The 71,232-nt window shown below is 39.0% G+C and overlaps 4 protein-coding genes and 5 long non-coding RNA genes across 28 annotated transcripts in view; 3 read left to right on the top strand and 6 right to left on the bottom strand.

The window, feature by feature from the left end:
- Nucleotides 1-2,597: 2,597 nt before the first annotated feature.
- Nucleotides 2,598-5,024, bottom strand: LOC133744568 (putative receptor protein kinase ZmPK1). The gene has a single exon (XM_062172659.1). The coding sequence runs from the start codon at nucleotides 5,022-5,024 to the stop codon at nucleotides 2,598-2,600; it is 2,427 nt and encodes an 808-aa protein (XP_062028643.1).
- Nucleotides 5,025-5,899: 875 nt separating this feature from the next.
- Nucleotides 5,900-8,285, bottom strand: LOC133744569 (putative receptor protein kinase ZmPK1). Its single transcript, XM_062172661.1, has one exon. The coding sequence runs from the start codon at nucleotides 8,270-8,272 to the stop codon at nucleotides 5,900-5,902; it is 2,373 nt and encodes a 790-aa protein (XP_062028645.1). The 5' UTR covers nucleotides 8,273-8,285.
- A 1,860-nt stretch (nucleotides 8,286-10,145) lies between these two features.
- LOC133741778 (putative receptor protein kinase ZmPK1) lies at nucleotides 10,146-12,667 on the bottom strand. Its single transcript, XM_062169499.1, has one exon. The coding sequence runs from the start codon at nucleotides 12,631-12,633 to the stop codon at nucleotides 10,240-10,242; it is 2,394 nt and encodes a 797-aa protein (XP_062025483.1). The 5' UTR covers nucleotides 12,634-12,667; the 3' UTR covers nucleotides 10,146-10,239.
- Nucleotides 12,668-28,971: 16,304 nt separating this feature from the next.
- LOC133706670 (uncharacterized) lies at nucleotides 28,972-30,742 on the top strand. Of its 2 annotated transcripts, XR_009844663.1 has the most exons (3): nucleotides 29,003-29,246; nucleotides 29,507-29,549; nucleotides 30,414-30,742. It is a non-coding gene; the product is annotated as an uncharacterized LOC133706670 (long non-coding RNA). The 2 variants fall into 2 exon arrangements; XR_009844662.1 differs by lacking the exon at nucleotides 29,507-29,549 and having other exon boundaries at nucleotides 28,972-29,246.
- A 571-nt stretch (nucleotides 30,743-31,313) lies between these two features.
- Nucleotides 31,314-32,328, bottom strand: LOC133707128 (uncharacterized). Its single transcript, XR_009844931.1, has 2 exons — nucleotides 32,195-32,328; nucleotides 31,314-31,728 (listed from the first exon to the last, which is right to left on the bottom strand). It is a non-coding gene; the product is annotated as an uncharacterized LOC133707128 (long non-coding RNA).
- An 11,610-nt stretch (nucleotides 32,329-43,938) lies between these two features.
- LOC133746498 (uncharacterized) lies at nucleotides 43,939-48,086 on the bottom strand. Of its 4 annotated transcripts, XR_009864200.1 has the most exons (7): nucleotides 48,044-48,086; nucleotides 47,828-47,931; nucleotides 46,264-46,408; nucleotides 45,780-45,873; nucleotides 45,308-45,364; nucleotides 44,453-44,587; nucleotides 43,939-44,367 (listed from the first exon to the last, which is right to left on the bottom strand). It is a non-coding gene; the product is annotated as an uncharacterized LOC133746498 (long non-coding RNA). The 4 variants fall into 4 exon arrangements; XR_009864199.1 differs by lacking the exon at nucleotides 48,044-48,086 and having other exon boundaries at nucleotides 47,828-47,963; XR_009864198.1 differs by lacking the exons at nucleotides 47,828-47,931; nucleotides 48,044-48,086 and adding an exon at nucleotides 46,566-46,856.
- Nucleotides 48,087-48,607: 521 nt separating this feature from the next.
- Nucleotides 48,608-50,926, top strand: LOC133745502 (protein POLYCHOME-like). The gene is made up of 2 exons (XM_062173586.1): nucleotides 48,608-48,918; nucleotides 50,047-50,926. The coding sequence occupies exons 1-2, from the start codon at nucleotides 48,775-48,777 to the stop codon at nucleotides 50,404-50,406; spliced, it is 504 nt and encodes a 167-aa protein (XP_062029570.1). The 5' UTR covers nucleotides 48,608-48,774; the 3' UTR covers nucleotides 50,407-50,926.
- A 12,756-nt stretch (nucleotides 50,927-63,682) lies between these two features.
- LOC133743267 (uncharacterized) lies at nucleotides 63,683-69,102 on the bottom strand. 8 transcript variants are annotated; one of them, XR_009863035.1, is made up of 15 exons: nucleotides 68,837-69,102; nucleotides 68,304-68,587; nucleotides 67,989-68,089; nucleotides 67,746-67,780; nucleotides 67,291-67,331; nucleotides 67,146-67,210; nucleotides 66,840-66,920; nucleotides 66,696-66,759; nucleotides 66,536-66,600; nucleotides 66,355-66,444; nucleotides 65,826-65,903; nucleotides 65,555-65,663; nucleotides 64,895-64,981; nucleotides 64,631-64,729; nucleotides 63,683-63,931 (listed from the first exon to the last, which is right to left on the bottom strand). It is a non-coding gene; the product is annotated as an uncharacterized LOC133743267 (long non-coding RNA). The 8 variants fall into 8 exon arrangements; XR_009863032.1 differs by adding an exon at nucleotides 67,001-67,065 and having other exon boundaries at nucleotides 66,536-66,759; XR_009863034.1 differs by having other exon boundaries at nucleotides 66,536-66,759; nucleotides 68,055-68,089.
- A 143-nt stretch (nucleotides 69,103-69,245) lies between these two features.
- Nucleotides 69,246-71,232, top strand: part of LOC133743266 (uncharacterized) — a 4,124-nt gene continuing 2,137 nt past the window's right edge. Inside the window, exons 1-6 of one of the 9 annotated variants that reach the window (XR_009863028.1) lie at nucleotides 69,246-69,432; nucleotides 69,642-69,756; nucleotides 69,836-70,218; nucleotides 70,532-70,653; nucleotides 70,829-70,894; nucleotides 71,210-71,232. The exon at nucleotides 71,210-71,232 is cut by the window's right edge and continues 152 nt beyond it. This is a non-coding gene — a long non-coding RNA (uncharacterized LOC133743266). Of the gene's footprint in view, nucleotides 69,437-69,641; nucleotides 70,219-70,531; nucleotides 70,654-70,828; nucleotides 70,895-71,209 lie in introns of all 9 variants that reach the window. The other 8 variants (XR_009863025.1, XR_009863024.1, XR_009863029.1 and 5 more) reach the window with 8 other exon arrangements.

A 71,232-nucleotide genomic window follows, 5' to 3' on the forward strand; every position in this document is an offset into this window, starting at 1 on the left:
TATGATTTGGGATGAGTTTTGTCCCAAATATATTAAAAGGGACAGGCAAAAGATGTTTGATGAAATGCAGGGATCTTGCTCCGTTTTGTTTTTGCGCTGAAGAGCTGAAGACATACATACACATGTTGTGTGCAGTTAATAAAAGTGATTTGAAAGCGTGAAAACAATTGAGGTCAGTTGATAGAAGTCAGTAAAACTAAGGCATATATGGATGGTGGTCAATGTTGGCTGCTCACTACAACATTTACATTCAACATGCTTTTCTTGTTTTACCATATAGCTAGGCACATTTCTTTGAGATTCTAATTGCATCTTTAATGACTTAATGTATTCACGCACAAGTAATTCTTGTATAAGTTTTACCATAGCTAGACAAGGTGCATGTTTTGTCTGATCTTTTATGTTTTTTTTTTTTTTTTGGTAAGACAGCCATATGTCGTATGTTTTAATCATCTAAATATCAATTAAGAGAATGATAATCTCCATAATTTGTCGTAATTATATTCTCTTCTTTTCTCCTTTACTGATGTAAAAATTTGAACATGGTATCTAGAACTTTACTAAGTCACTTGGCTATGTTCTTAAGTAATTAGGTTATGTTAAAGAAATCAAGGAGAAAAATGAATCAGAAAGGGTATGGATTATCGATTTGTTTTGGTGACATTGACCTTCCATATGAACCATATATTCTAATTAACTAATTCATGAATGGGATTATCATTTTAGCTGTTTAATTTGTTTGGCTGTTACCAATAGCAGAAGGGTTTCTTATTTCAACAGTGTCTGAACTCTTCGAGGACTTTTAAAATGATACCTGAACTTTCAAAGTGATCAAGGTGATACCTGGACTTGAGTTTTCTTATCAACGTCGTACCTGTGTCAAAATTCCGTTACGGCTCCGTTAATTATGAGCACGTGACTTCCATGTGACTGGAGTTTGAGGGATAAAATAGTCATTTGACTCCAATTTATTATTAAAAAATAAAATAAAATAAAAAAGGAAAATCTGAAATTCTTCTCAGACTTGTCGTCGACCGGAAAAAAAAAAAAAAAAATTCCAAATGCAGACTCTCCTCCTTCTCGACTACACGAAGAAAACGACGACGAATCCTCAACGTCTCAGCCCCACCTCCTCCATCACCGCAACCACCCAAAACCTAGACGACTACTCCTCCTCCGACTACACCACCATATCCCCAGAATCAACCTGAACCCGATGATTGGATATTATCTCCGGTGAGTCTGCTCATCCTTTTGGTATCGAACTCGTGAAACAACCTGCCACAATCAGCCTTAATGGCTCGTCATTCTAACCGCAACATCCGCCCTCCTCCTCCTCCTCCTCGCTCTCCTCACCCTAACCATAACCCACGCCAAGTACTCCTCTGCCACCGATTCCTTAGTCTCGACCAGTATTTCGACGACAAGAACTGCAGCCTAGGGCTCCCGAGACTGTTGAGATTCGCTTACCTGATTACAGGTTCTAAAGGTGACGGCCCTCAGCTGAAGCGGCTGCTTCAGGCGGCGTACCACCCGAGAAATGACTACTTGCTCCACCTCGATCTGGAAGCTTCCGACGCTGAGAGGCTCGAGCTCGCCAAGTACGTCAAGTTGGAGTGTGATGAACGAGTTTCGGAATGCGATGGTGGTTGGAACTGCAGATTTGGTAACCAAATTCCGATTTCTGGAGAAGCTCAAAGCTGGAAGAGTCGTCCGGATTCAAAGATTGGGAATCAGAAGTCGGGGATTTTGGGAATGAGTTTGATTTTGATTTCAAGTTTGATTGAATCGGTCGAAATCGCCGCCGCCAAAATCCAGTACACGTTGCAGCACCATGACCACAGCTCCGGGATTGCTGAGCATAGATGACGAGGTCCGACCTGACTTCCCGTGCCCGTATTGCTTTCTCAGACTTTGTCACCGTGTCATTGTGTTTGTTCCTCGAGGACGAGCACCTATGGGAATCTAGAGTCACCGTACGTGATTATAAGAGAAATGTTCAATCATGGTAATGGAGGTAGGTTACAGTCTAAGAGTGAGAGAGATTGCATTTGAAGAAGACGAGAGGCGGAGACGGTAGAAGAAGACGACGAGAGGTGGAGATGGTAGAAAAAAACGATTAAAAAAAAAGGTAAATACCTATTTTTTTAATTAAAAATAGGTAAAATGTCGGATATACCCCTAGATTTAGGGCAAATTAGTCTTTTTATCATCATTTAGTCTTTCATGTGCGTCACACATGTCATAATTAACGGAGCCGTAATGGAATTTTGACTTAGGTACGACGTTGATAAGAAAACTCAAGTCCAGGTATCGCCTTGATCACTTTGAAAGTTCAGGTATCATTTTAAAAGTCCTCCAAGAGTTCTAAAGTAAAAAACCCATAGCAGAACCAACACTTAATTGTTTCAATTCCCTTGTTTTGTTTATTGTCCTTTTTTTTATATAGTTTTTTTATGGATATTGAAAATTGAACACAGAGAAACTTAAAGTTTTATTAGAATGAGTCTCTTATCTTCAGCTGAAATGCTGGAGCAGTAATTTCTGATACATTTTGTAGGAAGCTCAAAAAATGCAAAAACTACATACTAATTATATCATATGATCTTCAATTCTTCATCATCTACTCTTCCCTCATCATTCTCAAGTAGAAGCTCTACAACCTTGCTCATGGCAGGTCTTGCACTGCGGTCTTCTTGCACACACAGAAGAGCAACCTTCATCAATCTTTCGAGCTTCTTCTTGTTGAAATTATGATAGAGTCTAGGATCAATCACTTCCTTAAGCCCTTCGACTCTGATCTTTTCAGTCACACATTGTACCAGTTGGTTGTGCTCAGTGTACTCTTGTGCAAAAGCTGAAAGTAGAATAGATGCACTCTTTCCACTCAGTAGCTCCAACAAAACAATCCCATAGCTGTAGACATCTGCCTTTGCATCAATTTTAAGGTTCACCATCCACTCTGGAGCCATATAACCTCTGGTGCCTCGAACTCTCGAAAATCCAATGCCTGCATCTTCAATGTTGACTTTGAATAACTTTGACATGCCAAAATCTGCCACCTTAGGTTCAAGATGGTCATCTAACAGTATATTTTGAGGCTTTACATCACAGTGGAGTACCCATTCCAGACACTCCTCATGTAGATATGACAAACCCTTTGCAGTGCCTAATGCAATATTGTATCTCTGCTCCAATCCTAATTCAACATCAGAAAACAAGAGTTTATCCAAGGATCCATTCTCCAGATACTCATATACCAACAGCTTATGTTCATTCTCAGCACAGAAACCCCAAAGCTTAACCAAGTTCCTGTGGTTGATATTCCCTATGACACTAACCTCTGCCCAAAACTCTGCATCTCCTTGTACAATGCCTTCTAGTCTCTTCACAGCTACAACTCTGTCACCATCCAGAATCCCTTTATAGACTCTGCCGAACCCCCCTTTTCCTATCTCCTGTTTGAAGTCATTGGTTGCTTTCTTTAGTTCTGCATAGGTGAAACTTTTGAATCCCACAGCATTTATGGCTAATGCCATATACCCCATGTTCATCATTTCATCACGAGCTTGCTTTCGGAACACAAACCACCATGTCAAACTGATGCTGATTGCTTCAATTAGCCCAAAGGAACTCAAAAATCCAATGAGGTATTTCATGTACTGGTTTCCATTGCCCTTTTCTGTTTCGAGATCAGTACTTACAACAAATTGTGCCGCTGAACAGTTCGAATCATGTGCTTCTAGTCTACTTTGGACTGCACCAGGGTTCAGATAACCTTTTGGAATCTTTACATGGATGATGCTCTTAACATTCGACATACGATATCCATTAAGCAGAAGACTCTTGGGATAACATTCTCCGATCCCATCCAGCGCATATCCGAATCCCAAGCAACTTGAATGCATTAGACATGAATTCCTGCATGCTTCAAAAGAGATTCCACGAGTATAGGTTGCCATGTCATATCCATAGTAATCTGTGTAAGGAAGCTCCAGGAAATCCAGCTTGCTTGTATCTTGAGTGAGTTGAGTCAAATTGAAGGGTGGTGAGCAGCCTTTGGACCAGTCTGAGGGATCGTTTAGGGAAAACCCCGAAGGGCAGGTACAAGTAGGTTGTGGTTTGTATGTGCAAATACCATATTCACCGCACAAGCCCTGAACCCGGCATGCATCAACACCATCAGGCAACCATGACAGTTTCCACAACCCTGTCGATTCATGAAGACTGTACAGTCTTAAGATGCCATCATAATCCACCGTTAGACGCCGCTTTGGACCAACCCCGTAGTCAGATGCATTGAACTGCATATTGTCACTAGATATAAATTGTCCAGCCACATCTAAACTTGCCACCCTAGAGCTGTTGTAAGGATTTCTACCACTTTCAAAAACACTTGGAATAATCCGGGGCCAATAAACACTAGAAAGTTGAGGGCCATTGTAGATGAGAAACAAGACATTGTTATCGTCGAATTTGAAGTTATAGAACCCGGATAAGTATGTACCTTGGCTTCTCATGGACACCAAGGTTGTGTTCTTGGTGAGTGGCTGTGTTGGTAAAAGTGTATCTGTGGGAGAATCAAAACTTTGCCAGATTACCCTCTTTGCTTGATTCCTCAGCACCAAATTTCCTGTGTCAAGAAGCACAACTTCCATGTCTTCATTAGAGATTGTGTTGGTCGACCACACGAGTGTACCAAGTGCATCTGTCAAAACCAGGTTGCCACTTCCATGGAGGGTTAGCTTTGAGCCTCTTTTGCTCACAGGCTTGTCTCTGTTAGCCATCCAGACAATTGTTTTATTGGCACTATTGGTGAACCATATTGAATAACAGGAGGCATTGGCACCAACTTTGTAAAATCCACTAGAAAAAGTTCCATCTGGTGAAACCAAGACGTTGGTCTCCTCCTCAACTTTCAAGGAGTTCCCTTTCCTTAATCTTGGCATCCCTTGTAACCGTTCTTGACTCTGAGCAAATGTTGCTGCAAATAGCAAAAGGAGGAAAAACTTGGGAACTTCCATTGTGGATATTTGGAAAATGCTTTTAACTTTGGAGATGGAAGACGGACAATGTAGGCTTATAAGGTGGCCTTCTAGCCGTGTGAATGAGAATAATCAGAATATACAGACTATTCTATTTGACCGTTTATGCAGAACCTTTCTTCACGTATGCAATAATTGAGTTTCACCAGATCACATGCGTTCTTTTTTTGGTTTTATGCATACATTGTTTTAATTAGTTGGAAACAACACTGTTCTTTCCATGAATTATAACAAATTTATGAGATTCAATGACTGAGTCAAGATGTCAAGTAAATATAAAAAATGGGAGTCTATTCCTTCATTTAATGACTTTGAGGACCTGTGTTTATAAGACCTGGGTTTTCATTCTCAACCCGGTTACACTTGCAATGGGGTGGAACTTTCATAACTTCGAGTCGTAAACATCTAGAAATTCCATTTAGTAATATATATGTATGTGTGTGTGTGTGTGTTCTTTTTTTTTTTTTTTTTTTTTTTACAAAAAAATAACTGGCCAAGGAAAATTTTACAGATGCACCAACTTCTTTGCAGTAGAACATCTTCACATTCTAGCAATTCTTTTACTACTGAATCCATTGTTGGTGATTTTAGCTTAGCTCTTCATAAGTAACTAGGTTATTTAGAAAAAATCAAGTATAGAAGTTGAAATTAAAAATAGAATACACAGAAACACAAAATAACTTACTGTTTTATTGGAATGAATCTTTTTCATCTTCAGCTGAAATGCTGGAACTGTAATATACTGTTGAGTTTTCTTGGAAGCCAAATAAATGTAAAAACTACACACTAACTTTATCACACAGTTGACTTGTAGTATTTATTCCCTGATCTTCAGTTCCTTTATTATCTGCCCTTTACTCAAGTAGAAGCTCCACCACCTTACTCATGGCAGGTCTTGCACTTCGATCTTCTTGTACACACAAAAGAGCAACCTTCATCAATCTTTCGAGCTTCTTTTTGTTGAAATCATGATGAAGTCGAGGATCTATCACTTCCTTAATCCCTTCGACTCTGATCTTTTCAGTCACACATTGTACCAGTTGGTTGTGTTCAATGTACTCTTGTGCAAAAGCTGAAAGCAGAATAGAAGCACTCTTTCCAGTCAGTAGCTCCAACAGAACAATCCCATAGCTGTAGACATCTGCCTTTGCATCAATTTTCAGATTCACCATCCACTCTGGAGCCATATAACCTCTGGTGCCTCGAACTCTAGAAAATCCAATGCCTTCATCATTAATGTCTTTGAACAACTTGGACATGCCAAAATCTGCCACCTTAGGTTCAAGATGGTCGTCTAACAGTATATTTTGAGGCTTTACATCACAGTGGAGTACCCATTCAAGGCACTCCTCATGTAGATATGACAAACCCTTTGCGGTGCCTAATGCAATCTTGTACCGCTTTTCCAATCCAAGTTCAACATCTGAGAACAAGAGTTTATCCAAGGATCCATTCTCCAGGTACTCATACACCAATAGCTTATGATTATTATCAGCACAGAAACCATATAGTTTAACCAAGTTCATATGATTGATATTCCCTATGACACTCACCTCTGCCCAAAATTCGGCATCTCCTTGCAGAATGCCTTCTAATCTCTTCACAGCTACAAATCTTTCACCATCCAGAACCCCTTTATAGACTGTTCCGAACCCTCCTTTTCCTATCTCCTGTTTGAAGTCATTGGTTGCTTTCTTTAGTTCTGCATAGGTGAAATGTTTAAATCCTACATCATTTATGGCTAATGTCATGTAACCCATGTTCACCAGTTCCTCATGAGCTTGTTTTCGGAACACATACCACCATGCCAAACCAATGCAGATTGCTTCAATTATTGCAAAGGAACTCACAAATCCAATAAGGTATTTCATATACTGATTTCCATTCCCCTTTTCTGTTTCAAGATCACTACTTACAAAAAACTGAGCTGTGGAACAACTCAGATCATGTGCTTCTAGTTTGCTTTGGACTGCACCAGGGGTCAGAAAATCTTTTGGAATCTTAACATGCAAGATGCTCTTAACATTTGACATACGGTATCCATTAAGCAGAAGACTCTTAGGGAAACATTGTCCTAATCCATCCAGCGCATATCCGAATCCTAAGCATCTCGAATCCACTAGGCATGAATTCCTGCATGCTTCAAAAGAAATTCCAAGTTGATAGGTTTCCAAGTCATATCCATAGTAATCTGTGTAAGGGAGCTCCAGGAAGTCTAGCTTGCTTGTATCTTGGGTCAAATTGAAGGGAGGTGAGCAGCCTTTGGACCAGTCTGAGGGATCGTTTAGGGAAAACCCTGAAGGGCAAGTACAAGTAGGTAGTGGCTTGTATGTGCAAATACCATATTCACCACACAAGCCCTGAACCAGGCATGCATCGACACCATCAGGCAACCATGACAGTTTCCAATTCCCGGCTGATTCATCAAGACTGTACAATCTTAAGATGCCATCATAATCCATTGTTAAACGCCGCTTTGGACCAACCCCATAGTCAGATGCATAGAACTGCATATTGTCACTAGATATAAATTGTCCAGCCTCATCTAAAATTGCCACTCTAGAGCTGTTGTAAGGATTTCTACCACTTTCAAAAACAGTTGAAACAATCTGGGGCCAATAAACACTAGAAAGTAGAGGGCCATTATAGATGAGAAACAAGATACTGTTATCATCGAACTTGAAGTTATAGAATCCAGATAAGTATGTACCTTGGCTTCTCATGGACACCAAGGTTGTGTTCTTGGTGAGTGGCTGTGATGGTAGAAGTGTATCCGTTGGAGAATCAAAACTCTGCCAGATGATCCTGTCGTCTTGGTTCCTCAGCACCAAGTTTCCTGTTTCAAGAAGCTGAAGTTCCATGACTTCCTTAGAGATTGTGTTGGTTGACCACACAACTGAACCTAGTGCATCAGTCAAAACCAGGTTGCCATTTCCATGGAGGGTTAGCTTCGAGCGTCTTTCGCTGACAGGCTTATCTCGATTAGCCATCCAGACAACTGTTTTGTCGGCACTATTTGTGAACCATATTGAATAACAGGAGGCATTGGCGCCAACTTTGTAAAATCCGCTCGAAAAGGTTCCATTTGGTGAAACCAAGAAGTTGCTCTCTTCCTCAACTTTCAAGGAGTTCCCTTGCTTTAAGCTTGGCAGCCCTTCTAACTGTGCTCGACTCCAAGCAAAGGTTGCTGCAAATAGCAAAAGAAGAATAAACTTGGGAACTTCCATGGTGGATTTTTTTGAAAATGCTTTTGCCTTGGAAATGGCAGTTGGCCAATATAGACTTATACGGTTAGCCTTCTTCAGAATCTGATGGCTTTGTTCAGCCTTCAGGTATCCAAAACGAAATTGAGTTTTTCCAGATCACAATAGATTGATTATGTGGTTCACATGTTACATTATTATGATCATTTGTTTTCTAATAATTTTCTTTTCATGAATTTATGATCGAGATTCAATGACTCGGTCATGTTTGCCAGCTCCGTTCAGGCACGGACACAAGGGTGTGCTAAGGTATGCTGCAGCACACCCCAAGATTTTGGGGGAAAAAAATTAATATATGTATAGTTGTATACCGAAGTAGCTCCAGACTTTCGCTTCTGGACGTCCACAGAGCTAGTTTGGGGGGAAGAAAAGTCAATATATACATAATTAATCTATGTATAATTAACACTCTTGAAAGAACCTTCTTGTTCCCACTGTTGTTCATCACCCATAGACCATAGTTTTGGTTCTTCTATAATTAATATATCATTTTCTCTCTTTCTCTATCCTCTCTGTGCTCTCGTCCTCACAACCTTTTCACCCTTTCTCTGTTCTGCGTTTCTCAAGCTCAGAGCCTCAGACTCTCACCTCTCTCTACCAAGTCACTCTTTCTCCTCAATAATCTGCTCTCATCTCTCATCCTTATTCAGGTATTAGTATTACACTTTAACTTCTCTTCTATAATGAAATTTTTTTACGAAATTAGAATGTAATTTAGGTTAGAATTTGAGTATTTCTAGATTTCTTCATGTAAGCAATCAAATCTATTGATTTCTAGAAAAAGATATTGAATTTGTATTATTAATACCCAAATACCCAATTGCTCATGATAGTGGCAATTTCTTTATTGTGTTGATTGTTTGAGAGTTAAGTTGATTATACTTTTGATTGGGTGTTTTTTAGCTTTTGAGTAAGTTAAATTTGTTTTCCCTTGTGGTGGGGAGGGATGTGGTGGCCTGGTGGGGTGCCCGGGTGTGCTCCTTGTATATTTGAGTTTGACTTAAGTTTGTAATTTATACATGGCCAGCAACTTAAGATTGGTTGTTTTCATGTTTTTTTTTTCTAGGTTTTGTTTTTAATGACAGATCAACCTCAAAATCCTAAGCCACGAAAAGTTCAGAAGAAAGTAAATTCATATTTTCTGAAAAATGATGTTGTTATGGGTGATATTCCAAGTTCGGTTGTGGAAGAACCTTCTTGTTCTGTACGAGTTGAGTCTCATGAAATTGATGTTAATCACATTGAACGTGATCCGGGAAAACGCCCTGCAATCTCGTCATATCCTATTAATGAGCGTGATGAAGTTCAAAGAAAATATATGAGTTTTATGCTTCAGGTAACCGAAGAGCACAACTTAAGTAGTTGAATTTGTATTGACATTGAATATTTAACTTTGAATTGCTTCAATTTTCTATTGTTAGATTTGGGTGACAAAATGCATCTTGTGGATCATATTTTGACAAGTGTTATACAATTGAGATATTCTATCAAAACAAAGTAAACTCTGCCAAATTTTTGAGAATAATTTTTCTTGCCAGCATAAGGTAAATTTAGCACATCTCAAATTTAATTCCTGGTTCCGTGCCTGGCTCTGTTTGAAACATGCTTTGCACAATGAAATATAAAATGGAGTCTTTTCCTTCCGTTGTGTGGTGTTTGGATTTTTTTTTTTTTTTTTGGTCTGAAAATTGTGTGGTGTTTGGATAGAGCTACGTATATCCCATCAACACTGCATTATAGGCTTGTGATTCTCAACCCAGTAACCTTTGCACGTTTATAATCTTATGACTCAAATACAAAACATATCGGATTCAGTAATTTATTGTTTGCGAAAAAAAAAAAAACAATTACATAATGGCAAATACTACAGGATTCAGTTCAAGTAAAATTTTACATATGCACTTGAAGCCAAATTTATTTTTAATTTTTTTTTACAGATGCACATAGGACTCATCTTCACATTCTAGCAAATCTTGTAATACTGAATCCATTGTTGGTCTTCTGCTCCTATCTTCTTCCACACAAGAAATACCAATCTCAACCATCTTTTCTGCTTGTTTCCTGCTGAACTGCCCTTTTAGTCTTGGATCCAACATATCCTCCATCCATGAATCTTCTCCACATTGAATCTTCCTTTTCACTATCCTCACACACCTAGTCAGCTCTGCCTCTTGCTCCTCACTATCCTCCATTGCCCAATTCGAAAGTCGAATGCCCTTCACTAACTCTAGAATCACCACTCCATAACTGTAAACATCCACTTTGGCAGTGATTGGAAGGTTTAGAGCCCACTCTGGGGCCATATACCCTTTTGTTCCTCGAATTTGAGAGAACATAGAGCTCTGGCTGCCTCTCTGAGTCAACTTTGCTAGCCCGAAATCTGCAATCTTTGCCTCAAAGTTACTGTCTAAGAGTATATTTTCAGGCTTCACATCACAATGTATAACCCATTCTAGACACTCATGGTGAAGATAGGCTAAACTCTTTGCAACCCCTATTGCAACTTTAAACCTTTCTTGCCATCCAAGAAAATTTGGGGGGAACAAGTGCTTGTCTAGTGATCCATTTTCAATAAACTCAGACACCAGGAGTCTGTGTTTATCTTCTGAACAGAATCCCCATATTCTCACTAGGTTCATGTGATTGATTTTACCAATTATGCTTACTTCAGCCCAAAACACATCTTCACCTTGATAAATGTCTGCCAATTTCTTCACAGCAACCACTCTCTCATCATCCAGAACACCCTTAAACACAGCCCCAGAAGCCCCTCTTCCCAGCTCTTCCTTGAATGTTTTGGTCGCCTTCTTGAGCTCAGCGTACCGAAACATTCTAAATTGACTCGAAATCACATGATATCCATCTTCGATAGGAGCTCTAGCGCCATGTCTTCTGAAAAGTAACCACCAACCTGAAAGTACGAAGAGAATTTCAACTGCACCAGCTGCAGTAGCAAACCAATACAGATATGTCCATCTTACCCTTTTACTAGTATTGTCATACATTGAAGCAGAACCCATTTTTTGGGCCTCAGTACTCTTACATGAATCCAGGGCATTGAGCCTGGTGACTAGTAATGGTGCTTCCACACTCACAGGCATTCTCAAGTATATACTGCCCACAAAATCTGGAGACTTGTACCCATTGAAAAGAGCACTTTTGGTGTAACACCTCCCTTCCCCATTTAGCCTATAGCTAAATGCCTCACACCGGCAATCCCCCAAGCAGAGCTGTCTGCAATCATCAATTGAAACTGCTTCACTAAAATTGAGATCAAATCCATAGAAATCTACTTGCGGAATCTGCACAAATTTCTCTTCTTGGGACTTCGAGCATGTACGCTTGAACTTACGCTTGCAGCCCAAGTTTAAGTTACTTGCATCAGCTACTTCATAGCCAGGAGGACATGAACACTTTGGCCCTGGTGTATATATACAAATCCCATTTTGCCCACATATCCCATGAACCTTACAAAGCTCCACCATCGCTTGCCATGTGATTATCCACAATCCTGTTGAGCTATTAAGACTATAAAGTCTTAGATTTCCATCATAATCCATTGACAACCTCCTTTTCACTCTCAAACCCATGTCAAAAGCACTAAATTGCAGTTCATCACTAGACGAAAAACTACCAAGTTCATCTAAAACAGCAACTCTACTACTATTATAAGCATTTCTACCATTCTGAAACACACTATAATCAAGGTCAGGCCAGTACAAGCTTGAAATATCAGGACCATCATACATCAACTTCAAAACATTATCATTATCAAAATAGAAACTAAAATAGCCAGTACCAAAATCCCCTCTTCCCAAATTAGAAATCAACTTATTGCTCTTTCTAAAGTGTTGGTTTGGGAGCAAAGTATCAGTAGGAAAATCAAAGCTTTGCCATAGAATTTTACCACTAGGGTCCTTCAGAACAAGGTTGCCAGAATCCAAAAGCTCAGCTCTTTCAGCAACAGTACTAGTACTCGAGTTGGTGCTGCTCTTCCAGATGATGGCTCCATCTACATCAGTCAAGACCATCGAGCCATCTCGGCTCAGATAGACTCTAGACCCCAAGCCATTGACTGGCTTGTCCCTGTTGGCCATCCAAACAATGGTCCTGTCTTTTGAGCTTGTGAACCAAATTGAGAACCAGTAGGCATTTGTGCCAACCCCATGAAACCCACACGTGAAAGACTTGTCTGGTGAGGTTAGGAAATCTGAATCATCCTCCACTGAAAGAGAAGATCCTCTCTTTAGACTACTTAGGGTTTTTGCAGTTGCAAATAAACAGAGAAGACATAGAAAGGAGACTGAAAAAGCTCTGTACTTCATTTTTGCTTAAGGGTTTTTGTGTCTGTGAACTACTGACTCTGTTTATATACACTAGAAGGAGGACAAAAAGTCATCAAAGGTTATCATTTCTGTTGTCTTCATAAAAGAAAATGCATAGATTAGATTCTTTTTATGAGGTACTTCATGTGGGGCACACTGGCACGTCTTAGGTTTAAGCATAAGGGTCCAAATTATGTACTTGATCCGAAGTGATTAAGATTCTCAAAGATCTTCCATTCTTATATATTAAGAAGTTTGCAAGAGTTCCGAGGACAAATGAGAGCAGAGCACACAAAGATCTTAGCAGAGTTTAATGATATGCGAGTCATCACATGGTGCATGAGTGTTCTTTCGTTTTCTATTCCACAAAGTGGCCTTACGATTTCACCGCCGTTTATTTTTCGATCACCATGTACAAACAATTTCCGTAAGAAATCAATTAAATTAAAAATTATATGGTAATATGATTAAGTAATCACAACGAATTGTCATTAATAATATAATTAATCTTTCTAACTTAAAAGAGAGGAAATCGAACTTGCGATATCATCTTCCGTGAAAAGTTGCGTAGGATATTAATATATCTCTTCATTAAGCATTACCTGGTACGAATCGTTGTGCTTTGGTCAATGTAATACGCTAATATGAAAGTGTTTCATCATTATTACGCCTAGGAAGATAGGTGAAGTGGATGATGGAGACTCCAATATCCACAAGGACCCTACCAATACCCTTTAATATGGGCTTGTATGGACTTCCAAGTCAAGAAGTTGATTGATAACAACTATCGCACCCAAAAATTCTATAAAGTCCAAATACCATCCAGTTTCACGTATGGGGTGATTGGGGTCTGGTGAGAACTCGGCTTATTATTCCAAGTACAACAAAAGAAGGTTCTTTTCTTCGGTCGCAAAAAGGGGTCTTTAATCTTTGAAAAAAAAGAATGACGAAATCTACGTGAAAATCAATATGGGGGTTGAAAATGAAAGAATGAAAATGTAAACAAAACAAAAATGAAAAGAATGACAATCTCTACATGAAAATGAAACCTGTTATATCACGTACTATTTAATTGTCTACCCTACGGATCAAGCAAGGTTGAGGACCGGCCAAAAGATTCTCATAAAAAAATAATAATAAAATGGAACGCTCTTATGAGGACCAATTTTTGTTAGCAAGAGTATACTATTCAAAAAAAAAAAATTAAATCACTTTCACCACATGTTAATAGTCTAAAAAAAAAAGGGAAATGAATCTTCACTGATGAAATTTTACAGCAGAAGGTTCCCATCAAAAATAAATTAAAAGGAAAAGTCTTGTGCCAAACCAAATTTCATTGTCAAAACCATACTATTCTTTTTTTCTTTTTCTTTTTTGGGTCTGAGGTAAGACCATACTATAAAAAATGGGAAAATTATAAAGCATTTTTTCCAACAAATAATTAGTCAGTTAAAACCTCCCAGTTAAAAAGAGATTGTTCAAGGAAATCCAGATTATATGTCTGACCCAAACCCTAGGTTACTTGACCTGGTGGTAATAGGGTTACATTAGAAGGATCTAGAATTCCTATTCAATGTATGATTACTTTCCTTGTATGATTTGGATTCTATGTATTGTAATCCTCTATATAAAGAGGCCCCTATTATCAATGAGAATACACAGCAAATTCCTCTCAATTTCAGTTTCCCTACAACACGTTATCAGCACGAAGCCCTAACCCTGAAACCCTAATTCGTAGCCTTCAAATCCCAGATACCACCGCCGCCTACCTTGAAGCCACAGACTCCAGGGACTCGGAACCGGCGGCTCCACCCCCAGAACCGGCCGGAATCAACCTGAACCGGCCATTGGAAGTGACTGAACCGGCCCCAAGAAGAAGCCGTTTGGACTCATGCCTGGTTCGCATTCCTCCCGTCCACCTTTCACAACCATTTTTTGATAGAAGTTGTAGCCCTACCCCAGAATCCCGGAACCGGCCAAAATCTTCCTAGAATCGGCCGTCAAGACCCTGAACCAAACGGTAAATCATCGGACGTTCCTAGCCGGTCTGCATCTGCCAGATTTCTGCATCCACCGAGCCCAGAAACAGACGCAGCCCTAGGCCCAGAAACTGAGGTGCAGCCCACAGCCCAGAATCAGTCCTCGGCCCAGAAGCACTGCAGGCCTTGAAGCCCACAGCCCAGGACTCGAGCCACGTCAGCAGCCACATCAGCACACCACGTCAACACCAGAGACATACCAGCTCGCCACATCAGCACCAGTGCCACGTCATCTGCCACGTCATCACCAGTGGCACGTCAGCACCAGTGGCACGTCATCTGCCACGTCAGCACCAGTCAACGATCTGGTCAACGCCTGTCAACGATTTTTCTGACAACTTTTCTGGTCAAGAATTCCGACATCTTTTCAAGGTAAACTTTTCTAAAAGTTCCCGTTTTTGAAGTTTTCATTGGGACTTCCAACCTCCTTTCTTCTACCCCCCTTTCTTCTTCATAGGAGAGACCAAAAGCCGAACTGTGGGGATTCGTGCTCACTCCAAGTTTGGAGCTTGTAGAGTCCTCCAAACTTAGAGTTTGTTGAGAAGAAAATGATCGACCACAAACACATCATTGTTTCGATCTAATCCAATTCATCTTGGAATCGGATTTCTTGGAAGCGACTACGCTCAGAAATCCCTAATTTCTTGGAAGCAACTACGCTCAGAAATTTTATATGTCTTCGTGGTAGCCTTTTACGCTCCGAAACTAACCCTAATTTCTTGTTCTCTTTCAGGATGAGTAACCTGAACAAACTGGACTTCGCTCCATTGGGAACAACTGGCTCTAGATATCACAAGTGGGTTCGTGATGTCCGCCAACATCTCAAGGCCGATGGAATCCTGGATACGATTCTCGAGCCTAGCCAGGACGTGCTAACTGTTGAGCAAGCTCAAGCTTTAGAAGCAAATAGAGCAGCATTAGAGGCAAATAAGGCGAAAGCCATCATCCTAATGACTCGTCATATGGATGATTCGCTCCAGTACGAGTATATGAACGAAGAAGACCCCAGAAGGCTATGGGTCTCACTCGAAGAAAGATTTGGCAACGTCCGTGACTCCCTGCTTCCTGAACTAGAAGTGAGATGGCATAATCTCCGCTTCTGTGATTTCAAGTCAGTTATTGACTACAATTCGGAAGCACTTCGTATTAAATCCTTAATGGAATTATGTGGAAAAGATATCACAGATGCGATGTTGATTGAGAGGACTCTCTCTACCTTCCCCGTCTCTGCTTTGATGGTTGCAAAGAACTATCTAATCGATGTTACTGCAGGACGGATCACAAGGTTTCATGAGCTCATTGGAGCTATGAATGTCGCTGAAAAGCATGACAACATCCTTGTGAAGAACTATAATTCGAGATCCGTAAGAACAGAGCATGTTCCAGAATCCAATTATAGTCGCGCCCCTAAAAGAAGGCGCCAAGAGCGAAATCCTAATCTTAGGGATACTTCTGGACGTCCTAGTCCATATAATCGCTCTACTTGGGAAGGTAATCGCCAAAATAGGCGAACACGGAACCAAAGAGGTCCACGTGGAAAGAGAGAGGGAGGCAACGCCTCTGGCCATGTTGGTGGCACCACCAACACTAAGAGCCATCTAAATGACGCTTTTAAAGCGCCTCAATCAATGGAGTTTGAGCAAAGAGATGTATGTTCTCGATGTGGAGTGTCTGATCATTAGGCACACATTTGTAGAGCTCGTGAAGAAATTATCACCGCCTACAAAGCATATTGTGAAGCAAGAGAAGCTTACTATATGGAACAAGAAGATCAAGAAGATTATCTAGAGCAAAGGGTTGAAGACGACAAATCTGGCTGGGATCAATAGACCGCCAATTCTGTTTCAGTCTATATTTTTCCAAGAGATGTAGGCAATTGCCATATATTTTTGCAGTAAATGCCAATGGTTTAGCCATTCTTCAAAGTAGGCTCAACCAAAGTAAGTGTGATGTCTAGGAAGGTTTTGAGATTAGTGGTACTTAAGCGAGCTTTGCTCCACCGACATCTCCCTACTCACCTGGTCACATTTATTTTGGAATTACCGAAAGAAGATAGACGACTACCATTGTTTTGCGTTAGCTAGCATTTTGGATTAGATTTTCTTTGGTCAAAGAGACAATGATGTAACTCCGTTGGCTTATGAATAAAATTTCGAGTTCTTTTCATTATGACTCCATTTTGATTATGAGTATATGACTTTGTGACTACGATGGCTGGGCCATCAGTATTAATTCAAGGACATAGAATAGCCCAAGTTCCCTTTGCCAAATGGCACCTTGATTATTGTCACAAAAACTCTCTACGCTCCTAAGGCAAACCGCACTTATGAGTAGCCAACGGACACCATGCGAAAATGCATGTAAAGAACGGAAATGAGTTCCTTTGCAATACCTCTAATGATTGCGAACAAAGACGCATCTTAGAGAAGTTTATGTGTCTCTCTAGTGGACTCTATGTCACTATTCGAGCTATTAAACCCAATACAGTTATGAGAGAAGATCTCTTGGATTTAGACACATATTGGCTTTGTCACGACAGGATAGGTCATCCTAGTCATGATATGATGATCCGTCTACAAAAGACTTCACATGGACATCATTTCTTTCGAGTGAAACGAAGCATGAATCAAAAGTTGATTCCTGGACTAATTATGACAGCCGCCGCTGCCTTTGGCGCCGCCGCCGTCCACCACCAGCCTAGGGCTGGCACAGTCCTTATCCATGATGCCATGGATAGCGTACATCATGGTGATGACACGCCAGGTGATGTTGCAATCACCAACTTTGCTTCAAAGAGCATTTCAAGCGCTCAGGCCCAACCAAAATCCTCATTGGTTGATTCTAAGGCCTCTTGCTCGTTTTACAAAGCCCGTTCCTTAGGGAAATTCGGACTGAGACCGTCCTATGCAAAGGATATGAAAACACTCATTCTGTTCTTACATAGAATCCATGGGGATTCTGTGGACTAGTTTAACCAACTTGAGGACGTTTAAATATCTCATGATGTTGGTTGACACGCAAACACGCTGGTCACGTGTTGTGCCATTGTCCACTTGTAATGCTGCTTATGCTACACTCCTAGCACATACCATATGACAACGGGCTCACTCCCCGGATCATCATATTCAGTCAATTGGATTTGACTATACTAGAGAGTTTGCATCGAAGACTTTCGATGGTTATTGCAATGAGACTGATGTTGGACAACACATTCCCATGTACACACCCAAATGGTCTCGCAGAAACGACTACGATGGTAGTCCAGACATTGGTAATGCGCACCAATCTCTTTATATCCGCTTGAGGTGATGCAATATCGCATGCAGCTATGCTAATTCATCTACGACCTACTGCCACTCAATGTATCTCTGCGTTACAGCTAGTGACTGGGTACAAGTCTTTTGTACTTACGCACATTTGAGTGTGCCATTTACGTGCCAATTGCGCTGCCACAACGCATTATGATAGGTCTTTACAGACGAATAGGCAACTCAGTTGGATTTGAGACTCCAACAATCGTTCGCCACTTAATGCCCTTACAAGGCGATCTCCTTACCTCTAGATTTGCGGATGTCACTTTGATGAGACAGTCTTCCCGTCGTTAGGGGGAGATAAGAACACGAATGTTCAGCAGGAACGACAGGAATTGTCGTGGTCTGTCCCCACTATGTCTCATCTCGATCCCTGTTAAAGTGACGAGATCACACAAATATGTTGCAAACATGCCTGCAAGGAAGGACGTCCCTACGAGAGGACGTAGCGCCACCCTACACGGAGGTAGGCATGGTGCCAACGCCAAAGAGAGTGGCACTCTGGCGTTACAGGTCATGGCCCCAGCTAGGATGCGTGGGAGGCCAGTGGGTTCGAAGGATACTTTGGCACATTCAGGTCCTTTGATCATCGATGCTTAAAATCCGTCTCATGAGTATCTTCCGGGTTATGGTTATCGTTGGGGGACGCCTCAACGTCAGAACCTATTCCTGAGAATATAGAGCTCTATGGAACTTACGCTAGTGTACATGATACGTGGGATAGAAACTCCATCATAATTGATGATGTAGTCACGCATTTCGTTGCTCATGAGTTTGTTGAGTCAGATGATATCGAACCACGCTTCGTTGATGAATGAATGCCAACGTAGAGAAATTTGGCCTAAATGGAAAGATGCAATCCAGGTTAAGATGGATTCTCTAACGAAGAGGAATGTTTTCTAGCCAGTGATGCCAACACCTCCTAACATAAAACCTATTGACTAATGGGTCTTCGTTAGAAAGCGTGATGAGAAAAAGATATGGTAATCTCGCCTTATGGTGCAAGGCTTCTCACAAAACGCCCTGGAATCTACTACGATGAGACATATTCTCTCGTAATGGATGTCATTGCACTCCACTACCTTGTCGGTTTGGTAGTTTCCAAATAACTGAACATGCAGCTTACAAATGTGGTCACTACGTATCTCTATGGAGATCTAGATACGGAATGTACAAGAAGGTTCATATTGAACTTCATTTACCCAAGTCAAGTGGCTCTAGACCACGGAGCGCGTTTACAAAGAGGTTGAAACGCTCACTAAAGTAACTACTTGATTGGGAAAGGATATGCCCACGCGTTTCCATAACAAGTCGGGATTCTATCGCGGTTCATGTTGGACATGATCTTCATTGGAAGCCCTTCGAACACGGAATCGAAGACGTCAACGTGGAAAGAGAGAGGGAGGCAACACCTCTGGCCATGTTGGTGGCACCACCAACACTAAGAGCCATCTAAATGACGCTTTCAAAGCGCCTCAATCAATGGAGTCTGAGCAAAGAGATGTATGTTCTTGATGTGGAGTGTCTAATCATTGGGCACACATTTGTAGAGCTTGTGAAGAAATTGTCACGGCCTACAAAGCATATTGTGAAGCAAGAGAAGCTCACTATGTAGAACAAGAAGATCAAGAAGATGATCTAGAGTGAAGGGTTGAAGACTACAAATCTGGCTGGGATCCATAGATCGCCAATTCTGTTTAAGTCTTTATTTTTCCAAGATTTGTAATAGGCAATTGCCATATACTTTGTAGTAAATGTCATTGGTTTAGTTTTCTTCACATAGGCTCATCCAAAATGTGTATGATGTCTAGGAAGGTTTTGAGATAAGTGGTACTTAAGCGAGCCTTGCTCCACCGACATCTCTCTACTCACCTGGTCATATTTATTTTGGAGTTACTGAAAGAAGTCAAACGACTACCTTTGTTTTGCATTAGCTAGCATTTGGATTAGATTCTCTTAATAGTTAAGAAACAATGATGTACTCCATTGGCTTATGAATAAAATTTCGAGTTCTTTTCATGACTCCATTTTGATTCTGAGCATATTACTTTGTGACTACGATAGATGGGCCATTAGTATTAGTTCAAGGACATGGAATAGCTCAAGTTCCCTTTGCCAAATGGCACCTTGATTAATGTTGCAAAAGCTCTCTATGCTCCTAGAGCCAAACACACCTTATTGAGCTATTCAAGCCTATGGATTCTATGCGAAAACTCATGTAGAGAACGGAAATGGGTTCCTTTGCAATACCTCTAATGATTGCGAACAAATGTGCGTCTTAGAGAAGTTTATGTGTCTCTCTAGTGGACTCTATGTCACTATTCGAGCTATTAAATCCAATAAAGTTATGAGAGAATATCTCTTGGATTTAGACACATATTGGCTTTGTCACGACAGGATAGCTTATCCTGGTCCTGATATGATGGCATGATCCGTCTACTAAAGACTTCGTACGGACATCCATTCTCTCGAGCAAAACAAAGCATAAATCAAAAGTTGATTCTTGGACTAAGTGTGACTGCCTCCGCCGTCCACCACCAGCCTAGGGCTGGCACAGTCCATATCCATGATGCCATGGATGGCGCCCTAGGTGATGCTGCAATCACTAACTTTGCTTCAAATAGCCTTTCAGACGCTCAGGCCCAACCAAAATCCTCATTGGTTGCTTTTAAAGCCTCTCGCTCGTTTTACAAAGCCTGTTCTTTAGGGAAATTAGGACTGAGACCGTCCTATGCAAAGGATATGAAAATACTCATTCTGTTCCTACATAGAGTTCGTGGGGATTCTGTGGACTAGTTCAACCAACCTGCGGACGTTTAAATATCTCATGATGTTGGTTGACATGCAAACACACTGGTCACGTGTTATGCCATTGTCCACTTGTAAATGCTGCTTATACTACACTCCTAGCAAATATCATATGACAACAGGCTCACTCCCCAGATCATCCTATTCAGTCAATTAGATTTGACAATGCTAGAGAGTTTACATCGAAGACTTTCGATGGATATTGCAATGGGACTGATGTTGGACATCATATTCTCATGAACACATCCAAATGGTCTCTCGGAAATGACTACGATGATAGTCTGGACATTGGTAATGCGCACCAATCTCCTTATATCCGCTTGGGGTGATGCAATATCGCATGCAGCTATGCTAATTCGTCTACGACCTACCGCCACTCAATGTATCTCTGCGTTACAGCTAGCGACTGGGTACAAGTATTTCGTACTTACGCACATTTGAGTGAGCCATTTATGTGTCAATTGCGCCGCCACAACGCACTATGATAGATCCTTACAGACGAATGGGCAACTACGTTGGATTTGAGACTCCAACAATCATCCGCCACTTAATGCCCTTGCCAACCGATCTCATTACCGCTAGATTTGTGGGTTGTCACTTTGATGAGACAGTCTTCCCGTCGTTAGGGGGATATAAGAACACGAATGTTCAGCATGAACGATAAGAATTGTCATGGTCTGTCCCCACTATGTCTCATCTCGATCCCCACTAAAGTGACGAGATCACACATATCTGCTGCAAACATGCCTGCAAGGATGGACGTCCCTACAAGAGGACGTAGCACCACCCTACACGGAGGTAGGTATGGCACCAACGCCAAAGAAACTGGCACTCCGGCGTTACAAGCCATGACCCCAGCTAGGATGCACGGGAGGCCCGTGGGTTCGAAGGATACCTTGGCACAACCCAATCCTTTAATTATCCACACTCAAAATCCATCTCATGATATTCTTCCGGATTATGGTTATCGTTGGGGGACGCCTCAACGCCAAAACCTATTCTTGAGAATATAGAGCTCCATGAAAATTACATTAGTGTACATGAGACGTGGGATAGAAACTCCATCATGATTGATGATGTAATCACGCATTTCGTTGCGCATGAGTTTGTTGAGTCTGATGATATCGTACCACGCTCCGTTGATGAATGAATGTCAATGTAGAGAGATTTGGCCTAAATGGAAAGATGCGATCCAGGTTAAGTTGGATTCTCCAACGAAGAGGAAGGTTTTTGAGCTAGTGATGCCAACACCTCCTAACATAAAACCTATTGACTAATGGGTCTTCGTTAGAAAGCGTGATGAGAAAAAGAGATGACAATCTCGCCTTATGGCACAAGGCTTCTCACAAAACGCCCTGGAATCGACTACGATGAGATATATTCTCTCATAATGGATGTCATTGCACTCCACTACCCTATCAGTTTGGTAGTTTCCGAATAACTGAACATGCAGCTTACAAATGCGGTCACTACGTATCTCTATGGGGATCTAGATAAGGCATATACATGAAGGTTCATGGTGAACTTCATTTACCCAAGTCAAGTGGCTCTAGACCACGGAGCGCATTTACAATAAGGTTGAAACGCTCACTAAAGAGACTACTTGATTGGGAAGGGATATGCCCGCATTTTTCCATAACAAGTTTCAGATTCTATTGCAGTTCATGTTGGACATGTCTTCATTGGAAGCCCTTCAAGAGTTAAGGGAAACCGTTGAACACTTGAAATCCGAGTTTGAGATGAAGGATTTTGGGAGAACACGATTATGTCTCGGTTTGGAACTTGAGCATCGTGTTGATAAATGCTTAGGCATTTTGACAAGGTCAAACCTTCAAGCACCCCCATGATCGTCCGTAGTCTTGATCCTAAAAAGGATCCTCTTCGTCTGAAGGATGATGACGAAGATGTGCTAGGGGCAGAAGTGCCTTACTTGAGTACAATAGGCGCATTATTGTACTTAGCTCAATGCACAAGACCGGACATTTCATTTGCAGTGAACTTGTTAGCTAAGGTATAGCTTTGCGCCAACGCGACCCCATTAGATTGGTGTAATAGATATTTTTCGGTACTTGAGATGTATGATTGATATGGGCTTGTTCTATCCCTACAGAGAGACGATGGATTCGGACCCATCACACACCAGGAACGCCGCCGACACTGGCCAGCGTCCACTATCCCCATCCTAAAATGATAAGCGTTTTGGAAGGTTTTGCTGATGTTGGGTATCTCTCTGACCCACACAAAGGTCATTCCCAAACTGGTTAAGTGTTCACCATGGGTAAAGACCATGATATCTTGGAGGTCTACAGAACATACCCTAGTCGCTATATCTTCGAACAATGCAGAGATTATTGCTCTTCACAAAGTGGTTCGTGAATGTATATGGATTGGATCCATAGTTCCGCATGTTCGAACAATTGTGGTTTGAAGTCTACCACAGATGAGCCTACGAGCATATAGGATAATGCTGCTTGTTTTGAAGCAAGGCTGCATCAAAAGCGACAACACTAAGGATAATCAGCAACAACAAACTCTCCTCAAGATCAAAGTGAACTAGGTTCAATTTGAGGACAGTGCGGCAGGCTTGCTCACTAAGTCATTGCATAAATTCCACTTTTGAGAAACATGTTGGTAGCATCATTTGCGGAAGTTATCCGAACTCCCATGACCGTAGTCATCAGGGGGAGATGCAGACATCAGGGGGAGATGTCTACATGTATGGTCTCGAAATGTGAAGGGTGTGTTGTGCTCTTTTTCCCCTTCGACCGAGGTTATTTTTGTCCCACAGAGTTTTTGTTACTCGACAAGGTTTTTAATGAGGCAACGAGAGGAGCACCACGTTTGGGCAACACAAGGGGGAGTGTTCAAGTAAATCTAGAACGTGTCTGGCCCAAACTCTAGGTTACTTGACCTAGTTGTAATAGGGTTATGAGTTACAAATATTCTCGGAGATATTCATAGATATCCGATTAATTGTACGATTATATTTCCTTGTACAACTCTGATTCTATGTCTTGTAATCCTCTATATAAAGAGGCCCCTATTATCAATGAAAGCACGATTCAATTCTCTCCAAATTTTGGTTTTCCTTAAACAAAATCATATATTTTTTCTTCTTCAAAGAAAATATTTTTTTGGGTGAGTCTATTCAGACCACTCAATTTACTATTTGGACCTCTCTTCATTTTTTTGCCACTAAACTTCCTGATTTACCCTTATTTTTATCTATTTACACCTCTGTTATATATGTGATGTTCCAATAATAAAAGAAAAAAGTAAATTTGCACATCCAAACTCCAGTTAGCTTTCATGATCAACTGGGAGCACACCCAAAAAAAAAAAAAAAATCTTTTAAGATTAACGGTTTCTCTGTTTTTGGTAATTACGATCGACTAATTTGAACTCTCAATTTCAAACCCCATTTTGTGTTCTTCTTCAAACAATTTGGCATTACTTGATGCAGTTGAAGTTGGATTTCCATTGAAGCAATTTAAATACTTGTTACTCCTCGTACTTTTCCTTGAAAAACAGTTTGGTCCCTCGCATTTTAAATTAAACTGAATAGTCCTTATTCTATCAAATTCTCATATAACAAGTCCAAAATGATCCGAAATGACTATTATGCCCCTCAATTCCTATTTTTATTATTATTTTAATTTTTTTCTCTATTTTTTTAATTTTCTCCCTTTTTTTTTTATATTTTCTCTCTCTCCCCTGACCTCTCGCTCCCTTTCTCTTCTTCCCTCTGCAACCACCGGAGAACACCTGCAACCTGATGGCCACCTCCCCCTGATTCAACCCCTCCATCCCTAGCTCCAACGCCTTCATGGCCTCGCCGCGCAACTTGTCGCCGGTCTCTCTGACCCAGCCGAGCTCCTCCTCGACGAATTCGATGCCGGAGAGATCGTACTCGTCGTAGAGCGCCAAGATCTCGCAATGCAGCTGGGCGGCCTTGGCGAGATCGATCTTCTCGGGGTCGACGGCGAGGTCGCGGAGCTTCTTGGAGAGGCGGAGGGTGTGGTGGAGGAGCTCGGAGGTGGCATGGAGGTTGGAGAGCTGGAGAGTGAGGGCGGTGATGGAGCGGAGGGGGTCGGAGAGAGCTGTCAATTTCTAATTGTTCTGGGTCCGTTTTGTTAATTTTTGCAGAGGGTAAACCAATTCCAACTGAGCTTCGAAATGAAGAGGCCAAGCTTCGTCAAGAAATCGATCTCGAAGATGAAAACACTGCTGGTATGATTCTATTGGAATGCAATTTCTGTTAAAGCCTGAAAATATTTATTTATCAGATGGCATTGGCTTGAAATTGCAGTAATTTTTTGGTGTTTGTTGGTAAATAGAAGTTGTGGATTGCAGTAGTTTGTCAGTTTTTGTTGGTAAATATATTTGGGAAATTGACCATTTGCGGTAGCGGAGGTACTTTTGCTCATGTTTGTTGATCTAGTTTAAGTTCAAGTAATGAGGAAGGAAGATGTTATCTTTGATGCTTCTGTTGATTTAGAGACCGTGCGGCCAGGAGAGAGGGAGAGAGAAAATATAAAAAAAAGGGGAGAAAAATTTTAAAAAATAGAGAAAAAAATAAAAATAGGAAATGAGGGGCATAATAGTCATTTTGGATCATTTTGGACTTGTTATATGAGAATTTGATAGAATAAGGACTATTCAGTTTAATTTAAAAGGCGAGGGACCAAACTGTTTTTCAGGGAAAAGTATGAGGAGTAACAAGTATTTAATCCATTATCATATGATCACCATAGCAAGGCATTTGAACTACATTATATTACCAAAACAATTAATTAAGGCAAAAAATAAATTTCATGTCCAAAGAGCGAAATCACACTCAATGAAGTGATAAGAACATTATATGCAACGTTTTAAATGTTTATCTCCCTACATTTTACTTAGTTATTCTATTAACATTATGCTTTAACCATCAGTGTTAAGCTTTAACCACCCGGGTTCTGGTGGGAGCCACCGAAGCCAGTCCCTGGGTTTCTTAACCCTGCGACGGTGGTGGCGCTGATCATCAATGGGGTGATGATCAATAGCAGCGGGCGTCAACACAATGGCCATAGATCACAGTATGACAAAGCAAAACAATGAAGAGAAATCAGAGAAATCTAACCACAAACCTTGTTGTTCTTAGAGAATCCAAATCCACAGAGAGGGAATTGAAACCAACGAATTGATCTTGAATCCAGAAAGAGAGAAATGATCAGAGAAAGTGGAGTGTTTTTTGTTTCGATTTTCCCAATGTATAATACAAATGAAGCGTATAATAGACGTTGTGTTGCTGTTTTTCTACGCTACGCGTAAAATCTCAGTACACGCATATTTATTAAAAACTATATATTTTTATATTTTTAATTATTTTTAGTTATAAGAAAATATTATTTCATTCATACCTTTTTTTTCTTTTCTTTTGAACGTTATTTCATTCATACATTCAAATCAAGGGCCTACGAGGGGGCTCTTAAGCTTCTTTATTATTATTATTTTTTTTTATCAAGCAATGGTTTTTTTTTTTCAAGAATAAAAGCAAAAACTCGGTAAGACCCACTTATAAAAGCAACTTCTCGCATTGAGTTTAAATGAAATTTTTAAAGAGGTATTTAAATCAAGGTCCAATTTGCTACATCAATTTTCATTGTAGTCTGATCACTTTTTTATTTTTAATTGCAGTCCAACCACTTTTTTCGTTGTTCATTTTGCCCTTCAAGGTAAGTAAAGGAAACTAATCAAAATCTCATAATTTGGAGACTTTATTTTTCAATTTAAATATTCAAATTTTGAATTTCAAATTCCTAAAATCTACTCAAGTGTTATAGAGAAACGGGAATTGAGAGAAAATCGCGGTGTATTCTTATTGATAATAGGGCCTCTTTATATAGAGGATTACAATGCATAGAATCCGAATCATACAAGGAAATATAATCATACATTGAATAGGAATATCTAGATCCTTCTAATTTAACTTTATTACCATTAGGTCAAGTAACCTAGGGTTTGGGCCAGACACACAAATAAGGATTTACTTGAACACTCCCCCTTGTGTCGCCCAAACGCGGTGTTTCTCTTATTGCCTCGCTAAAAACCTTGCCGAGTAACAAAAACTCAGTGGGACAAAAATAACCTCGGTCGAAGAGGAAAAATAGCACAACACACCCTTCACATTTCGAGTCCATACATGTAGACAGCCCCCCCTAATGTCTGCATCTCCTCCTGATGACAACTATTATGGGAGTTCGGATATCTTCCTCAAACGATGCTACTAACATGTTTCTCAAAAGTGGAATTTAGGGAATGACTTAGTAAGCAGATCTGCCATACTGTCCTCAGATCGAACCTAGTTCGCTTTGATCTTGAGGAGAGTCTGTTGTTGTTGATTATGCTTGGTGTTGTTGCTTTTGATGTAGCTCTGCTTCATTTGTTTAAAACAAGTAGCATTATCCTAAATGCTTGTAGGCTCATCTGTGGTAGACTTCAAACCACAATTGTTCGAATATGTGTAATTATGGATCCAATCCATAAACATTTATGAACCACTTCGTGAAGAGCAATAATCTCTGCATGGTTCGAAGATATAGCTACTAAGGTCTGTTCTATAGACCTCCAAGATATCCATGGTGAACACTTAACCAGTTTTGGAATGACCTTTGTATGGGTCAGAGAGATACCCAACATCAGCAAAACCTTCCAAAACACATGTCGTTTTGGGATGGGGATAGTGGATGTAGGCCAGTGTTGGCGGCGATCCTGGTGTGTAATGGGTCCGAATCCATCGTCTCTCTGTATAGATAGAACAAGCCCATATCAATCGTACATCTCAAGTACTGAAAGATATCTTTTTCCACCAATCCAATGGCGTCGCGTTGGCGCACAGTTATACCTAGCTAACAAGTTCATAACATATGAGATGTCCGGTCTTGTGCATTGAGCTAAGTACAATAATGGGCCTATTGTACTCAAGTAAGGCACTCCTGCCTCTAGCACATCTTTGTCATCATCTTTTGGACGAAGAGGATCATTTTCAGGATCAAGACTACGAACGATCATGAGGGTGGTTGAAGGCTTGACCTTGTCAAAATGCCCAAGCATCTATCAACACGATGCTCAAGTTCCAAATTGAGATATAATCGTGTTCTCCCAAAAATCCTTCATCTCAAACTCGGATGTCAAGTGTTCAGCGGTTTCCCTTAACTCTTTAAGGGCTTCCAATAAATATCATGTCCAACATGGACCGCAATAGAATCTGAAACTTGTTATGGAAACGCGGGGGCATATCCCTTCCTAATCAAGTAGTCACTTTAGTGAGCATTTCAACCTCTTTGTAAACGCGCTCTGTGGTTGTTAGGGTTTTGAAAGCAACTTATACATAGATATTAATATTATTCCATTTCTTTTAAAGAATTCCAATTATAATCTAATTATTGGGGCTTCAAGAAGATGGGACCTGAGTTAAAACCATATGATCATAATTGGTATGGTTAAGGTTGTTGAGGGTCTTAACACACTAAGGAAGGACGTGCGTGGATTGAAAATACTAGTTTGATTGCGGAAGTTTTGTTCAAATTGGAGAAAATAGCTCTAAAGTTTTCACTGTCTAGCTAAAAAATGGGATACAATGGAGGAAGTTTTGGTTGCAGCTACTGTTTGATAACTAAACACTTTTTTTTTTTTTCTCTTAAGAAAAATATAATTTTACAAAAACATATACCATGTGGAAATGATAGGGTGATGATATGGCAAGTGCCATGTCATTTGGGATCTCTACCATTTTTCAATATGTATTGTGAAGAAAAATTAACCTCATTTGACGGTCAAGTAAGATAATTACTAAAATGAATTTCTCATTAAAACGACTATACATAACATTCATAATTTAAAATTTTGAGATTTTATGTATTGTGAAGAAAAATTAACCTCATTTGACGGTCAAGTAAGATAATTACTAAAATGAATTTGTCATTAAAACGACTATACATAACATTCATAATTTAAAATTTTGAGATTTTTAGAATTTAGAATCGACACAAATTTTTTACTGGAAGGTTTATCATGAGATCATTGAGATGTTAGGTAGTATTAGGCGGGATTTTAATTGTTTTGGGGGGACATTTCAATTTTTTTTGGTATACCGAGGTCAGGAATGGAACGACATCGTTTGAGAGGAAACAAATTTAGTGATCTATTTCATTTCCTCTTGCTGGTGTTGTTCGCTGACCTAGAAATTTCAATTCAGAAACCCATCCATCTCTGTTTCTTTCGCCTCTCTTCTGTGATGAGAATCAAGCACAGAGAGACTAGATGCTGATCAAAACGCTGCGTTTCGTCGGCGATCGAAATCCGTATCAGAATGTAATCAAATGGTACGCTCTGATAATTATTTTGGAAAGAACAAAATCATGTGGTTTTCGTTATGGATATCCAGGGACCGATTCTGTTCCAGTGAGCTCAGGTTTGCATACTCCATATTCACTATGCTCAATTCAGTTCTGAGAATCATTGTTTTTTTTTTAATTAAGTTAATGTTAATGGTTAAAGGTTTCTATTGGTTGTGACAATTTCCCCATGTTTAGCATAATAGAGTAAATGGTCAAGTATAGTCTTTGGTCTCTTGGGAGTATTTTTACTTGCATACTATCTCTAGAAATCATCTAAAATATGGCTTCTGGATAGAGATGAGTTTTGTATTGAAAGTGCTATTTTCTTGGGCAGGGAACTTATGTTGAACGAAATAAGTCCTGCTCAACCATAGAAGGTATAGAAACTTTTATCTACACCTTTTAGTTTATCTATCTACAAGTTTTCTGGAAGAGTGTGAACAGTGGGTGCTCTTTGTTGCTGGGAGGACTTGTGTTTTAAGAGACAAGAACATTAGACTTTTCTTGTGTGATGATGAGGGATCTTTTGAGCAAGTATGGAGTGAGAGAGAGACAACTTGAGGGTTCAGTTTGACTGCTGATGAGAGGAAGAAGATTGGGTTTTTATCAGAGTGCTAAGATTGATTTCTTTCAATCTAATTTCTTTTCCATATTTCCTTTTGGGAGAATCGGAACTATGTTGACATTCATTTCTGGGTTCCGTTAGTTTAATTTCTGAGTCCTATTAAGCACCTTTTGACACACCCTTAAGTTGTTTGAGAATTGTTTCTTAAAACATTCTATTGTGCAGATCCTTAGGTTGCAGAGTATGGAATGAGTGCAGAGTGCAGAGTGCATAGAGTTTTAATTTTGCCACTCTTCCTTTCGTTTTGTTTTTGTGTTAGTAACTTACTATCTTCTAAACCTTTTGAGTCTGATCCCTTTGGTGTCAGGGATTTGTGAATGTCTTCTTTTGAAATCTGTATCTTCTATATTTGTATGGTAGAAAGTAGAAACATACTAGACTTTTGAAAGAAGCAATATTTTAGTTCCAACTTCCAAATTGAATTTCTTTAAATGCAGGTTTTTTCTTTCTTTCTTTTATTCTGCTTTTCCTTATCTGTATCGTACGTAGTCATAGTTCTTTATGTCATAATGTATGGATTGGGGAGTGACAAGCTATGCATACATATAGGATGTTTAAACCTTAACATTGTTTGGGTTCATATTTCAGTTATATAATTTATTATATTTTTCTACAGGTCGCTTTCCAAAGTTTAGGAAATGGTTCGGTCAGGATTGACAAGCGGTCAGGGATCAGTTTCTGAAAAATCTGTAATCATTAGTTGTTTTGGTGGACACACTTTACTGTTCCAGTAACGGAACATTATGGATGTGTAGTTCTAGCCTTCTAGGATAGTTTATATCAAGGGCAATGGGTTTTATGGAAATACTAATGGCCTTTTGAATTATCAGACTGTTGTATTATGTTACCTCTTGGATGTGCATTGATTAGTAGCCTTGCTATTCAAAATTGCATACTAATGAAACCTCGTGGACAATGGATTTTATGTGTTTCCATTGATACTAATGCTCTCGTGCTTTTGATTTATAGTTGCCATATTTTCAGCCATTTACCTACTCGTGGTTTATTAAATTGGTCATATCATTTTGGCCTTCTAACTCTACTTTGTCAAATCAAACCCACTCTAAATATTAGCTTCTCATTTCCTCCCTCAATATTCCATACATTTTGCACATTACATGGCATATTTTGACTTTTTTGTTTACTTCAACTAGAAGATTACTACACAAATTTTGTTTTACTGCTTGTGTTGTCCCCGGTGATCAGCGTGCATTTGAGAACTAGTTATCTTCCACCGGGTGATCACTGTGTATTTTTGAAAGCCTTTGATAGAAGGTTTGACATGTAAGAAATCTTCAGTTGACCTAGATCTTTATTTGAAGCTATTAACAAAAAGACCTTTGATTGATCTCGTCTAACTCTTACTTCTCATTTACATTGGCTTTAATCTTAATCAAAATCAAGTCCACAATTTCCCTATGTACAATACTTGTTTTGCTTTAACTTTATATAGTTTTTGTTTCTGTGAAATTTAAAAGACTTGGGTGGCATTCAGGAAACCATAGTAGAAAGGAAAAACAATAAACACTCGAGAGTGAGATTAAACTAATCAAATACATGTCACAAACTTTAAAAGAGCATCTGGCTTAGTACACAAACAAATTTAGCTTGTAATGACACATACAATAGGGGCCTCATGCCTAAGTTGAATCATGTGATCTCCACGCAGCAACTTCCGGCGTATTCACCCTAGAATGCCCATAAGTCTATCATACAATACTGCTGAGGAGATTGGGTAGACTTCCTCCTCTCCGGCCACGGGCAATGACTCCATTAATTAGAGCACCATGAATCACTCAGAAGCAAAAGCCATACTGAAGGAAACACCTGAAAGTTGGGAATGAGGCATAGCCTCTAAAGTCTAAACCATATATACCAACAACAGCAAGGCTAATCCAAAGCAGGAATTCAACTCAGAAGGTCAGCAGCACCTAAGATGAAGGCATAACTTAGAATTCCCCTACAGAGAGAGCATAAACCTATCATACTAAACAAACAAATCCCATAAAAGAGAAATCTAACAATCACACTTGACAACAAAAATTCAGAGAATGTAATCCCAATGCAGATGAAGATAAAGGGAATCAACCCAACACATTGACAAAATTGAGACTGTAGATATCATAATCCAGATTTAAAATAAGGACTGATCAAGTAAAGAATTCATCCTATAGCCGAATAACCGCATATGTCTGTAAAAGGAAAAATTTGTTTGCCAAACAATAGCTCATCATCAGAAAATCAAAACCTCCTTGCCAAAACCCATATGTATCCCACAATGCGCAGGAAAGAAAACCAACACAGGATTTAACAAAAACAGATTAAAGGAGGAGGACGCCACAATTTTCTGAAATTTTCACTTCGGGGTGCCAAAAGATTAAGAATATCAGAACGTACTTGGGCCACCCGACGATTCAAATACATGCTGCAACTCAAAATCTTCATCTCTCGTCTCAGATTTGAGAAAACCGGAGTGGAGGCTTTTCTTACGCCCACGAGTACCGTGAGGCTTTTAAAACGTTAGGCACGTGACCACGTGCTGTCAGTGCCCAAACACTGTAGGTGCACTCCCGTGAGTTAGCTATCAGATATGTAGGATTTGCACAAAAAATTTTGTGTTTTAAGTTTTGGGCATATTTGAGTTTTTTATTTCCTTTTTAATTTGGATTTTTTTTTTCTTATAAGAGTCTAAGTAAGCCAAGCTATGTATTTTTAACACTCGACTTGGCTTGAATTTTCATAATAGTTATATCAAAAACTACGTATGAGAGTAATTATTAGTACATAAAAGGAAAATACATTTTTATTTAGTATAATATTTAATATTTTTGGTATTCTTTTAAATATCTAATTACTGTCAAATAAATTCTAGCAAATAAGCCAACATATTAGAATTGGTTCATAAAAATATATGAGTTGTTCACAACGTTTATGACTGGACTTGTATTGTAATATTGTATCACGCCAATTTACAGGACCAAGACTTTAATATTTCAATTTAGAATTTTATTTGGATTTATTTGATATATATATGGTTAAATCTAGCTTTTGTTTTAGGCATGTTATCATTCAATAAAATTCATAAATTAAAGACTTCTCTTACATATTGTTTAGGGTTAGATATTGGTCTACTTTTATCTATTAACTTTCACTACATTATGAGTAAGTTAAATACGCACCTAAGAAAAACACAACAACAAAAAAGTCATTACTTAAACAATTATATTCTTAACCACTGCAAGTGGCTTAGTGGTTCTTGCCTAGTTGGGTGTACTCCTCAATCTAGGTTCGAACCCCAAAGCTGTCAAAGTGGTCAGACACTGTGCTGCAATGCACAGTTGGAGCATTTCACATGCGCCGAAAGAGTTTATCTTGGTCCTAGGAAGCCTTTAGGTTCCCCTTAACAAAGTCAAAAAAAAAAAAAAAAACAATTATATACTTGTGTATTAGCCATAAGTCATAATACATGCAGAGAACTGAAACCAAGATCTTGGAAGTCTGAACTAGGGGTGGGCAGAAACTGAACCGGAGGTTCAAAACCCGCCAAACCGGCCCGGAAAACCAGCTCGGGGACCGAACCGGATGAAACTGTTTGGACCCAAAATGAACATTTTGGCCTGACAAGGCATGTGTTGGAGAAATTGAGCCAATGTCAGTGGCTTAAGCTATAAATTGTCGACAAGCTCGAAATATATATTTAGAGGCTAAATAAAGCCTACTATGGAAGTATGACAAGTCAACTTTAGCATATTTTCCTACTTCGGCTAGAAAAAACCGAGCTAGACAAGGAAGGAGGGGTGGCAGACTTACCAAATGAAATCGAAATGTGCTGAAACTTTCCAGATCCATTCTAGACAGCCCAAGGATCATTTCTTATGAAGAGTGCAAGAGTTTTTTTTGAGTGGAAGGCCTTCAAACAATCAGCCCAATTTTCTACAGAAGCAAAACTGGAAAACTGGACCTGTAAGAGGTCCAGCAGCATTTTCGGCCCAACCACATGGAATAAAAATCTGAAATTTTACCAGGGTGATCTACACTCATAGTGGAACATTTTTTATGAAGAAGTCGAAAGCTCATTCTGAAGTCTTGTTGGAGAAATAATTGAAGGAATAAAGGGGCAGAAACTGACCTAAAACCAGCTCAATATTCACATGTTCATGTTTCCTACCCACATGAAGAAAGCTAGATGCTTTTCTTCTTTTCCTTGGATATATTTTTCAAGACAATCTCTTTAATAGATCATCATCACTTCCATGTTGTTGCACCTTCATGCCTTGCTTTCATTTCATCATTTCTCTATCTTTTCCATATTTTACAAATCACTTTCATACTCCACTTTCATTATTTTTCTTCCACTCATCATTTCACTCTTCTTTTTCTTCCCTATATAAACACCTTCTCCTCTCATTCTAAAACACACATTCACAACACAACAACAACATCTCTAAGATGATCTAAGTTCTCTCTAGAGCAAACCTCTCTAAGAGCAACTCCTCTCCCTCTCCTTCTCTTTCTCTTAGCGGTGATCTCACTCCTAGTCCTAGTCTTCTCAGAAGCCGACTTTCAGTGCCACCAAACCCTCTGTCAACGTGCTTCGGTCCTAGTCTCCTCGGGAGCCGACGGTAGTGCAGCGACCACAACGGTTACAGAACCAGCCAAGCAAGGGTAACGCCCTAGCAACCCAGCCAAGCTAAAGTCACGCTTTAGCAAGATCTCAACATTTCCCGGTGATGTCGCTCTGCTCGATCTACAACATCGAGTATCGATTGTGTTAACAAGAAGAAACTTCAGCAAAGTCCTCACCACGAGGCAGAAAGAATCCCGCGACGAGGTTGGTGCTCTCCTCGTCCACAATCGCTTGAAAAGAAGTCAGGTCAAGGGACACCCCCGACGACTGCACCCGAACGGTGCTGGCACGCCCGCGCAAGAAAAGAGACTGTTGACCAGCTGCAGCAAAATTGGAGCCAAACAGAAACAGGGGGGAAAAATGAGTTGACCGAACCGGACCGGATTACTACGGTCTTAGACCGGGTTCAGCTTGTGAACCGGCCGAAGAAAACAGAACTGGTCCGAATAATTAATATTTATTTAAATTAATATTATTTATATTTATATTTATATTATTTTTAATAGTTGTCGAATTCTGATTGGTGCAAATTCGGTTACACATACTCCTCATTGCACCTGATTGCTTTCATAGAAGAAAACTTAGCTGACTCATTTTGGCAGCCTCATTTCGTCCAGACCCTCATCTCTCTCAACTCATAGTGACAGCCGCTCTTCTCTCTCGACTCACAGCAATCGAACGCCGACCGAAGACGCCGACTAAGGCCGACGATGCCGACCAGGGACGTCCTCACATCTCATCTCTGGATGGAATCGGTATGGGTTCACCTTGATTTTGAGTTCGACTTTGAATCGATTTTGGGTTAAGCTTGTTTATGTTATTTCAATTCTTACTTGCTTGCTTCTTCAGTTCTTTAAATCGATTTGTATTTGTTATCACTACTTCTTAAGTTTGTTTGAGAATTCTGAAATCATGATTGAGCTGTTGTGTGGATAGTGAGTGATGATTTTGAGTTCGATTTCAAGTCTTGATGTTGTTGATCTGTTGATTTCAGTTGGTATTTGATTGTTCTTGAATTGTCAGGGAAGTGGAGCATCACAAACTCCCGATGCGACACCAGCTGGGTCAAGCACCGGAACAACACCAAGTGAAGCTGCTCCACCACTTATGCTTCCTCCCCCACCACCTTCTACAGCAACTGCTCCACTTAGTGAATCTGAGTATGTGAAGAGGAAAAACCAGTCTGCAGCATGGCACCATTTTGAGAAGATGAAGAATTCGGATGGTACTCCGTTGGCAAAACCAAGGGCTAGGTGCAAGTACTGTCCCACCACGTATGCTTGCGACTCAAGCTCAAATGGGACGACATCCATGAGGACTCATATGATGTACTAGTGCAAGAAATGTCAGGCATACCAACCGGCTAAGAGGCAAAAGTTTCTTTCTTTTGATTCTGCTGATAGTGGTGGTAAGTTAGTTGCTAGAGCTTGGGACCCAGATGAATGTAGAAGAGCTTGTGCTAAAATGATTGTGAGGGATGAGATGCCATTTAGTCATGTAGAGGGGCAGGGTTTTATTGAATTTATGAAAATTGCATCACCAAGGTTTGATCCTCCCTCTCAGAGGACAATTGGTAGAGATATCAGGGATATCTACCAATTTGAGAATGAAAAGATTAGAGAGTTTTTAGCTAGGAACAATATGAGGGTTTTTCTTACCACTGATACCTGGACCTCAGTCCAGAATATCAATTACCTTGTCTTGACAGCTCATTTCATAGATGAGACTTGGGTACTACACAAGAGAATAATAAACTTCACTGTTATTCCAAATCACATGGGTAAGACAATAGGGAAATTGATGGAGTCATGCTTGATTAATTGGGGTATTGAGAGAGTTTTTAGCATTGTAGTTGACAATGCATCGAGTAATCTGGTTGCAATAGAGTATATGAAGGAGAAGATTGGGAATTGGAAGCAGTTAGTGTTAGGTGGGAGTTTTCTGCATGTTAGGTGTTGCTGTCATATTTTGAATCTTATTGTGAGGGTTGGGATGGAGGAGCTTGATTCCCCCATAGATGCAATTAGGAACGCTGTTAAGTTTATTAGGAGTTCACCTACAAGGCTTGAGAAGTTTAGGAAGTGTGCATCTAGAGAGAAGGTTGAACACAAAGGGGGTATTGTGCCTTTAGATGTGTGCACAGGGTGGAACTCCACCTATTTCATGTTAGACATAGCTGTCAAGTATAGGCAGGCCTTCGTGAGGTTGGAAGATGAGGACAAGCAATACGAAAACTACTTTCAGGAAAGGGTTGGGGGAGGAAAAAGGGTCAGGCCGCCTAGAAATGAGGATTGGCAGAAGGCTATTAGGTTGGTGAAATTTCTCAATATTTTTTATGATGCAACTTTGGCATTTAGTGGCACTAAAGTGGTAACTGCAAACCAGCCTGTTGTGTGGATGTGTACCATCATTGAAGAATTGGAAAAATGTAGCCAAAGTGTCGATCCTTTGATGGTTAACATTGGGGCATCAATGAAGAAAAAATTCGACAAGTATTGGTTGAAGTTGGAGGACTTGAACCCTATTTTGCTGCTTGCTGTGGTATTAGATCCAAGATACAAGATATTGTATCTTGAGTTCTTTTTTCCTTTGCTGCAGCAAGACATGAGCTTGGTCTCGGAGATGATAAATGATGTTAAAGGTCAATTGTGGCAGCTTTATCATGAGTATGCTAATTCTGACCCTATGGCTGCACAATCATCATTTGAAGTTACACAGCCACCTAATCAATCAATTTCTAATGTCGGAGAGGATGATAGTCATGCTGCATCAATGAACAAGTTCTTGAGGCTTAGGAAGCAAAAAGATGTGGTTGAGATAAGGAATGAAGTCGACAAGTACTTGCTTGAAGCTGCCGAAGACCCTGCCAATACAAAATTTCAAGTTTTAGATTGGTGGAAAGAGAATTCTGCTAGGTTTCCAGTTTTGTCTAAAATTGCAAAAGACTTCACATGGACATCATTTCTTTCGAGCGAAACGAAGCATGAATCAACAGTTGATTTCTAGACTAAGTGTGACCGACACAGCTGCCTAGGGCACTGTCTCCGTCCACCACCAGCTTAGGGCTGGCGCAGTCTCTATCCATGACACCATGGATGACGTCCATCATGGTGATGGTGCCCTAGGCAGGTGATGCTGCAATCACCAACTTGCTTCAAATAGTGTTTTAGACGCCCAGGCCTAACCAAAATACTCAATGGTTGCTTCTAAGGTCCCTCGCTCGTTTTACAAAGCCCGTTCCTTAGGGTAATTAGGACTGAGACCGTCCTATGCAAAGGATATGACATTACTCATTCTGTTCTTACAAAGAATCCGTAGGGATTTTGTGGATTGATTCAACCAACTTGCGGACGCTTATATATTTCATGATATTGGTTGACACGCAAACACGCTGGTCACATGTTGTGCCATTGTCCACCTATAAATGCTGCTTACGCTACACTCCTAGCACATATCATATGACAACGGGCTCACTCCCCAGATCATCCTATTTAGTCAATTGGATTTGACTATGCTAGAGAGTTTACATCGAAAGACTTTCGATGGATATTGCAATGGGCTTGATGTTGGACATCACATTCCCATGTACACACCCAATTGGTCTCGCGAAAATGACTATGATGGTCGTCCGAACATTGGTAATGCGCACCAATCTTCTTACATCCGCTTGGGTGATGCAATATCGCATGCGGCTATGCTAATTTGTCTATGACCTACCGCCACTCAATATACCTCTACGTTACAGCTAGTGACTGGGTACACGTCTTTTGTACTTACGCACATTTGAGTGAGCCATTTTTGTGCCAATTGCGCCGCCACAGCTCTCTATGATGGGTCCTTACAGACGAATGGGCAACTACGTTGGATTTGAGACTCCAACAATCGTCCGCTACTTAATGCCCTTGCAAGGCGATCTCTTTACCGCTAGATTTGCGAGTTGTCACTTTGATGAGACAGTCTTCCCGTCGTTCGGGGGAGATAAGAACACAGATGTTCAACAGGAATTACAGGAATTGTCGTGGTCTGTCCCCACTATGTCTCATCTCGATCCCTATTAAAGTGACGAGATCACACAAATAGGGCTGCAAACATGCCCTCAAGGAAGGACGTTCCTACGAGAGGACGTAGCACCACCTACACGGAGGTAGGCATGGCGCCAATGCCAAAGAGAGTGGCACTCTGGCGTTACAGACCATGGCCCCAGCTAGAATGCGTGGAGAGGCCCGTGGGTTCGAAGGATACTTTGACACACTCCAATCCTTTTATCATCGACATTCAAAATCCGTCTCATGAGTATCTTATGGGTTATGGTTATCGTTGGGGGACGCCTCAACGTCAAAACCTATTCCTGAGAATATAGAGCTCTATGAAACTTACACTAGTGTACATGAGACGTGGGAGAGAAACTCCATCATCATGGATGATGTAGTTGCGTATTTCGTTGCACATGAGTTTGTTGAGTTAGATGATATCGAACCACGCTCCGTTGATGAATGAATACCAACGTAGAGAGTTTTTTGCCTAAATGGAAAGATGCGATCCAGGTTCAGATGGATTCTCTAACGAAGAGGAAGGTTTTCGAGCTAGAGATGCCAACACCTCCTAACATAAAACCTGTTGACTAATGGGTCTTCATTAGAAAGCGTAGTGAGAAAAAGATATGGTAATCTCGCCTTATGGCGCAAGGCTTCTCACTAAATGCCCTGGAATCAACTACGATGAGACATATTCTCTCATAATGGATGTCATTGCACTCCACTATCTTGTCAGTTTGGTAGTTTCCGAATAACTGAACATGCAGCTTACAAATGTGGTCACTACGTATCTCTATAGGGATCTAGATACGGAATATACATGAAGGTTCATGGTGAACTTCATTTACCCAAGTCAAGTGGCTCTAGACCATGGAGCGCGTTTACAAAGAGTTTGAAACGCTCACTAAAGTGACTACTTGATTGGGAAGGGATATGCCCACGCGTTTCTATAACAAGTTTCGGATTCCATCGCCGTTCATGTTGGACATGATCTTCATTAGAACCCCTTAAAGACTTAAGGGAAACCGTTGAACATTTGAAATTCGAGTTTGAGATGAAGGATTTTGGGAGAACACGAATATGTCTCGATTTGGAACTTGAGCATCGTGTCGATAGATGCTTAGGCATTTTGACAATGTCAAACCTTCAAGCACCCCTATGATTGTCTGTAGTCTTGATCCTGAAAAGGATCCTCTTCATTCGAAGGATGATGACGAAGATGGGCTAGGGGAAGAAATGCCCTAGTTAAGTACAATAGGCGCATTATTGTACCTAGCTCAATGCACAAGACCAGACATCTCATTTACCATGAACTTGTTAGCTAAGATATAGCTTTGCGCCAACATGACGCCATTGGATTGATGTAAAAGATATCTTTCGACATTTGAGATGGATGATTGATATGGGCTTGTTCTATCCCTACAAAGAGATGATGGATTCGGACCCATCACACACCAGAAACACCGCCAACACTGGCCTGCGTTCTCTATCCCCATCCCAAAATGACATGTGTTTTGGAAGGTTTTGTTGATGTTGGGTATCTCTCTGACCCACACAATGGTCACTCCCAAACTGGTTAAGTGTTCACCATGGGAAAAGACCATGATATCTTGGAGGTCTACAGAATAGACTGTCGCTATATCTTCGAACAGTGCAGAGATCATTGCTCTTCATGAAGTGGTTCATGAATGTATGTGGATTGGATCTATAATTACGCATGTTTGAAGCAATTGTGGTTTGAAGTCTACCACAGATGAGCCTATGAGCATTAAGGATAATGCTGCTTGTTTTGAACAAATGAGGCAAGGCTACATCAAAAGCGACAACACCAAGCATAATCAGCAACAACAGACTCTCCTCGAGATCAAAGTGAATTAGGTTCGATCTGAGGATAGTGAGGCAGACTTGTTTACTAAGTCATTGCCCAAATCCACGTTCGAGAAACATGCGGCAAGAATTGGCTTGCGGAAATTATATGAACTCCCATGATCGTAGTCATTAGGGGGAGGCGCAGACATCAGGGGGAGATGTCTACATGTTCACCTCGAAACATGAAGGGTGTGTTGTACTTTTTTTCCCCTTCGACAGAGGTTATTTTTGTCCCACTGGATTTTTGTTACTCGGCAAAGTTTTTAACGAGGCAACGAGAGAAGCACCGCGTTTGGGCAACACAAGGGGGAGTGTTCAAGGAAAACCTAATTTGTGTTTAGCCCAAACTCTAGGTTACTTGACCTAGTGGTAATATGATTTAATTAGAAGGATCTAGAATCCTAATCAATGTAGAATTACTTTCCTTGTATGATTGAGATTCTATGCATTGTAATCCTCTATATAAAGAGACCCCTATTATCAATGAGAATACACAGCAAATTCCTCTCAATTTCTGATTCCCTAAAACATTTTACACTTTATCTGTAAATATCTGTATATCCCCAATAAAGTGAAGAAATATCTGTGTACAATCATTTTTTACCGATATTTATTTACAGATAAAGTGTAAAATTATTTTTTACAGATATTTCTTCACTTTATTGGCGATATATCCTAAATTCTTCACTTTATCAGAGATATATCACAAATATCGTAGACCAGCGAGCGGCTTTCAACTACTTAGAGTATTTTCTGTATTTATAAACCTATTATAACTTGTGGTGTATAGGTTGAAGACAAATTAAAAAAAAAAATAAATAAAAAAGAAGAAGAAGAAGAAACAGAAAAAAAAAAAAAAAAAAAAAAAAAAAAAAAAAAAAAACTAAAACAGAAATTTTATTTTTTATTTTTTTATGTTGAAATGACCATTTTAGCCCTCAAAAGTCAAACTTAACGTTCAATTTGGACGGAATAGTAGAAATTGGACACGGCTGATTGAAATTGGAAAGTTTAGGGGGTAAAAATTCAAAATTGAAAGTAGAGGGGGTGAAATGATGACACCCCCAAACCTCAGGGGGGTAAACTGAAATTAATCCATATATTTATTTGTGTTAGTTTGTGATTGTTGTTTTTGGTTTTCATTAGACTGAGGGATGAAGTAGGTTGTAGCTGCTGGAAATCGGACTAATGGATGCAGCTTTTGAAATAAATTGTTGGTGCTGCTGGAACAAGTTCTCCATGACCCAACTTTCTGTTTTTTTTTTTCCTTCCAGTTTCATTTAAGTATGAACTGCTTTAACCTTGGTTTGTAATAAACTAATAACTAATAACTTTAACTTCTGTTTGGTACTTTGAACTTGATGTTACTGCCTTTAAGTTATTTAACTATGGTTTGTAATAACTTTAAATTTATGTTTGGTACTTTGAAATTTGAACTTAATGTTTGTGCTGCTGGAACTTTGATTTACTGCTGCTTGGAAGTTGGAACTTTGATCGACTGTTGGAACTTTGATTTAGTTTTGGAAATTGCGTTTTGGTTTGAAATGTTGAATTGTTGGAGCAGATTGTTGATATTTGATAGTTGATTTGCAAGTTTGACAGATTGTTAATGTTATTTGTCTAGTTGAGATGTTGATTTCATGAACAGGTTATTTGAAATGTTCATTACTTGATTTAATGAACAGATTATGAGTTGTTTATTTTGTTGATATTTTGATAGTTGATTCTACTCATTTTAGGATAGCTAAATTTGTCGACTTTGGTTGAAAATATGCGAAAAATAGAAAGTCGAATACAACCGAAACCGATTCGCACCGCACACCAAAACGGTGTAACCGAAGTAAGTGGTGTAGGTTTTTAAAATGCAGTTGCGGTTTCAAATATAGCACAATCGAATAAAACTGTTTGGTTGCGGTTTTGTTGCGGTTTTGGCCTAACACCGATCCGCACCGAACCGCGCCCACCCCTAGTCTGAACAGAAGAAACAAAGTTAATATTCAATTACACAGGGGATAATCTTTCTAATCTGAAGATTAGAACCACAACTACCACCACACCTAACTTTGGAAGTTGGAAGCCCTCTAAATGTGAGCAATAACCACATTGCTACAGAGTAGAGGCAAAGCCGACACAGAGTAGAGGCAAAGCCGACACAGAGGCGATTAACAAAGTTCCATATATTTTGCATTACTCACACAAGTCTTTGCTGTCGATACAAATCATAGGTTACTAGAAATTGTCAACACACCATATGAATGGTGTGAGTTATCAGATCAAAATCTTCCCTTATTTCACTCCCAATTTTAATTTAATTAAGGTCTAAATTATATGCTTGGATTCTGTGGGTAATTTAATTAGGAGGGAGGGACAAAATGGTAAAACAGGCATGAGGGATAGAACAGTAATAAATACAACATTAGGGGGCAAAATAGTAAATCAATGGTTGATGGCAACTTCATACTAAGCAAACAAATAGGGGCAAATGAGTAAATCAATATGAGAGATACTGTTCACGGAGAGATAGGGCTTTAGTATAGGTAACTAGACAATTCCTCCCGCGCGATGCTGCGGGTTTTCTGTCTCAAATTTGTATGTCATAGTTGAGTGACTTGAGTCCCTTGAACTTCATTGTATCACTTCAATATATGTACTTACATATCATACTTTCACTACTACTATACAAAAACTGCACTATAGAATATTGGAATATGCTCAGTTTTGAATCTCCTCATATTGGCTTTTGCAATTAGTGATCCGTTAAGTATAGATTCCTGAGCAACCTTTGCAGCTCCTAATTCCATCCCCAAATTTGAAATTGTTTTATCCAGTGTTATGCATATTGTAAGATTCATAAGATGACCTTAACCCCAAATCTTTAAGACCAGACAGTGAGGCCTGAATAAAGCACAGAAAACAGTCAACTCTAATTGCTTCCCACTTATTAAAGCAGTGTACTATATCATTGACTCCACTGTCAACACAAAAATACAAAACAAAACTTGAATCCCCCAAAACACAACATATCGAGAATGTAATGGATTTAGTAATGCATATTGAATCGATACACATTTTTCTCACTGAACATTCACAAATACAACCATAGAAATAGTATCATAGTTCTCCCATATTCGATATCTCGGCACATATTACAGTTCTCTGCTTTCCACGACTCCAAATTTCAACCAAAAACTCGACCTCATATGCATCTAAATTCTCATCTGATACTATCAAGTTCGTAAAATTTCAACAAAAGGCAATTTTGCTCTTCGCATCAACACAACACTGCAATAATTCTACTAAAACAGCCTAAGTTATACAAAATTAACTTGAATCAAAACAAAATTGGATTTCAATTTGATATTGCAGCTGGTATTCCTCCTCAACATGGCCAAATGATGACAGTCACTAATTGGAATTCCATGTGTTTTCAGTTATTTTATATTTTCTCCCATGCAATTTATAGTTCCCAGTGAACATTGAACTTGAAGTGTTCTTCACAGAACAGGTGTTCACCTATGCATTATGAATCGAACTAACCGCACCAAGTTGAATTTTTTTATTGAACTAAATGCACCAAGACCATCAAATCAAATTGAACTCAATGCACCAAGTTGAATTTTTAATTGGGTTTTTCAATTTCGGATCACACAAATCGAATCATGTTTGATTGAGTTCAATTATTTGCTCTTAAATCTCAGCTACCCGCTACTTCAAAATCCACAGAGCTTTCAACTCAAACAGAGAAAAAGAAAAAACAAATTCTGAAATCCAATTCTCGCATATACCCAGCATACATGGCAAACCAAACCTTCAATCAAGAACTGAAATTTCAGGCAAAAAGTCATTACGACAACTTGGTGTGTCAAATTCTTCTTCCTCTTCCTGTTCCCGTTCATGTTCTTCCTCTCTTTCGGATCAGCCTTCACTCCCTCATTCTCTCTCTCGTAGAACAGTGAGAAAACCCAGAAGACACAGAAAACCTATCTCTCTCTCTCTCTCTCTCTCTCTCTCTCTCTCTCTCTCTCTCTCGCAATCACTTTCTGAAAGTTGAATGGCAGCGACTTAATTAAGAAACAAAAAGGGGTAAAAGAGTAAATCAATACAGTCGCGAGTTTGTTTGCTTACTAATGATGAACACTTTGACGCTCACATCAAGTCGAGGTACTGGTCGATTCAATCTCTGAATTAACAGGCATATAATTTCAATCAAAAACTCAGACCCAAAGCCGTTCTTTTCTCCTTTGCTCAATCACTGGTCTGCTGCAAATTGAAGAAAAATCAATTCTCATACTAAATTTTCATGAGAAAAAAACAAATTTGAACACAAAAAATAGCAGTTAGCACCACAAAGTCAGAAACATTCTCACTAACCCAAAAAAAATAAAAAAAGAGAGAGTGATAGGTGGTTCAAAGCAAGTACTGTGCCATAAAATTTAAAGTAATCAAAACCAAACTAACATAGCCTTCTAAAGAGGCCTTAATTTCAGGATCTTACCTTTGGCTCTTCATATTTGGGGCTGTTTTCACTTTCTTCATTATGCTTTTTAAAATCTCTAACTGGCTGTTGTCCGTGTGCTTCTATTCAATCTCTAGGTCTATTCAATTCTCTGTTTTTTAATCATTCTTTATTTTGTTAATTATGTTTGAAGTAATAACACATTTCTAAATTGGTCATCAAACAAAGGAAGGAGTATTTGGCAGGCCATTTATGCCCATAGCCCAGTTCTAATCATCTAACATGCATTTCCGTAAAGAGAAGGATGCTGAAATTTGCTGTACTTGGTGCTATATATACCAATGAAAATAATCATTGCAATGCCTATATAACTTTATGGCAACCCAGCTGCTAAAATGGAATGCCTCCTTTACAAATAAGACTGTTAGGAACAGATAAGTAGTTTTTAAATCAAATCTTTACCTAATCGAACCTAAAAGGCTAGGTCTCTGAAAAATCAAACATTGTTGATGGAAAAAATTTACCAGCGGAGGAATCCTTGCGTTTTCTATCAAATAGTAATCCAATCAAATGGTAGATAACTGCAACAAAACCATACCAAACAGAAATTAGACAAAAGAAAAACAGAAGCTAGCTTTAACATGAAAGGGGCTTATCTATTTTATATTGCAAATCTTGATTTCAAGCTAGTAAATATTTTAGATTGCAGAATTGCAACTGAGCAATAAATTACAAAACTTAAACTATATTTCTTAAACTGAGAAATCATATAAGGATTTCTAACAAATCTTTCTGTAATTTCCATGAAACAATTAAAAATGAAATACAAACCCAAGTTCCATAATCGATAAAAATGTAAGCTTGGCTCGGATTTTGCAAAGCTACGTCATTGAAATACTTTGTGGAGGTGAGTTGGAACAAATCAGTGAAGTCACTGGGATATTAGTTATGTCAATCTATTTCATATGTAGCAGTACCATCAGTAAACTTACTAACCGAAGAAATAAACACTTGCTATGATTGAGTTCCCTTTACCCTGCTAAAATTCTATTCTCTTCAAGGTCCCCAAAGAACATAAAGTTAGCGTCACCTGAAAGAGGCAAAGAAAAAGATGAGCAACGAAGCTAGAGCATAAAAAAGAAGTAGGGTAATCATTTACAGAAAACTTATGATAAAAGGGATTAAAAACTATTATAATCTGTAACATAGTCATCCAACTTGTTTTCAGAAACTGAGACTGGCACAGAGACACCCAAAGATGAAAAAGCCTTGCTAATCAACATAAAAAAGACAACAAAGCAATCAAAACTTGACCAATTACCCAAATCAATGTTAATGTCTTGGCTGAACATATCAAACTAAAACTGAAAGTAGCAAAGGCAGAGAGATAGCCATCGAATCAAACCCAAAAACCATCAAATTCCATGAAAAGAAACAGAATCTAAAATTTACTTCTCTACCAATACAATGTCTGATTTACCTCAATGATGTCACGCCGAGAATTTAAAGCAATCATCATCGAAGAAGACAGAAATAATCGTACAGGCTTCTGGTAGAAGTGGAAAAGTAAAAGACCCAGAAACTCCTTCCGCTTGTGGGGGACCTAATCAGCGTAGTCGGGCAATCTGAAAGTGAAATCCGATTACAAAAATCCAAAGCAATTTCAAAAGATTTGAAAGGAAAGCAATTCGAAAACCCAAAACCACAAAAACCATGCAACCAAGCATCAAACCACAAAACCCAGAAGAAAAACACGAATTAAAACACATAAAAACCAGGTACTTCAGATCATTATCCAGATTCCTCTTCTTCTTCTTGTCGTCCCCCTCTTCTCCTTTTCTCTCCGTTCAGTCTGGCAATGTGAATTGCCCTCTTCTTGTCTCTCGTAAAAGACCCAGAAGACACCTCTCCCGGTCTCTCTGTCACCCTCAGACTATTGAATGGCAGTGTCGTAATTAAGAAACACAAAGGGGTAAAAGAGTAAATCAATACGGCCGGTACTGTTCACGGGGAGATAGCGCTTTAATATAGGTAATAATAATGTCGTCCTTAGTACCAAGGACAAAGTCCAGTTTGGAACTATGCCTCATGCAATGGCATACAAGTGTTTCAAAGTTCCATGTGAGGGCATGCTCATCTTTCTCACAAGAGAGATCCACCTAAATAAAGAGAACATAAACATTTTTTTTTTTTTTTTTTTTTGAAAAGAAGAAAACATAAACTGAGCAAGGAGAGCTTAGGGTTTAGGGTGTGCATATGCAGCGTTACCTCTCCTAACATCGAGCTGTATGCACGCACACAGGGTGATCATATTAGATCAACACAAGCATATGTATTATGTATATATACCATGAGATGTAAATGCCACTTAACAATTCAGTGAGTAAAATTCTTTATAAAAAAACATCCAGGTTTCCATCCTATGTTATCTTCACAGACACGAATCTAATCAATATAGCTACACAGTGAACTCAATGAAGATAGTCATGACGGCAGGGGCTAAAGTGTTACCATCAGTAGAGATGAAAAAAATGTGCAATCTTAATATCACTAGTTGAGAATGAAGAGGTACAGTCAATGGGAAGCATTGCTCACTCATATTGCTTTATGTGATTCCTATTCTAGCAACATCAGCCTTGGGAGGGAATCTCCAGCAGGAAAGAGTTTTCTGTGGGTTGTTATTCGGTCCTAATTCATCCAATCAGGAAAAAATTTCATATTGTCTCCAGTTGAAGAAGAAACTCAAAGAGTTCCTTAGCATATTTACAAGCTAGTTTAACCGATTATCTCTCTTTGCATCAGCTATGTTATAACCACAATGCCACACAAAGGAGCTATTCCATTTCTACCGGTACCGGGGATCATCTCCAACCTAGTTTTCTCTATAATGAAAGTAAGCATATTAACTAAACCAAATCAAAGCACAATTTCTTAATTCTGAAGAACAAACGAACCTGAAATCCCAAAACTAAAATCACAGGTGATCATTTCTCGTTTTTCTCAATTTCAATCAACCCCAAATGAATTGAGGAGAGGAGGCTAACCTGAGTTTGTCATCCACAAAATCCATCTTGGTTCCAATAACATGCATCAGAGCCTTTGGATCGATCAATATCTTCAACCAACTCATCGAACTTTCCCTTATCATCTACACATCAAACAGAAATTAACGAAACTATGAACACCAGAATCACCCAAAAACAAAATCCAAGCACAAAAAATCACCGATCATGATCGGACCGGCATTCGGCAAGCCTCACCTGCGTAATTGAGAGTGTACGACAAGCCGTTGCAGCCACGAGCTTCAGATACGACCGCTAAAGCGTATAAAAGGCTAGTTCCGCGTGGCATCCCACAATTGCATCTATCATTTGCCACGTGCCGCAATAGGACTCGGCTGTGAGAGTGCAGCCTAACCGTGATTAACACTCAAGTAAATCTAACAACGTCTATTTTCAATGAATCACGACAGATGTACGCTGGAGAGCTCGTAATGAAATTTGAAATTTGAATCAACAGAACCTCGCACGTGCCAAAAATTTGGGTTTTGGGATTAGAGAGGGGTCTATAATACCGCTCGTTTGTCTTTTTGAAAAATTTGCCCTCGGACCTCAAATCTCAAAGCCACAAAGAGCTTAAAGAAACCCTAGCGCTGTTCAGGTAACCAACTCTTCTTCTTCAATCTTTGCTCCTTTTTCTTCACTCAGATCGGTTCTGAGTCGCCGGTGAAAATGTCATCTCCGGCGGTGTTTTTGTTTCTTGAAAAATTGAGCGATGAAATTAGTTGATTGATCTGATCTGGTTTTTGAACTTTTTCAGTTGAATCAAGACGCCGGTGGAGTCTAGATTCAGGCTTGAGAGGCCGTTTGACGTTGCGGAGGCCTTTTCTCAAAGGCTATCTGCCTCGCTTGCTGTTCTAATCGATCAGCGCGTGGAGTCGTTGGAATTGCCGGTGCATCAGAGACGGCTAGGGTTATGGGCCGTAGGAGGTATGAGGACACCGAGAGCCGCGATTGGTCAACAGAATGTGCTGCTGGCCGGAAGTTCTAGCCGGAGAAGGGGACGGGGATCGAACAGTGTGTTACCTTCTTGGTATCCAAGAACCCCTCTCCGTGATATAACTGCTATTATCAGGGTAAGGATCACTTTCTCCGACTTCTGTGTAAGCCCAAATTTTGGTCAGGCACCTAGTTGCTAATTGACAAATGGGTCTCTGATTATTAGGCTTGCAGTTCTCTTTATTTTCAGTCAGTCATGAATTACTCTTTGGTTTTTGTGTTGTTTGATCCGTAAATTGCAGAAGAAATTTGATTTCCTGGCTGATTGAGTGAGTTATTGGGTCTCTGTTTGATTACATTTAATTATCAAACCTCTATATTTGCACTCTGGTTGGTTTGTTTCATGGAGAATTTCATTGGATTCATTTCGCAGTTTATTGACAAATGTGTCTCGGTTTTATCAAGGGGTTTAATGGAAATTCCAAGTGTCCCATACTTGTAGTGATTCATATCACATTTTCAATGCTGTTTTCTTGGTTTGTTGAACAGGGAGTCCATTGGATTACCATGTTTCGGTTGGGTTTAATTGGTTTGTTGAACAAAGAGTCTCATTGGATTCATCTCATGGTCTTGGGTGTATTATTGGCTTTATTCGTAAGTAAAAGTGTTCCATATTTTCAGTGATTCATTCTTTACCCCTTGGCTTTTCTTTGTTTGATTGGGTTATTGATCAAAGAGTTTTATTCTATTGATCTAGTGGTTGATTTTTATACATGCGTCTTAGCTTTCTTGGGTTAGATATTCAATTAACAGCCTTCCTCTCTTTGCAGTCTTGTTAAGTTATGAAACTAGTGTCATTTATATGGTTCATAATCACATACCTAGTGTCATTTTAAGAACACATTTATATCGAACTTTCCTCTAGTGCTGTTGTTTAGTTGTAAAACAAGTCATGCTATTTTTGAGTAAAGTTCACTCTTTTTTTGTACATGCCTCTCTTTAATGTCATTCCTTCATCTGGCATTTTCTTTCTCTTTATAAATATTTCCAACGGGACATGAAACAACTTCACCAAGTTTTATGTTTCAACACTATTTATTTGGTTCATAACTGCACTGTGTTTATGAAACATACGTTTTGGTTCTGTGTTTTCATTTATGAAACTAGCACCTCTTATTTGTTTGCATAATATGATTTATTACACGCCACTATGGATCTATAGCATATGTTTAATAAGTGCCCTGCACTATGTACTTTCTATTTAGGCCATTGAGAGGGGAAGAGCTCGCTTGGGTGAGGAGAATGGCGAAACTGCAGAGGGTCAATTTCCATCTCTACAAGTTCAGGATGCTCCTCCTGAGCATCAAGTTCTCGCTGCTACTCCCTCAACCAATAAGAAGAGACCTTGCCCACCTCCTTCTGTTCTTAAAGTGCACAAAATTCTGCTAGAGGTGGCTAATCAGCCTGATGAGGGAGAGTTTGTTACACCACAGAAGAAGCTACTGAACTCAATTGAGAAAGTTGAGAAGGTGGTGTTGGAAGAACTTCAGAGGCTGAAGAGGACCCTGAGTGCTAAGAAGGCAGAGAGGGAAAGAAAGGTTCGAACTTTGATGTCAATGCGTTGAGGAGAAAAGTAGTTTGGACAGAAGACCGTCTACAGTGAAAGTTAGCACCTTCTGTCCTTCTGGTGATACATTTTCTACCCTATGTACCGAGGACCATAAACACCCTCTGATGATAATGGTAGTGAAATTATCACCTTCCGGTGATACCATCTTGGTTCAGGCCAACTTATCTTTTGCTGACTGCACTTCACATCTCGCTAAGGTGTCTTTAGAATTAGGGTCATCAGTAGGCAATATCATCACTGCTGAAGTTCATTTTTTTTGGAGTTAGTTTAGGGTAGTAACTATGGTTGAGTTTCGTTACATCATTCTTTGATGCATCAGGCCATATGACCTCTACTTTAGTTGAACAATATAGTCTGTATTGTAGTTGGATCCTTTTCTGGGGAAATGTATATAAAGGCTGTATGGCAAGGACTCCACTTTTGTAGCATTTGTTTGGATCCTTTTCTAACGCTGATAGTTGTGGAAGCAAGGACTTCTGAAGAAATCAGCTTGTAGAATATGTGGTGTGCTTTCATTTTTTGGATCATCTCCCTTTATGCTGTTCTTGTCCAATGTTTTATATTTCACTAGCAGAATGCTGATAGTATCCTGAGCTATGCAGGGTAGGCCTTGGCAACATGAGGCAGATAGTTTCCATCTGCTGCCTGAAACCCAGTATTTCCAAAGGTTAGGTGTGTACTTCATGAAAATCCTTGGCTGCATTTGGAATCCCCAAAAGTCAATGGTCAGTTACCCTTTTTGATCTAGGACCCCTAAAAAGTGTTGCTGGATTATTAGGAAGCCCAATCTTTCTCTTCCAAATAATTTGAAAGATTAAGAACGAATAGCAAATGTTGCCCAACCTTCAATAGCACTCGGATGAGAAGCAATAAGAGCACCTTCATTTTAGCCTTCAATCGCTTTGGTGGAGTAGAAATGGACATATTTGAAAGCATGTATAACCCCAAATATGTAACCGATTTGGGGTTATGTTCATGGAAGCGGCAAAGATGACAATTACGAAGCGATGCTCCCACGATTTTTTGACACGTGTCTAAATACAATTACAATAAACCCTAAATGTCCTCTTTCCTGTTTCACTAAATAACAGAGCCCTTCAACCGCACTCTTGTACCAACCCTGATCTTTCAATTCTTATCTTGCTTGTTTCCAGCTCTTAAACGTGTCCATTTTATTTTTTCTTTTAGATATGTCACTCACTAATGGAGGCAAGAAGTTTCGAATCTCAATCATCATAGCCTAGTCTTCTACTGGATTTCAGCCATCAAAAAAATTAGGTAAAACTGGTTTAACTCTTCTTTTGTATTCAGTTGCATTTCAAAGTATTACGATTCAAATTTATCTATAACTTGGATGAATCTAGAGTTTTTACTTTCTAATATCATATGTGTATACTTCTCTCATGGGCGATTTATTTCTAGATTCTTAACACATAATATATTGTTCAAATATTTCTTTTTTACTATTTAAAATTACGTATTAAGGTTTTGTTTGTTGATGATACTGGAATGAAATGATTTACTTTTAGAATCTGGCTAGAGTATCTATTCAACTAAAAATATCATGTAGATCTACCGGATCTAGTCATGATCTAGCCAGATCTAGCTGCGTATAGGTAAGGGTGATGGATCTGGCCTACTATAGGCTAGTTTGGTCGGATTTAGACCAGTTCTACGTTGCATTTGACCAAAGCTGTCATTAGTTCAGTTAGTCAAAGAAGTCAGTGTTGGTGGTTTCGAAAACAGTGAAACCAAAGTTCTTAAGAGTATTTTCACTATTTCATGATATTTGGATTACAGAGTGTGAGATCTCAAAATTTCAATTTTGTATTTTAGATAAAAAAATAATTTCGAGCTATTTTTTCTTGGATTTCTCTTACATTAAAGTCTTTTAGCTTTCCAAAATATTTAAATTTTTTATTTTTCAAAATTTGCCTTTCGAGCTGGTATGATTAAACAATTTAAACTAGACGACATTTACTATTGTGAGACTCTGAAAAGGATTACAAGATTAGAGTGAGTGAGTTTCTTTTTGTTAAAGTTTTGCTATTTCAAATGTTTTAATTTCGATGATTAATGAAAATGTATTTGGTGTTATTTTAAATTTCAATTTACATTTCTATGGTCGCTCCTCGGATCCGGTTTACTTTCAGTGTTCACAAAGGGTATTGCAAAGATTTTGATGAAATTAACACTAATGATAATGTGAATTGAATAATGAATTAACGATGAGGAGACAACAAAAAGACAAAAAAAAAAAAAATCAAATTTGGGTGGAAAATATGAAGATTAATGTTATCCAATGAGAAATTAAGTAGAGTCTTTGAATTTAATTAATTGGTTATGTATATAGTTTTCCTTACAGATTTGGATTTTAGAAAATTAGTGTATTTATTAGTCATTTTGCACTTGGGTAATATAGTCTTTCAGTAATTCAAATATTTGTAGGGTGAACTAAGAAAATAGTGGGTGACAATAGCCGCACTTTAGAACTATACTTCTTCCTTATAATTTTATAAGATTGTCATAACATCTGAAAACTATAAATTTAATTTGTAAAATACTAGCCTCTTAACAAACGCTTATGCATGTAGAAATTGGTTTTATTTTATTTTCTATTCATTTAAGAATAATTATTTAATTTTTTTAAATAATTTTTTGTGGGATAAACTATTTTCTTTTTTCCAACTGCAATTCCAGTCGAGAGGAGTTGCAACTCCATTTTGCTATGCCTTCTGCTATTCTCTTTTTCTAATATATTGCAATTTACCATCTTAGCCTTTGTATATAAGATTTTTTTTTTTAATAAATAAAGACCTATTAAAAAAGGATAGTATTGACAATTTCAAAAATTGAATAATGTTAACAGGAACTAGCTTAATATATAAGACGCACTTACTATTTTTTATTAAAAATTTGGTATATATTTTGAAAACTAATTTTATTTATTTATTTAAGGATTAAATACTTGTTACTCCTCAAACTTTTGCCTGAAAAACAGTTTAGTCCCTCGCCTTTCAAATTAAACTGGATAGTCATTATTCTCTCTAATTCTCACACAACAGGTCCAAAACAGACCTAAAATGACTATTATACCCTCACTTCATCTTTTTTGTCAATTTTTCTCTCTTTTTATTTATTTATTTTATTTTTTTTCTACTTCTCTCTCTCAGCTCTTTCTCTCTATCCTCCTAAAACCAAACCCCTAAAACTCTCCCTCCCCCACCCCCCAAAAAAAAAATCTGGTACGTCCCTGTCGTCCAATCTACTACCTCCAAAGCACCTCCCACGAGCTTGAAGGAACGACATCGAGGACTTGAGCATGTCGCGGATGGAGCTCGCGACCGAGTTGAACACGATCCAAGGAGAGATTGAGAGGGCTCGCTCCGACGTGTCGAAGCAAATCGAAGCCATTAGAGACGAAATTGAGACTTTGATGCTGGAGATTGAGAAAGGAAGGTAAAACAATCGAATCCTTTTTCGAATTTGTGAGAGAATTATGAAATTGCTGAGATTTTGTGGGATCTAAAATTCCAGAGTGTGAATGTCGTCACCAGATCTAATAACAACACACAAGGTTGTGACCTTCATCCCGACGAAGGTGACGATCCGTACCGGATATTTGGGGGGGGGGGGGGGGGAGGAGGAGCTTGAGGCTGCTGAGGTGAGGGTTCCAAAGTCGAAGACCCATTTAGTGGTGGGTTCTGGAGAGTTGAAGAAGAAGATGAAGAGGACAAGATCGATATGTGGAGAGGGAGAGAGAGAAAAGCAGAAAAAATAAATAAAAAAAGAGAGAGAAATTAAAAAAAAAAAAGAGAAAAAAAATAAAAAAAGGATCTTGGGGGTAGAATAGTCATTTTAGACCTGTTTTGGACCTGTTGTGTGATAATTAGAGAGAATAAGGACTATCCAGTTTAATTTGAAAGGCGAGGGACTAAACTGTTTTTCAGGCAAAAGTTTGAGGAGTAACAAGTATTTAATCCTTTATTTAAATTTTAAAGACCCACCTTATATCAATTTTTGGTTCAGCCTCTGCGCCTGCCTAAGCAATTAGGCATTACGCCCTTCCCCACCGCCTACCTATCACCAGCAATTTTTAGAACATTCAGGCCAGATAGTTGTTGATATTGGGCAACCGCTTTCTTCTCCATTGTTGCTTCATTTTGGAGGACGGCCTCATGCTCAATTCTACCTTTAGGTTTGAGAATCTCATGGGGAGATGTTCAAGATGCGACTGATCACTCATGTGGGTTTGTCATGTACGGGTTTGGCGTTGCTAGTAGAGGAACCTATGGAGTCGGTGTTTAGGGCGGCTTAAGCGCCCAGTGTATAGTTAAGGTTTCATAAGCATATCAAAGCTTCTCAGACTATGGTGCCTTTAGTGCCTTTTCATGCCAATATTACTTCACCTATGCCTCAAATCTAACTTCGGTAGAAGATAGGTAAATGATGACTTTTCCATGAGGAGTGAGGTGTTCTATTGATGTTAGGTTCGCATTGAAGCTCTTAATTGGTGGTGTTTGTCTAAGTGTAGGATCTGTCTAAGTTGGAAGAAGAGGTTCTATTGCCTTTTCTTCTGTTTTTTTTATAACAAAAGACTTAAATTAAATATGGAAGTCCCTAATGCAACCAGTAATTGCGGAGTCAAACAGTAAGGCCTCGTTTGGATGGCAGTAAATCATGGTATAGAATGGAAATTAAATTCATTTTCCATTCACATGTGCAGTTTGGTTGTAATTAGAGATTGGAAAGGAAATAAAAAATGAGATCTGACTAGAAAGTGACTCCATCATAAAGCCTGAATAGAATTGCCTAGTCAGGAGTGCTATTCTAATTCCATTTCCCACTGTCAAAGGCAAAATTAATTAATTATTCGTCTAAAATTTTTTATATTTCCCCACAAATATTCCATATAAATTGATACTTTAATTAGTAAAAGGGCATTATTGAATATTATAATTTTATAATTCATTCTTATGAATTACCAAACACTACAATAGGAATGAAAAATTAATTTCAGAATTTAATTTCTAATAATGTTCCAAACACCCACATGGAAGTACCAAAGCATATTCCATTCCATATCAGTCTGGAAAGGAAAATAAATCATTTTCCTATTTTGACATTCCTGCTAACCAAACGGGGCCTTAGTGTTTTTGGTACACCTGGGCTTGTAATTCGTTGAGCGAGACCTTTTGCAATTGCAGTCTTCCCAACACTAGGTTCTCCAATAAGACAAGGATTATTCTTCATCCGCTTGCCCAAAATTTAAAAATTCTTCATCCGTTTGCCCAAAATTTAACAATTCTTCATCCGCTTGCCCAAAATTTGAAAAAAAATTCATCCGCTTGCCCAAAACTTGGATAACACATTGAATTATTGGTTCTCTAGGGTTTAGGATGAAGATTTTGAAAATTCTTTATCTGGTTGCCCAAAATTTGACAAATCTTCATCCGTTTGCCAAAAATTTGAAAAATCTTCATCCGCTTGCCCAAAACTTGGATAACACGTTAATGGTTAGTTATCTAGGTTTAGGATGAAGATTTTGAAAATTCTTTATCCGTTAGCCCAAAATTTGAAAAATCTTCATCCATTTGCCCAAAATTTGAAAAATCTTCATCCACTTGCCCAAAACTTGGATAACATGTTGAATTATTAGTTCTCTAGGGTTTAGGATGAAGATTTTGAAAATTCTTTATCTGTTGGCCCAAAATTTGAAAAATCTTCATCCATTTGCCCTAAATTTGAAAAATCTTCATCCGCTTGCCCAAATTTTTTTCGATAAGGACTAGTGTCACGTGTTTGGTTTTTTAGTTGTAGTGATATCAAGACAAGGCAAATTTTTAACATATTATTTAATTTCTTTAAGTAGACTCACCAGAGAGTAGTCAAAGGATGATGGTTAATTTAATGTCCAATCGAGAGCAAAATAACAACACTTGGATTTATAAAATTTCTCTTGAGATGATTCTTACTGGGAAAAAGAAAAAAGATTCAAATTTAAAGGAAAAAAAATAAACTACGATTTCAAAAAATATATATATAAAAAGAAAAGAAAAACCTGGAAGCGCGTCGTGGCAGCTGGAAATGCGTGAACCGCCATAAGGCTAGAAACGCGTGAGGAATAAATATGGGTAAACCCCTGCAGATTCGCTCCCAATCCCAATTGCAATTTCTCTCGCGATCGATCAAATCTCGTTCTCCCCCAAACCTCTCAGTTCTTAGATCTCAAATTGATAGTTAAGGGTTTCGATCAATTGGAAAATAGGATCAGGATCGATCTATCAAATGGGCCTCCCAGTGAAGCTTGAGAGTTCTTCCTTGTGTGTGGTACCCTCAGATTCACAGCAAAGTACTCCACCACCACTGGAATCGCAACCATCCTCATCGCCGACGCCCCCGCACAAAGGCAGAGGCAGAGGCAGAGGCACCCGAAAATGCCAAATCGGTTCAGTCGACGACGATGTCAGGGTTAATCTAGAAAGGGTTTTCGCCCTATCTTGGCCAAACTCCGTCTTTATTCTCGAGGCCTTGAGGATAGAACGACAACAATTCGCCGAGGAATTGCAATGCCGCAAGATTCGGATTCTAATGTCTATGTGGTGAGATCATTTTCGCCATTGCTCTCTAACTGTGTAAGCTTAGTTGTTCTTTTTAGCAGGGTAATCCAGATATTAGTGTCATCTCTTGTGTGACTGTGCCAATGCTCAACCCGGTTTCGAAAGCTATTGGGTAATGCAAGGTACTTTCCCTCTCATTTAAATTGGAATGGCTGGATTACTGCTAGTGTATGTCAGATTTTTATGCAATGCAACATCGTCTTCTTCTTTGGAATATAATACTATGCTTATTCTCTGTTGTTTGTTTATCTGGAAGTGGAGGAGGAATAAGGGGATTTTTTTTAATTCCATTTTCAAAACTCCTTACAATATTGCTAAGATTATCATTGAATATATATGGTCCTTGGAAGTCAACTAGTATTTCTCAGAGAGATGGATTCACAGGACCGAATTGTTAGCCTTGTCAAAAGCCTAATGCTCGATGATTTGAGCTCTATGTGGATGGCTCTAGAACTTTGCAGCGTATGATTGGGGCTGGTGGCGTCGTAAGGAATGATTTGGTGAATGCGTTAATGCTTTCATGTACTCTATTGGTAGTGGAGAAGTTCTGCAGGCTGAATGGCTTGGGGATTATTATTTACTCGTTTGAAGCTTGCCCTGAGCTCTATATTCTTAAACGTGAAAGTGGATCAGATTCAGCTGTCTTATGATTCTAATTGAAAATGAAGATGCTAGTGTTCATCCTGGCAAGAAGCCCAACTTGAATATTTACGATTGTTGAGTCTCTCCTTGGCAATGATATTAGCAGGATTGTTGCAAGCTGGAACAATAGCAAATTCACGAAAAGTAAGATTAGCATGAAAAGCCTCCAAAGAGGAACCAAATATACAGAGAAAATGAGGATAGAAGCACACTCAGTTTCATGAAATCATTTGGCAAGGGAAGTAGGAATATATATATATATATATATATATATATATATAAGACCAAATAAATCAGCTTGGTAACAGTCAAGTATGGGGTTACCTATCATGATAAGTTTGCTGTTTCCACCAAGTGAATCCTGCCAAAATGCAAGATTGAACCCAGAGGGACGTTTGATTTCATTTGTCTGCAGCATATTATTCACAGGGAAAGAAAATATGCTGCTCATATTTTTGCCAAGTCCGGCTTGGTTAATTCATGGGACTCTATCTATACTTCTCCAGACCTGCTCCTGAAGTCACTCAAGCTCTCATAGGTCGTAGCTGATATTGCTCTTGGCCAGGCCTAGAGTTTTTTTTTTTTTTTTTTAGCCAATTTTGCTAGGCTGTGTTGTAGGAGAATGGAATTGTGTGTTATCATTGATAATATGAGCCCTTTAAATAGGGAGTTACAAGGTACCCAAAAAGGTAATAGAATCTGATTACAATTGAATACCTAGAACACATTCCTATTACAACTCTAAACCCTAGTTTGTAGAGGCACATATTATGTCAATATCCTTCAACACTCCCCCTTGTGCTGCTCAAACTTGGTGATGACGCTTTGATTGTTGCCTCGTTAAAAACCTTGCCAGGTAACAAAAACCCTGTGGGACAAAAATAACCCTGGTCGAAGGACAAAAAGAGCACAACACGTCCTTCACTCTTCAAGATCAAACATGTAGACATCATGCCTCCCCCTGATGTCAATATCTCCTCCTGATTGCTACAATCATGGGAGTTCGGATATCTTTCTCAATCCGATGCTCTTCACATGTTTCTCGAAGGTGGATTTTGGTAATGACTTAGTAAATAAGTCCGCTACATTATCCTCTGATCGGATTTGGTTCACTTCAATATTTAGAAATGCTTGTTGTCATTTTGATGCAGGGGAGGAGGAGCACGGAAGGTGGCATTTTGCCTTGTGGGGTCCGATCCCACACTTCCGTAATCTCTTTTCTCTGTAGGGATAGAACAAGCCCTTATCAATCGTACCTCTCAAATATCGAAAGATTGTCTTTATACCAATCTAATGGAGTTACGTTGGTGCGGGGCTATATCTATCCAACAAGTTCATAATAATTGAGGTGTCCGGTCTTGTATTGTGCTAAGTACAATAATGCGCCTATTGTAAATAAGTAAGCACTTCTGCTATTAACACGTCTTCGTCATCATTCCTGGGAAGAAACAGAATCCCTTTTAGGGCCAAGACTACGGACGACCATGGTGCATTTTTGACTTTATCAAAAATGTCTCTTGACACGGTATACAAGTTCTGAATTTAGATAAAACCGTGTTCTACCAAGGTCATTCCTCTCAAACTCGGATTTCAGGTGTTCAGCCGTTTCTCTTAACTCTCAAGGGTTCCAATTATGTTTATCAACATAAACCGCGACAATTGCAAATCCGGAACTTGTCATGGAAACGCGTGGGCATAATTCATCATATCCCTTCCCAATCAAGTAGTCATTTTAGTGAGCATTTCAACCTCTTTGCAAATGCGCTCCATGGTTTAGAGTCACTTGACTTGGGTAAATAAAGTCCATAAGAACCTTCATTATATTTCATATCTAGATCCCCATAGAGAAACATAGTGACCACATTCGTAAGCTGCATGTTCAGTTATTTGGAAACTACCAAACTGACAAGGTAGTAGAGTGCAATGACATCCATTACGAGAGAATATGTCTTCTCGTAGTCGATTCCAGGGCGTTGTGAGAAACCTTACGCCATAAGGCGAGATTACCATATCTTTTTCTCATCACGCTATCTAACGAAGACCTATTAATGTTAATAGGTTTTATGTTAGGAGGTGTTGGCATCTCAGGCCCGAAATCTTTCCTCTTCGTTAGTGAATCCAATTTAATCTGGATCACATCTTTCCATTTAAGCCAATTTTCTCTACGTTGGCATTCTTCAATGGAGTAAGGTTCGATGTCATTGGTCTCAATAATTCCACGTTCTCATGTACACTAGTGTAGTTCGTAGTGATCTCTATATTTTCAGGAATTGGTTCTAACATTGAGGCGTCCCCCAACGATGTCTCTTGGACATAACCACAATCCAAAATATTCTCATGAGACGGATTTTGAGTATCAATGATCAATGGATCAAGTTGTGCCAAACTCGCTCTCTTCTTAGGGCAAGAATCCATCGAACTTATGGGTCTCCTACTCTCTCTAGCGGAACCCATGGCCTATGACGCCATTATGCCAACTTTGTGGCGTCACCATACCACCATCCATGGTAGTGGTGCAGTACCCATCTTCTCTGGGTGGCACCATGTCCTCTTGTGGGGACATCAATCCTTGCAGGCATGTTTGCATCAGGTATATGTGATCTCGTCACTTTTAGGGAATCAAGATGAGACATAGTAGGGACAGACCACGACAATTCCTATCGTTCCTGTTGAACATTGACGTTCTAATCTCCCCCTAACGACTGGAAGACTGTCTCATCAAAGTGACAATTCGCAAATCCATCGAAATAGAGATCGCCTGTCAAGGAGCAGACTTATAGTTGGAGACTCATGTCCAACAAATATATATATATATATATATATATATATATATATATATATATATATATATATATATATATGCATAAATATGCATCATGTTGATGCGTTGTGGCGGCGCAATTGGCACATGAACCGCACACTCAAATATGCATAAATACGGGATATTAGACTCGAACCCAGTCACTAGCTGTAACGCAAATAAAAGTTGAGTGGCTGCTATGAGTCGTAGACGGATTAGCATAGCTGCATGCGATATTGCATAACCCAAGCAGAAATATTTGTGCGCATTACCAATGTCTGGGCTACCATCGTAGTCGTTTAATGATGGCTTTTCCTCGAGACCAATTGGGTGTGGGCATGAGAATATGATACTTGATATCAATACCCAATGATATGCAATAGTCATCGAAAATTGTCGATGTAAACTCTCTAGCATTATCAAGTCATATTGACTGAATGGGATGATCTGGGTAGTGAGCCCGTAGCCATATGTTATGTGCTAGGAGTGTAGTATAAACAACATTATGAGTGGATAATGGCACAACACGTGACCAGCGTGTTTGCGTATCAACCAACACCATAAAACATCTATATGGTCCGCAAGTTGGTTGATCAAATCCATAGAATTCCCTTAGATTCTTTGTAAAAATGGAATTATTTCCTCAATCTCCTTTGCATAGGATGGTCTCAATCCTAAATAACGGGCTTTACAGAATGAAACATGGGCTTTATAATCAACCAATGAAGGTTTTGGTTAAGCCATAATGTCACAATAAACTTGAGAAGTAGAAAGAGGAGTTTATGGCGTCAATGCCATGTATTTTCCGCAGGGGGTAGGCCGCGCCGGCCATGTATGGCCTGTCTTTGCACAATCATGGCTCCATGAGGCGCATGTGCAGCTCCTCGAACCAATTCTTGGTTCTTACTTTTCTTCGTTCTGAAAATGTCAAAGCCTATATGTGTCAAAATCTCATAAGTCGTCTCTCATGACATGGTTGGATTCAATAACTCAAATAGTGGTTACATACAACCCACTAGAGCGACACATAAGTTTCTCTAATACTCGTTTATGTCCGTAGTCATTAGAGGTGATTTCTCTGGTAGTTGCCTTGTTGCCACACTCTCTTCTTATTAGTTGGCGGCATAGCAGAGGTTTTGTTAGCGGTCTCCTGCTGGCTGGAGGAGGGCTGAGTGGACTTTGCTGGTGTTGGCTATGGTGGTGGGGTTTCTCCGTATGTGATGAACTCCGCCTGTGCGTGGATGACAACCTCGCTCATGACGTGGCCATATGCAGCGTTTGGATGATTGTAATTGAGATGATAGAGAAATGGTCCCTTTAGGTGTCCTTACTTAAAGGCTGCCAGTGCCATTGTTTTATCAAGATCGCGGCACTGAGATGCTGCTGCTCTCCACCTAGTGACAAATGCCTTCAATGTTTCCCTCTGCGCCCTGTTTGACGCTAAACAACTGGCTTGTGTTGTGATGTCCGGCGGCCAACAGGATGAACCGTGACAAGAAAGTGTTCGACAGTGCGTGGAACGAGTCGATGGATCCCGGAGGGCACCCAAAAAACCAACTCATGGCCTCACTGTCTAACGTTTTGCTAAACAAATGGCAGAGGGTGGCGTCATCGAATCCCTTATTATTAGTGACTTTTTTGAAAGTATCCATATGGACAAAGGGGTCATTCATGCCGCTGTATTGTGGCATCTTTGGCGTCTTTGCATGCTCTGGTCAGACTGCTTGCAAGATCCTGGCGGTGAATAGCCCTAGCCTAGACACAAAGAGGGGATTTAGAATTAGTGCTGGGGCGTCTGCCTCTGCCCAGATTAGTCTTTGTTCTAATTGCTACATTCTTTATAGGATTAGGGAGGTTGCGTCGCCAGCGGGCCCAGCTTGGAGGTTCTGCTGCACCAGCTCCCGCCTAGGGGCAAGCAGATTACCTTCAGTTCTAGCCCTGGCTCCGGAGTATTGGTGTGCGGTTGTGCTTCCGCTTCTTGTTCCAACATTAGTCGGGGTGGGGGAGGTGGACCCATTCCCAATGGCTTGCATGGGTTCAGCGGTACTTGCATCTGTATGATTGGTGCGGGTACAAATCTTCCAGTATTAGGTCGACTACGCCTAGTACTTTTCAATTGCTCGTTCTGCGTTGGGTTAACGTTTGCTTCCAGCGCCTTCTTCAGCTCGTCGAATCTTGACATCAGCGTGGCCACTTGCTTTTGGGCCTTGGCCTTTTCTCTGCGCTCCTGCTCACACTCCCTGTTTGCCTTGTGGAGGTCCGCCAATACCAACTCATACATGGCGGCAAGGTCCTGGCCTGGTAGGTGACTGCTGCCTGCTCGATCCTCCGCTGTAGTTTGAGTTAGCAAGATTTGGGGAGTGTCCTGGGGTTCTACGTTGGGCTTGACCGGAGTGTTAAATAGTGCACGGTTAATGTTAACCATTGGGTTAACGTTAGTCGCGGGGTTGGTGGAATGGGGGTTGACTGATTGGGCCTCCTGCTCTTCGGCGTTTCCCCCGCTATCATTCAATTGCACAGTCCCTACATATACAAGCATTATTGAGAAGACTAGTTTCGTGGTAAGCAAGCCACGGACAAGATTTTGTTTGTTTCTTTTTTCCTAACTTTTTTTTTTGGGACAAGATTTTCCGCTGTAACTTTGAGCTCCATGCAAACAAGCCAAGTTAACTTGCTTTAAGCATGGTGTTTTGAAACAGTGTTTCCTTTGTTAACCCCTCATGCTGAAGTGAATTCCTTGCCCAAATGGTTTTCAATTGAAAGTTTGGTTCTTCATTATGCAGGATGCCCCGACGCATTTCCGTAAGAAGCATCTTCTCCTGATTACTACAAATTTATCCTAGAAAGTTTAGAGGGAAGAACAAGGTCGGGAAGTGAATGATGTCATCAGGCATGAATTATTTTGCTTGTTTGAGCACTCGAAAGGAGAACCAAGCTGGCGGATCACATTTTTTTGGGAAATTATCTATAATCTAAAGGGCGTCAACTGTTCATTCGTGTTTCACTGTTCATTCAAGCCCGAATTAAATGACGCTTCTGCCCTTTTTTTTTTTTTTTTAAATTACGGGTTGCCATGTTTGCATCGTTTGATTGTGTTCTTATGCTTTGGTGTTTTTATACTTTCAGACTCACTAGGTACACAGCCCGCGCGATGCTGCGGGTTACATTGTTTTTTCCCGAATTTTATGTGTTAAAAAGAGTAATAATCATAATGTAAAAAATGTTAATTAAATTTATTATTGTTTTACAATATGTAAAATCTAGTGTTTTAATCAGACTGGTATACATACATATTTCAAAATTTGGAAGTTTCAGCAGGAGCTGGCATTTTTACAATTTTCAAATTCCTAACCAAAGATGATGTTTATAAACAAATTACACGTGGTTAGTTCTTAGCTTGTGAGGCTTCTTCTGTGCCAGGGAGGACCTCATTTGCTCTTGAATGTGATGGACATCAACTGAAATAGTAGGTATGAAGATGATAGAAAATGAAACAGGATACAAAATATAGAGAACAGCAGGATATGGAATATAAAAACCAAAGACAGAATTATAGTAGGTAAGTAGCTAAATAAGTCAAGTTTTACTTAGGCAGATGAATATGATAAAGTTTAGTATTTGAAAAGTGTAGATATCTCACTGACATAAGTAACGAAACACATAATGAAGCAGTCTCCATATGAAGGTTTACAAAAAAGATCAAACTACCAGAATGTATTAAAACCCAGAATTCATCAATCAAATCACAACAGGAGTTCTCATGCTGGTGAAAATAAAATGCTCTAAATAAATTTGTTAAAATAAAATAAATAAAAAACATAAAAAAGAACCAAAAGAGGCAGTATATCTCACTCCTTAAGCTTTCCTCAATTCATAACACAAAGGAGTCTATGAACATAGGTTCAACTTGCACTATATTAGATCAAATAGATGGAAAGCACTTTGTAATTAGATAAAATGTTACTAAACAACCTGCATTTTTTAACAACCATATCTCGGAGTTCTTCCAAATGCATATCAACCTCATAAAGCTAAAAAGTAGACATCAAAGGATTTAAAAACAGAGTCCACTATTTCAATTGTAAGTGATATGTATCTACAACTTCCATTCCAAATTCATTAGATACACATAAGAAGGTTGTTTATTTCACACACACCTTGTTGCGTAAGTTTCTAGCCATTTTAGCATGAGCAGCCCCTTTAGTGATCTCCATATTTAACTGTGCTTCTGCATCTTCCTCTTCTAGTCTCTTTTCCTGCAAGTATATTGCTCAATAAGTTAAAGATTATCAAGAAATGATTTAACCAAGATGCTATTAATACCTGTAATACCAAATTACCAGCATTACTGAACCTCGAATGATAAAGAAGACTATCATTATGGAACGTGTAACTCAATAGTACATCATTTTGGGATATACCTATACAGTAACTTTAGGCAGAAGCTGCATCCACATTTCCTCAAATTTTGCGATCGAAGTTTTTGCCGTAACATGAACATCTACACTCTGAAAACCAAGTATAACAGCTAATTTCGTCATAAACTTCAATACAAAGGACAGCAAAGCAAGATGTAAGTGCCAGATGCATGATGAGATAGAAGAGTAATAAAGATGTTTAATGGAAATCTCAAATGCAGAATGCATAGTAATGCATTACACACATTTAACTAATGCATAATGTATCCTTTAGCCAAATTGTTCAAGTCCTTATTATTTTCTAGCTTGATATGGCATCTACAATATGTTGTCTACAGTATCATTGAGGGTTAGATTAAGAGGATATCTCTGATTAAGCCAACTGTGAAGAAGTCCATCCCCTCTAAGAAGATTAGCACATATCCAAATATTTCAGAAAAGAGAATTTAATGGTTAGAGGAAATAATTGATTGTCAGACCATCTAATTCTGAAATTTGTGGATGATTAGTCGACTGACATGAACAACCATTGATGAATATGAATTCACAGACCTCAAAGTCAAAGCAATATATCACAAATTCATCCACAATGGCAGAGACTCCCCTAATGAATGAACGGATTGTATGAATGCCTTCAAAAGTTAAGGTTTTCGATTCACTCACCAAGAAATCAGTTCGAGTATTTCCTTATGGTTAGATTTTGGACTTCATAATGCAATCCACTGAATCTATTCAAGGAATTTTTGGTATGGTTACTTGATTTCTCTATCTCCTGAGAAAAGGAACATTCTTCTAACAATATCAACACAACAAATTCACAAATTTATGCAGCACAAACACACACACGAATGTAATCACAAAAAACCAAATCTTCAAAAGCATTTTTTTTTTTTTTTGGTTTTAATTTTTAAATTCTGACATCCAATTAATTTACCTGCTCAATGTAACCAAACCAAAAACTGAAAGCTCAATCACAGCAATGGAACTATGGAAGCCATCACCAACTGCAAAGCTACAAATCCCAAATGGCCAAGAAATCAAATGAGAAATCCATGCCACCAATACATTTAAAAACTGACAAAATTCAACACAAATATAAACTAAAAAATAAAAAACTAAAAATGAATAAATTTCACTATCAAGTTCTCAATTACCCAAAGGCAAAAAGCCAAACTCATAACACACAGAAACCATCAAAGCATTCCCACTCTCTCATTTAATGAAAAAAAAAACAAAGAAAAAAACGTACTCATCAAAACATCAAGTCATGAATTGACCGCAGAGATCAGAACAGAGATGCATATGAATTACAATGTCATCTTCTATGGAAAAATGATATATACTGGCAAATGCATGAAACGATTTGCAGATTACAAAACATGAACAAACCTTGCAAACCATAGGAAAATTCTTTACATATATTACCAAAAATAGAGGGAACTTGAGGTGGAGAACTTCTAGACCTTATGTGCTTCAGAGCAGAATCAAGTAGCCGCTCCAAATTCTGAAGCTCTTTCATACTCAAGGATTGGAGGTCTTCCCCCATAAAATGACTGCAAATAAGAACATGGCAAAATGTAATGCTATTTATCACAACCTAACGAAAAAGTAAATACTTTCTTATTTAACAAAATTGGTGTGTACCTTTGATTTCTCTGTAAAATCTCCACCCTAGCTTTGAGCTTTGCATGTTCCAGAGTCTAGTTTCCCTATACAACATTAAAATGACGGGATATAAACCAAAGTAATACAAAATGCCAAGAATAGAATGAATGAAAGTAGCAGCAAATTTACAGATCCTGACGTTGACATCCCTGTGTGAGAAGAACTTTCCCCAAGTTATGGATTATCAATCTCATATCCTCAACCTAGAAATAAAACTAAAACAACTTAAAATATCTGTATTGATCTCACAAAACAAATATACACAGAGAAGTTTGCTTCTCACCATAATGTGGCAGACTTGATTCCTATCGAAGAACCTAAAACCTGTTTTAGATAGGTATCTTCAACCTAGAAATAAAACAACCTAGAAATAAAACAAAAACAACTTAAAATATCTGTATTGATCTCACAAAACAAATATACACAGAGAAGTTTGCTTCTCACCATAATGTGGCAGACTTGATTCCTATCGAAGAACCTAAAACCTGTTTTAGATAGGTATCTTCAACCTAGAAATAAAACAAAAACAACTTAAAATATCTGTATTGATCTCACAAAACAAATATACACAGAGAAGTTTGCTTCTCACCATAATGTGGCAGACTTGATTCCTATCGAAGAACCTAAAACCTGTTTTAGATAGGTATCTTCAACCTAGAAATAAAACAAAAACAACTTAAAATATCTGTATTGATCTCACAAAACAAATATACACAGAGAAGTTTGCTTCTCACCATAATGTGGCAGACTTGATTCCTATCGAAAAACCTAAAACCTGTTTTAGATAGGAAAATAACAAAAGCCAAGGATGTCAGAAGTTCATTGATAAACAGATTTCTTCGAAATGAGCATAAAAATACATTATATAAACAATAGTAAATCACTAATAAGGTATTTCTACAGAAATTATGTATTTCTAAGAACTCCACATGCACACAGTGAGTCAATACAATTTAAATAAAAGTTGCCAAACAGATTTATTGTTCGTAACATCAACTTGTTTTTGCCTCATTTTATTTATACTGGCTCATACCATAATCTAAAAATGTAAGACATTTACGAAAGAAAACTCTACTTACAAAAAAAAAAGGATTAGTATATCAGTGTAAAGACACTTCCGTAGCTGGAAATTTTATGAACAAAGAAATCAAGTGCGGGAATTATCAAATAAGTTAATTAGATTACTTACAGCAACTTCAGAAGTGGCATTATCATAGCCAGTCCCTGCATTTAACAGTTACAAAGAGTACAAATCAGTCCCTCAACCATGAATTACCCATGAGTAAATGACCAAGAACACGTCGAACAAATATCTTTTATTGCTCAGCTATACTTTTTTTACCAACACAATATAGAGATAAGAGAAAATATAAAGAATCCTTCATTATCATGACTTTGCCATATAAAAAAGAAGAGCATAATATTTTCTTACCTTGCTATGGTAAGATCGTGCTAAACTGTAGTAGGAATTATCAAATAAGTTAATTAGATTACTTACAGCAACTTCAGAAGTGGCATTATCATAGCCAGTCCCTGCATTTAACAGTTACAAAGAGTACAAATCAGTCCCTCAACCATGAATTACCCATGAGTAAATGACCAAGAACACGTCGAACAAATATCTTTTATTGCTCAGCTATACTTTTTTTACCAACACAATATAGAGATTAGAGAAAATATAAAGAACCCTTCATTATCATGACTTTGGCATAAAAAAAAAAAAAAAAAGAGCATAATATTTTCTTACCTTGCTATGGTAAGATCGTGCTAAACTGTAGTAGGAATGTGACCTTGTTGGTCCATGGTTGGTGATAGCAAGTGCTGTCTCAGTTAGTTGCTCAACTACAGAGTGTTGACCAGTGAAGAAAAAATAGTTGGCCAGATCATTTAAGGCCATTAAGGATATGGCTCGCCAGAGAGGGAGAGTCACTTCTTTTCCTTCTTTTGTTCTTCCTCTGAATTTCTTCTTTTTTCCCTTCTTCCCCTGTTCTCTTTTTCTCTTGGTCCGCATAATCCAAATGGTTTTGCCCTCTGAAAACCCAAAAGCCACTATTATGCAAACTATAATAGGAAATCAATGATACACAATCGATCGCTCACTCGATCAAATATGCCTAAACTTCTCATGCTATAACCAATTGAATAAAATTAGCAGAAATGAAAAAGCAAAAAGAACCCAATTGAAATCAAGACTGAAACTTTAATGTAAAATCCAATCCAAATTACGAACTCATAAACTAACTGAGAAGAATCAAGGAAACTAATTGAGAATAAACTTACAGGAGACTTGTTCTTTGGCCTCAACAGCGATGGCACGCTCTTCTCTGCAAATGGCGTAACACGAATATTTGCAGGACATCAAGTAAATCCCTCCTCTTCCACACTCGCTGATTCTAAGTTAATTTTCATTTTGATAACATACCTCTCTCTCTCTCTCTCTCTCTCTTGATTTCTCTTTGGATTGTTCTCTCTTCGTGGAGCAAGGAAACAGAGCCACGCGGAAAGCCTCGAACGCCAATGAAGACGTACACCTGTTGGGGCAAGCAGGTAAAAAGCCAAAGAGAATGCAGGGGCAAAACGGGCAGGTCACTGTATTACTATTCATTCAACAGTACCATTCTCATTTTACTTTTATATATGTATGTATGTATAATGTCTAATGTTGTTGAGTAGAAGAGACTGAAAAGGCCAAGAATATCTATATCTATCAGATTCTAGATCTATCTAATCACTGTTCTGGCAATCTACCTTCGTAGTCTGGGCATATAACCCATAACATAGGCTCACGAGTGGCTTCGGGAACTCTCCATTTACGTCGACTCCAGCTCCTCCACTATTTGCGATCTCCGATCAACGTCAACCTCCATAGAAACTGAGTTGGTATCATCAATCAATCACTTTCTTTTGGCTTTTTCTCTTTAAAACATGCATCTGATAAACTGTGGGTCTCTTCTTTCAATTGAATTTAAGCTTGAATAGGATTTGTAAACCCAGAAACACATATTTTCTTCGATTAGAAAGAAAAATTCGAATCCGGTTTACAAATTGAAATTCGGTATCCCGTTTGCTTTTAATTTAATTACAGGATGCCATCATTCTGTACGTTTCCTTCTATAATCTATTCCCTCAATTACGGGCTGCTTAATGGCAAGTTCGATTTGCTGGTCTGAGACCTCGATGATCGATTGGACCGGTTTCAAGTACCGTTCGAAAGCCTTCTTTATCATTACAGCCTTGACATTGGCCCTCAGTCTTTGTCTCTCCCTCTGCTTCGCACAGGTAGGTTCTCCATCGAATTGGACAGAGTGATAAAGAAAGTGAGAGATTGCTGGCACCCATAGAGAAAGTGATATTTCAGAAATTGGGCTCATTTGGTCAAATTGGAATATCCGATTGAGCTGGCATCCTTTTGATCAAATCGGGGGATTCGTTTGAGCAATCCGAGATCTTTGATGGATTGAGCTCCAGATAAGCTTCTTATTTGGTTGATTGGTTTTGAATTTCAGTGCATGCAGTTTTGGGTGGTGCAAATGAATTTGGGATGTTCAATTTTGTTTAGATTAGCCCTGTTTTCTTCATACTTATGCAGATAGTTTTAAAAATTCCAGGTTTGGCCGAAAATCTCCCAACTGCTGGTATCTATTGGGTCTCCAGTTGATGTGGTATACATTCTGATACCTATTAGCCTTAATAATAACTTAATAAAGTTTGTTGCTTCTATTTATGATCATAAGGAGGTAAATATGTGTAGCAGTTTAAATTTCAACCATAGTGATTTGCGTACGCATTAGATAAGATATTGGAACCTCATACATGTTATTGACACACTCCCTTTTCTTTTTGTTATTCGTCAGCATATATTGTGACTGTGGCTTTTAATGATAAATTTAAACCCAGTTCGTCTTTCTGTCCAAGTTTATGTAGAGTTTGGTTTTCTGTTTCTTTTAAGTTTTGTTTTGGGTCTTTTTGTTGCAGCAAATCTGATATAAGGAGCATAAAGGTGAGGCTAGGGGCAATTAAGAAGAAGAGGAACGCTGTACTGAATACATGCTGCTCATCTTCTCAAGATTGGCCTTGATATTAATGTATATAGAAGGGTAAGTTATATGGTTCATTAGATTTTTTGCCCAAAAGAGCTTTTATATCTTGGTTTTTGATTATTGAACACCTATCTGTAACTAGCTTTATGATGTGTGAATTTCATCATTGTTTTGTTTGGCCTTTTCAGTTCTCACCCAAAATATAAAGAAGCTCATTTTTGTGCTGCTGTAGGTGGAGCTGGGAGTAGCACAGCAGGTCGAAAAGGCATGGCTGATGCTCTAGCAGATATGAAAAAAGGTATTTATTTTTTCCATAGACCCTTTCATTGAAAATTATAGTAATCTAAGTAGAAAGAAAAAATTTAAAACCATTTTTTCTGTGTCCCAGATCAGCTTCAAAATATATATGCTAAAAGTGTGAACAAGGGTTGTATGCTCTTTTTTGAATGAGCCTGAGCATCCTAATATCTAATCATAGTAATCTGGTGATTCTAAAGTAGCTTCTTTGAAAATGTAGTTTAAAAGTTCTGTCATCTCAATGGTTTATTAGTTTTTTGATATTCACTTCTGATCATATTACTTAGTGACCTTTTCTTTTGTTTGTTATATATAGATGGTGCTTCACCTTCTGAAGGC

This window comes from Rosa rugosa, chromosome 4 (genome assembly GCF_958449725.1).
Source record: "Rosa rugosa chromosome 4, drRosRugo1.1, whole genome shotgun sequence".
NCBI lineage: Eukaryota > Viridiplantae > Streptophyta > Magnoliopsida > Rosales > Rosaceae > Rosa > Rosa rugosa.

Bases quoted from the DNA above. Each gene is read 5' to 3' on its own strand.
- LOC133744568 (XM_062172659.1), bottom strand. From the start codon at position 5,024: ATGGAAGTTCCCAAGTTTTTCCTCCTTTTGCTATTTGCAGCAACATTT.
- LOC133744569 (XM_062172661.1), bottom strand. From the start codon at position 8,272: ATGGAAGTTCCCAAGTTTATTCTTCTTTTGCTATTTGCAGCAACCTTT.
- LOC133741778 (XM_062169499.1), bottom strand. From the start codon at position 12,633: ATGAAGTACAGAGCTTTTTCAGTCTCCTTTCTATGTCTTCTCTGTTTA.
- LOC133745502 (XM_062173586.1), top strand. From the start codon at position 48,775: ATGAGGACACCGAGAGCCGCGATTGGTCAACAGAATGTGCTGCTGGCC. The intron at 48,919-50,046 runs GTAAGGATCACT...CTTTCTATTTAG, and splicing joins ATATAACTGCTATTATCAGG to GCCATTGAGAGGGGAAGAGC.